General features: G+C 41.1%; 1 long non-coding RNA gene across 1 annotated transcript; it reads right to left on the reverse strand.

The window, feature by feature from the left end:
* Positions 1–51874: 51874 nt before the first annotated feature.
* LOC123132587 (uncharacterized) lies at positions 51875–60679 on the reverse strand. Its single transcript, XR_006464903.1, has 5 exons — positions 60423–60679; positions 60075–60201; positions 59297–59959; positions 54476–59119; positions 51875–54361 (listed from the first exon to the last, which is right to left on the reverse strand). It is a non-coding gene; the product is annotated as an uncharacterized lncRNA (long non-coding RNA).
* Between the last annotated feature and the right edge of the window lie 531 nt (positions 60680–61210).

Below are 61210 nucleotides of genomic sequence, written 5' to 3' on the forward strand. Positions count from 1 at the left end.
TGAATTTCGATAAATGACAGCAAGTTAACTCATGCTGACAACAACAAACTTATAACAACATAAATGAAATTGCAGTATATCCATATACAAAGCAGCAGGATCATCCACCCCATGACAGCAACAAACTTATAACAACACAAACTTATAACAAATTAAAGCCATATATCCATCTTCTGAGCTATGAGCCATGGACCATCCACCCCATGAACTAGGAGTGTCATGCATCCATATACAAAGCAGCAGGATCATTCCAGATTGATATGCCCCTGAGTCTGGCAGTCAAATTCCGACATCACTGGTCTATAGATGTATACGTCATGTTAAGATTTTTGTTTGCCTCAAACAAATTTGTAATGCGCTCTTCGGCCAAACAAAAAAAGAAGCTTATCTGGACCATAAAAACATGCACCCAGCAAAATTAAAAGGTTGGATATGTATGATGAACATGATGAAACAAAATTAAGAGGTAGAGTATGTATGATGAACATGATGAAACAAAATCAATGGTCCTAGGCTGTGCTACGCTACCACCACAAACTAAACAATGGCATAACAAAAAAAGGATAGTATCCATCCCTCCACTACTTCTGTAATTACACCTGAGTGACAAACTACCCTCACCCGGCAAGAAAGCTCATCCTAAATGGGCAGAAGAAGTATATTATATCTAGTTATGATCTGCACCAAAGTAGGAACCCAATCTAACAATCATCAGTGACAAAAAGGGCATGAATGTATAGATAGCACAGCCTGACACCAAGGGACCCACCACTAAGCTAGCTAAGATCACCAAAGCATCAAGAATTGTTTGACTGTAAAAAATAGTTGTTTCTACTGCCAAATTACCTAGTTTTCTCAAGCAGTCAATTACACCATGATGATACCAAATTCTTGTAGCAGTACAATGAGTTCATAGGATAAAAAAATCATCCACATTCACCAATCACCTTGTTACAGCAAGCAAACAATTTCATTTTCATGGGCAACTAAGGACCAGGTGAACTATGGACTAACTTCAGTCACAGATGTTGGTGGCTACATAATCTCCTCAATCAAGAGCTGCTAGCTATAGGGTGCACCTAGTGACCCTGTTTCTTATAAATCTAAAATCTAATTAACCAACTTATGATGACAAACTGAAGCAAGCTATAATCTACTAGAATTATCACAAGATAGCATAAGAACTCATCTAACAATGCTAGTTGCTAGTAACCAAAGAACCTAGCCAAGAACTTCTCTCCAAGATTTTTATCATAACCTCTACGGTTCAAACATCCCCCTGGCCTGTTATGATTTTCAACCTCTTCTTTGCATATACTGGCATAAAATGGCTATGTGGTGTGCATATCCCAATTTGCCTTTTTCTTTTTCATCCATTTCACATCACAAATTTCAATCAAGCATGTATAAAAGGTAAACTGCCACACACTTCACATCAACATAACCAGGAAGTAATAGTAGTACATGTTTCACACACAAGCTGCTATGTATCAACATAACCAGGAAATAATGCATGTTGAGGACACACACAACATACGAATCTACACATATGTTTTCATGCTGGGATTTATCCATAAGAATTAGAAACATAGAAGCAACATATGCAAGTAAGTTTGCTTCTTTACCTCTAGTTACAGGGAGGAGGGGAAGAGCAGAGACTCAAGGCGTGCTCCTGCTGCTCGAGGTGGATGGGGATGGCGGATGCGGGCAGAGGTGGAGCTCCTGCTGCTCGAGGCAGACCCGGGGGCGGTGAGGCTCCTGCGTTGGCCGTTGGTAGTGGTCAACGAGGGGCAGCGCCGGTGGAGAGCAGCTGGGCGGCGGCCAGAGAAGACGGAAGAGGAGGCAGGCGTGGGTGGGAGCTCCTGTGGCGGTGGTTGAGGAGGGGCCGTGCCGGTGGCCGGCGGCGGCAGCAAACCCTAAATCGCGAGGAGCCTGCTCGAGGAGGAAGCGCGCGAGGACGGTGGCTGCCGGTGGAGTGGCTCCACGACGACGGTGGTGCTCCCTGTCAAACGAGTGCTCGACGGCGCTGCTCTGGAGTGGGGCGACGATGGTGGTGGCCGGGAGTAGTGGAGTGGTTGTTGGGGCGGCAGAGGATGGTGGAGGGGCTACCGTGATGGGGATTGGGGATTTTAGTCGAGGGAGGGATAGCAATGGCGCACCACCTAGCGGTGCGACATAAGTAACTTTTTTTTGGATAGCAATGGCGCACCACCTAGCGGTGCGCCATAAGTAACTATTTTTTTTGGATAGCAATGGCGCACCACCCAGCGGTGCGCCATAAGTAACTATTTTTTTGTATATCAATGGCGCACCACCCAGCGGTGCGCCATTAGTAATTATTATTATTATTATTATTATTATTATTATTATTATTATTATTATTATTATTATTTGCATTGAATAAGTTTTTAGAAAATGAATATGAATATGAAACAGTAATATTTTTTTATAAAAATAGTAATAATTTATTAAAAAATATCATCAAAATTGTTATTTGAAAATATTTATGAATATGAAAAATATCATCAAATTTGTTATTTGAAAATATCATCAAATTTTTTTTTGGATTTTTAGTTGCATTCATTTGTGAATTGGTAAAACATTTATGAATATGAAAAAATATCATCAAATTTGAAAAAATATTCATGAATTCAAAACATGCGCATGAAATTTAAAAATATTCATGCATGAGTTCGAAAAATATTAACAAATTCAATACTTTTTGTGAGTTAGAAATTCAATAACATAATAAACATAAATAAATATTCATGAGGACTAGAACAGAAGAAATATCATTTCAAAATGTCGAAATACAATCGAGAAATGAAGACTACGATTTAAAGGCAATCGATCTTAGCTAGCTATCTGTTCACAATCTTCTTGCCCTTCTTTTTCGCAAATGGAGTTCTTCTGTGGAACGGACGTCCTTTAGGTAGGGTGGTCCTGCTTCTTCTTGTGGTGTGTGCTGCTACTTCATCATCGTCGTCATGTCCGATCTTCGGGTCACCGTACTTGTCGAAGTCTTGCTCATTGGCTACTCCATCCATTCTGATGATCTTCCTTTTTCCTCTCCTCACGACAACACGACTGGGCTTTGACGGGTCGGTAATGAAGAAGCATTGGTCCACTTGGGAAGCCAGTACCCATGGCTCATTTTTCGCGGTGACGTTTGCGCCCTGTAACATCCCAAATTTTCAATTTGGAATGTTATACATTAGGTCATCATGCATATCATATTTTATTTTGCTTTTGGTTTTGATCCTAGAAAATCCTAAGCAACTCAAGGACCCACGGAGAGAGTTGGGGATTTCGTTATTTACATATTTGAGTCTCTCAAATTTTGTAAACATGATCATTTGATTTTATTTATTTTATCATCAATTATTTCTATTACAAAAATATGAGAGAGGGAATAAAATGACTTTCCCAAAATATAGAAATATTGAGGATTTAATAAAAAAATCAAATAAGTTTTATTTCGGATTTTTTTGGTATTTTTAATTGAATTTAGGAAAAATGCACGTTTTTCAAAGTTATAGTTTGGGCCCAGATAAATGTTCACTTCATCGGGCTTGACTTTAGGAACCCGGGAAAATTTATTTCGTGATTTTTGGAGTCCATTTAGTATTTCTTTTTATTTTTCTTCCGAGCGGATTTATAAAAAAAACGCGGGACCGACTTTGGGCCGTACTCGGCCAGGACACCGCCTGGCGGGGGCCTTTATAATGCGCGCCCGAGGCCCGAGCCGAGCCAGCCCACCCCCGCCGCCCTAACCCTAGCCGCCGCCAGCCGCCGCCGCCGACCCGCCGCCGACTCGCCGGAGCAGCGCGCCGCCCGAGGTTCACCGCCGCCTCGTTTTCCGTGCCGTTTAAAAAAAATCTGTTCGTCGTTTTTCTTTTTCGTCGGATTTTTCGTGGTTATTTTCTGATCGCGATTTCTGATCCGATTTTCGTTTTAGTATAACTTTTCGTTCGTTTATCGGAATCAGGCGATTCAAGCGCCTGGAGTTTCGTCTCGAAACCCTCTTTCCGAATAATCAACTTAAAAAAGTTTTTGCTACTGTAAAATTTGGCTTAGATCCAGATTACTAGAACGAAGTTGTTTCTTTCGCCGTTTGTTTTCTTTTGCTTCGTTCGATTTGATTCTTTTTGCCAACCAGGGTTCTTAAGTTGAACTTTCTGGTTAGATCTTATATTTGCGTGTTACCTATGCATTAGGTGATTACTTATTGTATGCTTGTCTGTTTGTCTGCGATAGAATACCCGGAGTGTGCCGCCTGTTACGTTGAATCTCTAGGTTTCGCGGATCATCAGCAAGGCAAGTAACACTTTGATCATACCTTTTTCTACAACCCAGTTTTATTGCATTAGATCAATCCTCACACATTGCATGAATAGGATCTAATTAAATTGTGGGATGGGAAGTAGATGAGGTAGTACCTATTACCTGTTTATTATCAAACCTTTTGGAGTTACTTCTACATTTGCTTATTATGCCATGCTATGCTAGTAGACGTGGATTGGGTGAGTGAAATCCATGACAGATGTGAGATTGATAATTAATGGTTTATCTAAGGTGGCAACCTAACACACATCTGGGTGGATTGAGGCACCTAGGGTTTCAAGGACTTGCCTGTTTTTCTTTTAGACCGCCACCCAGATGTAACATCTGTCAATCCACCCAGATGTGTGTTAGGTTGCCACCTTAGATAAACCATTAATTATCAATCTCACATCTGTCATGGATTTCACTCACCCAATCCACGTCTACTAGCATAGCATGGCATAATAAGCAAACGTAGAAGTAACTCCCAAAGGTTTGATAATAAACAGGTAATAGGTACTACCTCATCTACTTCCCATCCCACAATTTAATTAGATCCTATTCATGCAATGTGTGAGGATTGATCTAACGCAATAAAACTAGGTTGTAGAAAAAGGTATGATCAAAGTGTTACTTGCCTTCCTGATGATCCGTGAAACCTAGAGATTCAACGTAACAGGCGGCGCACTCCGGGTATTCTATCGCAGACAAACAAACAAGCATACAATAAGTAATCATCTAATGCATAGGTAAAACGCAAATAGAAGATCTAACCAGAAAGTTCAACTTAAGAACCGTGGTTGGCAAAAAGAATCAAATCGAACGAAGCAAAAGAAAACAAACGGCGAAAGAAACAACTTCGTTCTAGTAATCTGGATCTAAGCCAAATTTTACAGTAGCAAAAACTTGTTTAAGTTGATTATTCAGAAAGAGGGTTTCGAGACGAAACTCCAGGCGCTTGAATCGCCTGATTCCGATAAACGAGCGAAAAGCTATACTAAAACGAAAATCGGATCAGAAATGGCGATCAGAAAATAACCGCGAAAAATCCGACGAAAAAGAAAAACGACGAACAGATTTTTTTTAAACGGCACGGAAAACGAGGCGGCGGCGAACCTCGGGCAGCACGCTGCTCCGGCGAGTCGGCGGCGGGTCGGCGGCGGCGGCTGGCGGCGGCTAGGGTTAGGGCGGCGGGGGTGGGCTGGCTCGGCTCGGGCCTCGGGCGCGCATTATAAAGGCCCCGGCCAGGCGGTGTCCTGGCCGAGTACGGCCCAAAGTCGGTTCCGCGTTTTTTTTATAAATCCGCTTGGAAGAAAAATAAAAAGAAATACTAAACGGACTCCAAAAATCACGAAATAAATTTTCCCGGGTTCCTAAAATCAAGCCCTATAAAGTGAACATTTATCTGGGCCCAAACTACAACTTTGAAAAACACGCATTTTTCCTAAATTCAATTAAAAATACCAAAAAAATCTGAAATAAAACTTATTTGATTTTTTATTAAATCCTCAATATTTCTATATTTTGGGAAAGTCATTTTATTCCCTCTCTCATATTTTTGTAATAGAAATAATTGATGATAAAATAAATAAAATCAAATGATCATGTTTACAAAATTTGAGAGACTCAAATATGTAAATAACGAAATCCCCAACTCTCTCCGTGGGTCCTTGAGTTGCTTAGGATTTTCTAGGATCAAAACCAAAAGCAAAATAAAATATGATATGCATGATTACCTAATGTATAACATTCCAAATTGGAAATTTGGGATGTTACAAACCTACCCCCCTTAAGATGAATCTCGCCCTCGAGATTCGGGTTGGCTAGAAAATTAGGTGAGGTTGGTCTTTGAGCAAATCTTCCTCTCGCTCCCAGGTGGCTTCATCCTCCGTGTGGTGGCTCCACTGAACTTTGCAAAACTTGATAACCTTGCTGCGAGTGACTCGGCTGGCAAACTCAAGAATCTTGACTGGCTTCTCCTCATAGGTCAAATTGTTGTCCGACTGAATTGCTTCTAATGGTACTGTGTCTCTCAAAGGTATGTCAGCCATCTCCGCGTGACACTTCTTCAACTGAGAAACGTGGAACACATCATGAACTCCTGTCAATCCTTCTGGCAATTCCAACTTGTAGGCCACTTCTCCCATACGCTCCAAAACTCGATATGGCCCTACAAATCATGGCGCTAACTTCCCCTTAACTCCAAAGCTCTTAATCCCTCGAAGTGGGGATACTCGAAGATAAGCTCTGTCTCCGACTTCGTAAACTGTCTCCTTGCGTTTAGAATCTGCGTAGCTCTTCTGCTTGGACTGGGCTACCTTGAGCCTATCGCGAATCAACTTCACCTTCTATTCAGACTCTTTAATCAGATCTGGTCCAAACAACTGGTGGTCTCCAACTTCGTCCCATGACAACGGTGTCCTGCACCTCCTTCCGTACAAAGCTTCGAAAGGGGCCATCTTCAAACTGGTCTGATAGTTATTATTGTAAGAGAACTCTGCATATGGCAAATTATCGTCCCAACTAGATCCATAATCTAGCGCACAAGCTCTCAGCATATCCTCCAAAATCTGATTGACTCTCTCGGTCTGTCCATCTGTTTGCGGATGATAAGCTGTACTAAATTCTAGCCTAGTACCCAAAGTCTCATGCAACTGCTTCCAAAACTTTGAGGTAAACTGGGTTCCTCTATCTGATACGATGCTCCTCGGAACTCCATGCAGACATACGATCTTGATCATGTATATCTTTGCCAACTTAGCATTGGTGTAAGTGGTCTTTACTAGGATGAAATGAGCTACCTTCGTCAATCGATCAACTACAACCCAAATTGAGTCATAGTCTGAATGAGTCCTTGGTAATCCCGTGATAAAATCCATGCCTAACTTATCCTACTTCCATTCGGGTATCGGCAATGGTTGCAACAATCCTGCTGGCTTCTGATGCTCTGCCTTTACTCTCTGACATACATCACAAACTGCTACATACTCCGCAATATCCTTCTTCATTCCGGTCCACCAGAAAATATCCTTCAAATCCAAATACATCTTGGTATTTCCTGGGTGAATCGAATACGGTGAATCATGTGCCTCTTGCAAAATCAACTTCCTGATCTCCGGGTTGTTGGGTACATAAACACGGTCTTCAAACCATAGGGTGTCGTGCTCATCCTCACGAAATCCTTTAGCTTTTCCTCTGCTCAGTTTCTCCTTTATAGCGGAAATCTCTTTGTCTATTTTCTGAGCTTCCCTGATTCTGTCCATCAAAGTTGACTGAATTTCCAACGCTGCTACATAGCCTCTCGGAACTATTTCCACACATAGTTCACGAAGATTTTCTGCTAACTCCTTGGGTATATCTCCTGTTATTAACGTATTGACATGTCTCTTGTGGCTTAATGCATCAGCTACTACATTAGCCTTCCCGGGATGATAATGCAATTTCGTATCATAATCCTTGATAAGCTCCAACCATCTCCTTTGTCTGAGATTCAACTCCTTCTGTGTGAAAATGTACTTCAAACTCTTCTCTGTAGCGACCAGACCTCAAACAGTCTGATCTCTGTGCTCCGGTGTCATCCCTGGATCAGTAATGCTGACACCACACAGTACTCGGAGGATTTATACCAGAGTAGCAATCACACACTTATTACATCGAGTGTCTCAAAAGAGAACTTATTACGATAAATATGGCTTAAGGCCATCTAATAACGATGACAGCGGAAGGCTTGGAAGGTAAGTGAGTCCATCAACTCCAACGGCATCACTTAGTATAGAACCACGACCTAAAAACTCCTTAATCGTCGTCTGAAAAAATCTGCAACATTAATGTTGCAGCCCAAAAACGGGTCAGCACATGGAATATGCTGGCAAGGTAACACATAGAGAGTAATGGAATGCAACAACTATACTATATGCATATTTGGCTGGTGGAAAGCTCTATGGTTACTGTTTTTGCGTAAAGCCAATTTTTCCCTACTTCAAAGGAATAAATTTAATTACTATCATGGTGGTTGTTAAACATTGAGAATGGTTGACAGCATTCTCAATCCCAATTAAAGTAACATCATTAAACCCAACAAAATTAACTTTAGAGTAACATGTTTATATTCACATGATAATCCAGGTACTAGATACTCAAGATGTCCATAACCGGGGACACGGCTAATCATGATTAGTTTATTACACTCTGCAGAGGTTTGCGCACTTTTCCCCACAAGACTCGATCGCCTCCGTTTGGTTTCTCGCACTACAGGGTGTTTGAGAAGACGGATGACCGAGACATAGTCTTTCAGAAGCGCTAGCACCTTACGATCGGGTAGACTGTACCACCTACATCCCCTACATCTGCTAGTCTACCACTGTAAGAGTTCGCACAACTTAGTCAACTATGCCAGAGCCCATAATGGCTTGTGGCTGCACACGGAAGTTTCTAGTATGAATAATCTCATGATCCCTTTGAGCCTGGGTGGCGGTCCAAAAGAAAAACAGGCAAGTCCTGGAAACCCCAGGTGCCTCAATCCACCCAGATGTGTGTTAGGTTGCCACCTTAGATAAACCATTAATTATCAATCTCACATCTGTCATGGATTTCACTCACCCAATCCACGTCTACTAGCATAGCATGGCATAATAAGCAAACGTAGAAGTAACTCCCAAAGGTTTGATAATAAACAGGTAATAGGTACTGCCTCATCTACTTCCCATCCCACAATTTAATTAGATCCTATTCATGCAATGTGTGAGGATTGATCTAACACAATAAAACTGGGTTGTAGAAAAAGGTATGATCAAAGTGTTACTTGCCTTGCTGATGATCCGCGAAACCTAGAGATTCAACGTAACAGGCGGCGCACTCCGGGTATTCTATCCCAGACAAACAAACAAGCATACAATAAGTAATCATCTAATGCACAGGTAAAACGCAAATAGAAGATCTAACCAGAAAGTTCAACTTAAGAACCCTGGTTGGCAAAAAGAATCAAATCGAACGAAGCAAAAGAAAACAAACGGCGAAAGAAACAACTTCGTTCTAGTAATCTGGATCTAAGCCAAATTTTACAGTAGCAAAAACTTGTTTAAGTTGATTATTCGGAAAGAGGGTTTCGAGACGAAACTTCAGGCGCTTGAATCGCCTGATTCCGATAAACGAGCGAAAATTTATACTAAAACGAAAATCGGATCAGAAATCGCGATCAGAAAATAACCGCGAAAAATCCGACGAAAAAGAAAAACGACGAACAGATTTTTTTTAAACGGCACGGAAAACATGGCGGCGGCGAACCTCGGGCGGCACGCTGCTCTGGCGAGTCGGCGGCGGCGGCTGGCGGCGGCTAGGGTTAGGGCAGCGGGGGTGGGCTGGCTCGGCTCGGGCCTCGGGCGCGCATTATAAAGGCCCCGGCCAGGCGGTGTCCTGGCCGAGTACGGCCCAAAGTCGGTTCCGCGTTTTTTTTATAAATCTGCTCGGAAGAAAAATAAAAAGAAATACTAAACGGACTCCAAAAATCACGAAATAAATTTTCCCAGGTTCCTAAAATCAAGCCCGATAAAGTGAACATTTATCTGGGCCCAAACTACAACTTTGAAAAACGCGCATTTTTCCTAAATTTAATTAAAAATACCAAAAAAATCCGAAATAAAACTTATTTGATTTTTTTATTAAATCCTCAATATTTTTATATTTTGGGAAAGTCATTTTATTCCCTCTCTCATATTTTTGTAATAGAAATAATTGATGATAAAATAAATAAAATCAAATGATCCTGTTTACAAAATTTGAGAGACTCAAATATGTAAATAACGAAATCCCCAACTCTCTCCGTGGGTCCTTGAGTTGCTTAGGATTTTCTAGGATCAAAACCAAAAGCAAAATAAAATATGATATGCATGATGACCTAATGTATAACATTCCAAATTGAAAATTTGGGATGTTACATGCCCGCGGTGTTGGATTTGGCTTCGGGTATAACCATGGTGGTGAAATACCGGTCTTCTTTTAGGACGCTCTTGGCCCATCTGACACGGAACATCGGGACCTTCTCTCTAGCGTAGCTCAGCTCCCAGATCTCCTCGATCCTTCCGTAGTATCTGTCCTTGTCATTACTGGTGTAGGATTCCATCGTTACCCCGGAGTTCTGATAACCATCGCTCTTCATGTCCTTGTCCTCGGTGTAGAATGTGTAGCCGTTGATATCGTACGCATCATAGGTCATTAGGTTGTGCTCGGAGCCCTGTGACAAGGCGAATATGAGTTGTTCTTCCGCGGAAGAATCTTCATGTAAAGGGTACGACAGAAGCTTCTGCTTGAACCAACACGTGAAACATGAGTTGTGCTCTTTGAGTATATCTCCGTCCGTCCTCTATTGGCCTCGGTCATTGTACATCTTCTCAATAAAGGTTTTGTGCTCTACCACCCAAGGATCGACCACGTCTATGTGTTGTAGCGCGACTAGGTTTGCTCTTTCAAAGTCGGCGAGTCGACCCTCGAAGTCGACATGCATTTCGCGGCGACCCTCACGGTGACCCCATCCAGCGAGCCTGCCGAGGTGCCTGTTGACGGGCAGACCAACGGGGTTCTCGATGCCTAGATAATTCATACAGTAGGAGATGCACTCTTCGGTCAGAAAGCCCCTGGCTATGCTTCCCTCTGGACGTGACATGTTGCGAACGTATCCTTTGATGACACCATTCATCCTTTCGAACGGCATCATGCTGTGTAGGAACGTCGGCCCGAGTTGGATGATATCCTCCACGATATGGACCAGCAGATGCACCATAACGTCGAAGAATGCGGGCGGGAAGTACATCTCAAGCTCGCATAGTATCACCACGATCTCTTCCTGTAGCCTTCTGAGTTGCCTCACGCCAATCGACTTCCGAGAGATGACGTCGAAAAAGTTGCATAGGCCAAATAGTGTTTCACGGACGTGCGCATCCATGATCCCACGGATTGCAACTGGAAGTATCTGCGTCATCAGCACGTGACAGTCGTGAGACTTCATCTCGCTGAACTTCTGCTTCGCTGGGTCTAGGTATCTGCTTATCTTCCCCGCGTAACCGTAAGGAAGTTTTACTCCTAGGAGGCAGGTGAAAAACTGCTCGATCTCCTCCTGACTTAGAGTGAAGCACGTGGGAGGGTAGTCATTTCCGGTCTTCTTGGCCTTTTTGCCTTTGCGACGACTTTCTGTGTCCTGCTTCTCCTCATCATCATCATCATCATCATCATCATCATCATCATCATCAGCATCATCATCATCATCATCATCATCATTAGCGTGAAGCTCCTGCCTGATGCCCATTGATTTCAAGTATGCCCTTGCTTTCGGCCCATCTTTGGTCCTCTCTGGCATGTTGAGCAGGGTACCAAGCAGACTCTCGCACATGTTCTTCGTGATATGCATGACATCAAGGCTGTGAGGCACACAGTGGATCTTCCAGTACGACAAGTCCCAGAAAACAGACCTCGTTTTCCATACCTTCAGCAGCGGCTCTGGCGCCTTTCGCTTCTTTCCCGGCTCTGGCGCCTTTTGCTTCTTTCCCGGTAGTGGGCAGTCTTTCCAATTTTTCAACAACTCGTCTATTTCCTCGCCGCTCCTCGTACACGGGCGTTTTCGGGGTTCGGTTTCACCATCGAACAGATCCTTGCGTTTCCTCCACGGGTCATCATCGCGAAGCCACCTTCGATGTCCCATGAACACGGTTTTCGAAGACCCAGGATCTCTATCTAGCTGGCGATACATTGTGTCATCCATGCACCTTACACATCCAGAAAATCCGTGGACTACCTGGCCCGCGAGATATCCGTAATCGAGATAGTCGTGCACCGTCGTGAGCAGTGCGGCTCTCATAGGGAAATATTCTTTCTCTGCAGCGTCCCACGTATTGGCTGGCGTTTTCCACAGCGTGTCTAGCTCCTCCTTCAGCAGCCCCAGATACAGATTGATGTCATTCCCTGGTTGTTTCGGCCCTTCAATTAGCATACTCATGTGAATGTACTTCCTCTTCATGCACAACCAGGGGGGAAGGTTGTACATCCACACAAACACAGGCCAGGTGCTATGTGTGCTTCTCTGGCTGCCAAACGGATTGACTCCATCGGTGCTCGTGCCCAGCACGATGTTCCTTGGATCCTTCCCAAATTCTTGGTATTCGAAGTTCAACGCTTGCCACTGGCTCGCACCCTTAGGGTGACTCAACATCTTGTCTTTTTTATTTATCTCCGGATCATTTCCGTCATCTTCCTGCTTCTTCTCCTCCCTATCCGCGTGCCAACGCAGGAGCTTTGCTACCTTAGGGTCTGCGAAATACCGATGCAGACGAGGAGTGATCGGAAAGTACCACACCGATTTTCGAGGAGCTTTCTTCCTCTTCTTGTATCGAGTGACGCCGCACACCGGACATATGGTAGACTCCGCGTGCTCGTCCCGATAAATGATACAATTGTTCATGCACACATGGTATTTCACGTGCGGTAAATCCAGAGGACACACGATTTTCTTCGACTCCTTGAAACTGGTCGGGCACTTGTTCCCCTTGGGAAGACGTTCGTGCCAGAATGACATGTTCTCGTCGAAGCATGCGTCAGTCATTTTGTGTTTACCTTCATCTCCAGAGCCATGAGCGTTACTTTCAGGCGGGTATCCTCGGGCCTGCATCCTTCATACAATGGAGTAACCGCGTCTATCTCCAGTTGATCCAGCTTGGCTTTCTCTCGGGCGGCAGCTCTTGCGTTATCCGTCTGCTTGAGAAGCAGCTCTTGAATATGAGGGTCCTGCACCCAGCCTCCATCGTCGTCTGCTCCGGCATCTTCATCTTCATGATCATGCCCTTCGTCTTGATCTTCCTCATCATCATGTACGACATCTTCTACATGATGACTGTGTACAGCATCATCGTCGTGATCATGTCCTGGAGATTCTTCGTCTTCTCGCCCGCCCTCGCCGCGGTGGTACTTGTGTTGTTGCCCTTCCTCGTTTCTTGCCCGGCCCCGGCCATGGACGACTTCATAGTCATCTTCATCACCTTGCCACCGATAGCCATCCATGAAACCACACAAGAGCAGGTGGTCCTGCACCTGCCCGGAATCCGGGTCCACAATAAGGCTCTTCAGCTTGCATCTTCGACACGGACATCTTATCTCCGTCTCGTTCTTTTGAAGCATCTCGGCCTTCGCAGAGCTCAAAAACCTATTCACGATGCCTTCAGTCATCGTGCGGACCATGGTCGCCTGCGGGGTAGAGCAAAACGATATTTTAGAACCAAGAAAAAATTTGGCATGACCTTCCCTAAAAATAGGACAAAAAAGAATGCATAGTGCCAAAATTCTCGCCGGAACAGAAATGAATCAAAACATTCCGGCAAAATATTGGCAACTATCGCATTTCAAATACCGGTACCTTCAAACACAAACATATATGCAGCACCACAAACACATGCAACACCACAAACATACATAGATCTAGCTAGGCCACAAGAAGTGCATGTGCATGTTGTTAGAGCGAGCTAGGGAGAAAAAAAGTAGATCTACATCATGAAGATAGCTTTCCCCTTACTTACCTATCAAAAAAAGGTAATTTCACCACTTAATTTTGATGAATCTATGGTGGAAATGAGGTGAGGAGGAGGAGGCAGCCGAAATCTTGGAGAAGGAGGTGGAGGGAATGAAGTGGGGAAAGTGAGTGGGTAGGTGTGGGGCTGTCCAAAATATCTTGTTGGGGTCCCAGGTTACTAATGGCTCACCACACGGAAATGCGCCATTAGTAACCCTGGTTACTAATGGCGCACCTGTAGGTGGTGCGCCATCAGAAGTTTTGCAAAAAAGTAAAAAATATAAATATATATACTAATGGCGCACCGTCTAATAGTGCGCCATTACTAGTTTAAACTAGTAATGGCACATTGTGAAACGGTGCGCCATTAGTAGTTTTGCAAAAAAAAGAAGAAGAAAAAAATTACAGTAATGGCACACTCTCTGCCAGGTGCGCCATTACTAGTTAGAACTAGTAATGGCGCATTGTCTACCTGATGCGCCATTAGTATGTATGGAAAAATGGAAAAAAAAATTAATACTAGTGGCGCACCCTATTTCTGATGCGCCATTAGTGTCTTCCACACTAATGGCGCATCACCAACAGGTGCGCCATTAGTATATAGTAGTGGCGCATTGCTTCCCTGGTGCGCCATTAGTATCAATCCTATCTATAGCCCTTTTCCTAGTAGTGTTAGTGTTGATTACTCCTTGTCATTGATGCTAGTTGGTTTATCCGGTGGAAGATTATATTTTCGGATCTTTAATGATAATTAATACTCCTATGATCTTGATCATAAATATGTTTTTTGAGTAGTTACGTTTTTTCCTGAGGACATGGGAGAAGTCTTATTCTAAGTAATCATGTGAATTTGGTATTCGTTCGATATTTTGATGAGATGTATGTTGTCTCTCCTCTAGTGGTATTATGTGAACATCGACTACATGACACTTTACCATTATTTGGGCCTAGGGGAAGGCATTGGGAAGTAATAAGTAGATGATGGGTTGCTAGAGTGACAGAAGCTTAAACCCTAGTTTATGCGTTGCTTTGTAAGGGGCTGATTTGGATCCATATGTTTCATGTTATGGTTAGGTTTACCTTAATACTTCTTTTGTAGTTGCGGATGCTTGCAAGAGGGGTTAATCATAACTGGAAGGCTTGTTCAAGGAAGGGCAGCACCCAAGCACTGGTCCACCCACATATCAAATTATCAAAGTAACGAACGTGAATCATATGAGCATGATGAAAACTAGCTTCACAACAATTCCCATGTGTCCTCGAGAGCGCTTTGCTTTATATAAGAGTTTGTCCAGGCTTGTCCGTTGCTACAAAAAGGATTGGGCCACCTTGATGCACCTTAGTTACTTTATTTACTTGTTACCCATTACGATTTATCTTATCACAAAACTATCTGTCACCGAAAATTCCAGTGCTTGCGGAGAATACCTTGCTGAAACCCACTTGTCATTTCCTTCTGCTCCTCGTTGGGTTCCACACTCTTACTTATCGAAATGATTACGATAGATCCCCTATACTTGTGGGACATCAAGACTCTTTTCTGGCGCCGTTGTCGGGGAGTGAACCGCCTTGTTAAGTGGAATTTGGTAAGGAAACATTTATATAGTGTGTTGAAATTTACTATCACTTGTTACTATGGAAAATAATCCTTTGAGGGCTTGTTCGGGGTATCTTCACCTCGACCGGAACCACAATTAGTTGCTCCTCAACCCACTGCACCTACTAAAAATATTTATTATGAAATTCCTTCTAGTATGATAGAGAAACTGCTAGCTAATCCGTATGCAGGAGATGGAACACTACATCCCGATATGCACCTAATCTATGTGGATAAAGTTTGTGGATTATTTAAGCTTGCAGGTATGCCCGAGGATGTTGTCAATAAGAAGGTTTTCCCTTTATCTTTGAAGGGAAAGGCATTGACATGGTATAGGCTATTGGATGATATTGGATCATGGAACTACAACCGATTGAAATTGAAATTTCATCAGAAGTTTTATCATATGCATCTGGTTCATCGTGATCAGAACTATATATATATATATATATATATATATATATATATATATATATATATATATATATACATATACATATATATATATAGGACTCCTCTTCTGTACTCTTGGGAGTATGTACTCCCATCCTCAATATACCTCATATACGCATTAATTATACCTCTTTATTATTCTCAATATACTTCATTAAATATTCTAACATACCCCAATATGAGTTTAGTTGAAAAAATATCATCTGCGACGTACTTTTTGTAATATACATTTTCACGTACAAACACATCAGTATATACGTAAATATTTAAAAATACATAGACTCACATGAATTTTTTCATGAAACTCATTTTGGGGTATCTAATAATTACTAATGAAGTATATTAAAAATAATAAAAAGGTATAAAAGATTCATCTATGTGGTATATCAGGAGCGGAAGTACGTACTCCCAGGAGTACACAACCATTTTCCTATATATATATATATATATATATATATATATATATATATATATATATATATATATATAATTATTGACCTCTTGAAGGAGAAAGTATCGCTCAAGCTTGGGGGAGGCTTAAGTCAATGTTATATTCATGCTCCAATCATGAGCTTTCAAGACAAATTATTATTCAAAAAATTTATGCTCGGCTTTCTCATAATGATCGATCCATGATCGATACTTCTTGAATTGGTTCCTATATGAAGAAGGATATTGAACTCAAATGGGATTTATTGGAAAGAATTAAACACAACTCTGAAGATTGGGAACTCGACGAAGGTAAAGAGTCGGGTATAAACCTTAAGTTTGATTGTGTTAAATCTTTTATGGATACCGATGATTTTCATGATTTTAGCACCAAATATGGACTTGACTCTGAGATAGTAGCTTCTTTTTGTGAATCTTTTGCTACTCATGTTGATCTCCCTAAGGAAAAGTGGTTTAAATATAACCCCCCATTGAAGTTAAAGTAGTAGAACCTATTAAGGTTGAAGAAGAAACCATTACTTATAATGTTGATCCTATTGTTCCTACTGCTTATATTGAGAAACCACCTTTCCCTGCTAGAATAAAGGATCATGCTAAAGCTTCAACTGTGGGTTATATTAGAGCACCCAAACCCCCTGGTGTAACATCCCAAATTTCCAATTTGGAATGATATACATTAGATCATCATTGCATACCATATTTTATTTTGCATTTTGGTTGATCCTAGAAATTCTACGCAACTCAATGACCCATGGAGAGAGTTGGGGATTTCGTTATTTTCATATTTGAGTTTTCTCAAATTTTGAGAATAGGATCATTTGATTTTATTTATTTTATCATCAATAATTTCTATTACAGAAATATGAGAGAGGGAATAAAATGGCTTTTCCAAAATAAAGAAATATGGAGGATTTAATAATAAAATCAAATAAGATTTTATTTCGGAGTTTTTCGTTATTTTATTTGAATTTAGGAAAAATGTGTGTTTTTCAAAATTGCATTTAGGTCCCAAATAAATGTTCACCTTGTGCGGCTTGATTTTAGAAGCCCGTGACAATTTATTTCGGAATTTTTGGAGTCCGTTTAGTATTTCTTTTTATTTTTCTTCTGCGCGTAATATTTTAAAAAGAAAACCAAACCGACCTACGGGCCGTGTCCGACTAGGACTCTGGCCCGCCAAGGCTTTATAAGCCGGGGCAGCCCACCCGGGGCAAACCCTAGCCCGCCGCCGCCTCAGCCCCCCACCCGCCCCCCCCCCCCCCCGCCGCCGCCGCCGCACGCCGTCACCAGAGCCGCCGCCGCCGCCGCCTCGCCCGCACGCCGCCCGAGGTTCGCCTCATCTCGTAATCCGCACCGTCAGTTTTTTTAAATAAAAAAATCGTTTGGTTTTTTCGTCGGTTTTTCCACCGTTTTTTTTTCTAGTTTCGTTTTTTTAAATAGATCGGTTTTTCCGGTTTATTTAGTTTAGCGAGCGTTCGTCGTTTTTCTTTTTCTCGGATTAAATCCGCGATTTTTCCGATCGCGATTCCTGATCCGAGTTTCGTTTTAGTATAACTTTTCACTCGTTTATCAGAATTCGGCGATTCAAGCGCCTGGAGTTTCGTCTCGAAACCCTCTATCCGTTTAACCAACTTAAACAAGATTTTGCTACTGTAAAATTTGCCCTAGATCCAGATTAGTAGAACGAAGTTGTTTTCTTTCGCCGTTTGACTTTTGTTGCTTCGTTCGATTTGATTCTTTTTGCCAACCGGAGTTCTTAAGTTGAACCTTCTGGTTAGATCTCTTATTTGAGTTTTACCTGTGCATTAGATGAGTACTTATTGTATGCTTGTTTGTTTGTCTGCGATAGAATACCCGGAGTGCGCCGCTTGTTACTTCGAATCGCTAGGTTTCCCGGATCATCAGCAAGGCAAGTAACACTTTGATCATACCTTTTCTACTACCCAGTTTTATTGCATTAGATCAATATTTACACATTGCCTGATTAGGATCTAATTAAATTGTGGGATGGGAAGTAGTTGAGGTAGTACCCATTACCTTTTTATTATCAAACCTTTGGGAGTTACTTCTACGTTTGCTTATTATGCCATGCTATGCTAGTAGACGTGGATTGGGTGAGTGATATCCATGACAGATGTGAGTTTGTTAATTAATGGTTTATCTAAGGTGGCAACTTAAACACACATCTGGGTGGATTGAGGCACCTGGGTATTCCAGGACTTGCCTGTTTTCTTTTGGACCGCCACCCAGGCTCAAAGGGATCATGAGATTATTCATTCTAGAAACTTCCATGTGCAGCCACAAGCTATTATGGGCTCTAGCATAGTTGACTAAGTTGTGCGAACTCTTACAGTGGTAGACTAGCAGATGTAGGGGATGTAGGTGGTACGGTCTACCCGATCGTAAGGTGCTAGCGCTTCTAAAAGACTATTTCTCGGTCATCCGTCTTCTCAAACACCCTATAGTGCGAGAAACCCAGCGGAGGCGATCGAGTCTTGTGGGGAAAAGTGCGCAAACCTCTGCAGAGTGTAATAAACTAATCATGATTAGCCGTGTCCCCGGTTATGAACATCTTGAGTATCTAGTACCTGGATTATCATGTGAATCTCAACATGTTACTCTAAATTAATTTTGTTGGGTTTTGTTTAATGATGATGCTTAATTGGGATTGAGAATTATGTCAACCATTCTCAATGATTAACCACTACCATGATAGTTAAATAAATTTATTCCTTTGAAGTAGGGAAAAATTGGCTTTACGCAAAACTGTAACCATAGAGCTTTCCACCAGCCAAATATGCATATTTCATTCCATTACTCTCTATGTGTTACCTTGCCAGCATATTCCATGTGCTGGCCCGTTTTTGGGCTGCAACGTTAATGTTGCAGACTTTTCAGACGACGATTAAGGAGTTTTAGGTCGTGGTTCTATACTCAGTGATGCCGTTGGAGTTGATGGACTCACTTATCTTCCAAGCCTTTCGCTGTTATCGTTATTAGATGGCCTTAAGCCATATTTATTGTAATAAGTTCTATTATGAGACACTCGATGTAATAAGTGTGTGATTGATACTCTGCTATAAATCCTCCGAGTACTGTGTGCTGTCAGCATTACTGATTCAGGGATGACACCGGAGCACAGAGATCAGACTGTTTGAGGTCTGGTCGCTACACCTGGGCAAATTAAAGTTGAACCTAGTATTGCTATGGTTAAATATCTCTTGGTTGATAATATTGATGGGCATGTTATTTATTTCTATGATGAAGCTGCTAGAATTGCTAAACCCGATATGAAAGATAAACATAGACCTATTGTTGGCATGCCTATTGTTTCTGTTAAAATTGGAGATCATTGTTATCATGGCTTATGTGATGTGGGTGCTAGTGTGAGTGCAATTCCTTATACCTTACATAAAGAAATTATGAATGATATTGCACCTCCTGAGATAGAAGATATTAATGTTACTATTAAGCTTGCTAATAGAGATACTATTTCACCAATTGGGATTGTTAGAGATGTTGAAGTCTTGTGTGGGAAGATAAAATATCCTACTAATTTTCTTGTTCTTGATTCCCCACAAGATAATTTCTGCCCATTATATTTGGTAGACCTTTCTTCAATACTGTTAATGCTAAGATAGACTGCAAGAAAGATATTGTTACTGTTGGTTGAGGGGATATGTCTCATGATTTTAATTTCTCTAAATTTCATAGACAACCCCATGATAAATAATTGCCTAGTAAGGATAAAATTATTGGTCTTGCTTCTATTGTTGTGCCTCCTAATGATCCTTTAGAACAATATTTGCTAGACCATGAAAATGATATGTTTATGAATGAAATAAGGGAAATAGATGAAGTATTCTTTAATCAAGGGCCTATTTTGAAACACAATTTGCCTGTTGAAATCCTTGGGGATCCTCCTCCACCTAAGGGTGATCCCGTGTTTGAGCTTAAACAATTACCTGATACTCTGAAATATGCTTATCTTGATGAAAATAATATATATCCTATTATTATTAGTGCTAACCTTTTAGAGCATGAAGAAAAGAAATCATTGGAAACTCTGAAGAAGCACCATGCCGCTATTGGATATACTCTCGATGATCTGAAGGGCATTAGTCCCACTCTAGGTCAGCATAAAATTAAACTAGAGAAAGATGCTAAACCAGTTGTTGATCATCAACGATGGTTAAATCCGAAGATGAAAGAAGTGGTAAGAAATGAAATATTAAAGATTTTGGAGGAAGGTATAATTTATCCTATTGCTGATAGTCAATGGGTAAGTCCTGTTCATTATGTCCCTAAGAAGGAAGGTATTACTGTTGTTCCTAATGATAAGAATGAATTGATTCCTCAAAGAATTGCTACGGGTTATAGAATGGTAATTGATTTTTGCAAATTAAATAAAGCTACAAGAAAAGATCATTACCCTCTACCTTTTATTGACCAAACTCTAGAAAGACTATCCAAACATACTCATTTTTGCTTTCTAGATGGTTATTCTGGTTTCCCTCAAATACCTGTGTTGAAAGAGGATCAAGAGAAAACTACTTTTATTGCCCTTTCGGTACCTTTGCTTATAGATGTATGCCTTTTGGTCTATGCAATGCACCTGCTACCTTTCAAAGATGTATGACTGCTATATTCTCTGACTTTTTTGAAAAGATTGTTGAGGTTTTCATGGATGATTTCTCCGTTTACGGGACTTCTTTTGATGATTGCTTAAGCAACCTTGACCGAGTTTTGCTAAGATGTGAAGAAACTAATCTTGTCTTGAATTGGGAGGAGTGCCACTTTATGGTTAATGAAGGTATTGTCTTGGGGCATAAAGTTTCTGAAAGAGGTATTGAACTTGATAAAGCTAAAGTAGATGCTATTGAAAAGATGTCATGTCCTAAACATATCAAAGGTATAAGAAGTTTCCTTGGTCATGCTGGTTTCTATAGGAGGTATATTAAAGACTTCTCTAAAATTTCTAGGCCTCTCACTAACCTCTTACAAAAAGATGTTCCTTTTGTTTTTGATGATGATTGTGTAGAAGCATTTGAAATACTTAAGAAAGCCTTGATTTCTGCACCTATTGTTCAGCCACCTAGTTGGAATTTACCCTTTGAAATTATGTGTGATGCTAGTGATTATGTCGTTGGTGCTATTCTAGGATAAAGATTTGATAAGAAATTAAATGTTATCCAGTATGCTAGTGAAACTCTAGACAGTGCCCAGAGAAATTATGCTACTACTGAAAAAAAATTAGCAATTGTATTTGCATGTGATAAGTTCAGACCTTATATTGTTGATTACAAACTAACTGTTCACACTGATCATGCTGCTATTAAATGAAAAGAAAGATGCTAAACCTAGACTTATTAGATGGGTTCTCTTGCTACAAGAATTTGATTTGCATATTATTGATAGAAAGGGAGCTGAGAACCCTGTTGCAGACAACTTGTCTAGGTTAGAAAATGTTCTTGATGACCCACTACCTATTGATGATAGCTTTCCTAATGAACAATTAAATGTCATAAATTCTTCTCGTAATACTCCATGATATGCTGATTGTGCTAATTATATTATTGCTAAATTTATACCACCTAGTTTCACATACCAGCAAAAGAAAAAGGTTTTCTATGATTTAAGACATTACTTCTCGGATGGCCCACACCTTTACAAATAAGACGTAGATGGTGTTACTAGACGTTGTGTACCTGAGCATGAACAGGAACATATCCTACACAAGTGTCACTCCGAGTCTTGCGGAGGACACCACGCTGGAGATAGAACAGAACATAAGGTTTTGCAATCTGGTTCTATTGGCCCACTCTCTTTAAAGATGCTCGTAAGATTGTCTTGTCTTGTGATGAATGCCAGAGATCTAGTAATATTAGTAGACGTTAGGAAATTCCTATGAACTATTCACTTGTTATTGAACCATTTGATGTTTGGGGATTTGATTATATGGGACATTTTCCTTCCTCTAATGGGTATACATATATTTTAGTTATTGTTGATTATGTTACTAAATGGGTAGAAGAGTGTTGATCATAACACTTCTATTAAGATGCTTAAAGAAGTTATTTTTCCAAGGTTTGGGGTCCCTAGATATTTAGTGACTGATGGTGGTTCACATTTTATTCATGGTGCTTTCCGTAAAATGTTTGCTAAATATGATGTTAACCATAGAATTGCATCTCCTTATCTCCTCAGTCTAGTGGTCAAGTAGAATTACGTAATAGAGAGATTAAATTAATTTTGCAAAAGACTATTAATATATCTAGAAAGAATTGGGCTAAGAAACATGATGATGCATTATGGGCTTATAGAACTGCTTATAAGAATCCCATGGGTATGTCTCAGTATAAAAAGGTTTATGGAAAAGCATGTCATTTGCCTCTTGAACTAGAACATAAGGCATATTGGGCTATTAAAGAGCTCAATTATGATTTCAAACTTGCTGGTGAGAAGAGGTTATTTGACATTAGCTCACTTGATGAATGGAGAACCCAAGCCTATGATAATGCCAAGTGTTTAAAGAGAAAGTTAAAAGATGGCATGACAAGAGGATACAAAACCGTGAGTTTAATGTAGGTGATCATGTTCTGCTATACAACTCTCGTTTAAGATTTTTTGCAGGAAAGCTTCTCTCTAAATGGGAAGGTCCTTACATCATCTAGGAAGTATATCATTCCGGTGCCATAAAAATCAACAATTCTGAAGGCACAAATCCGAAGGTGGTAAACGGTCAAAGAATCAAACATTATATCTCAAGTACTCCCACAAATGTTGAGACCAATATAATTAATATCATAACACCGGAGGAGTACATAAGGGACACTTTCCAAAATGTTCCAGACTTCGAAAAAGAATAGGTATGTGGTACGGTAAGTAAACTGACTCCAAAACATTTCCAATGAAAATTTTTCTTCGTTTTGGAATATTTTAAAAAATAGAAAAATTTAAAGTAGTCCGAAAGAGACACGAGGCCACCACAAGGGTGGAGGGCGCGCCCTACCCACTGCGCCCCCCCCCCCGTCCTTGTGGCCACCTCGTGTGCCTTCCAGACTCCGTTTTCTTGCACGATACTTCTTATGGTCGGTTTAAATTCATTATATAATCTCCCGAAAGTTTTGACCACCGTACCATGCAAATATCTCCTGTTTTTGTTTCGAGCTATTTTCTGCCAGAGTTTTCAAGGCCAGGCTTCATGTCGTCCCCCTCCTCTAACAATGCGGGCGAGGATGCGTGGCTGATGAAGATAGAGATGAAGCGAGAAGAATTTGGGAAAATCAACAAGGATGATAAAATCAAGAAGGCCGCAGAAGATCAAGCTCCGGCAGCCGAAGAAGAATACATCCTTCAACCTCACTATGATTATCTTACGCCTACTGAAATTGAAGCTTTCAAGATCATTGAAATAGTTCGTGCGCAAAACAAGTATCTCACTCATGAAAATATTCTGCTGCAAGAATACATCACCACACTCAAGGGCATTATTCGCAAATTGGAGAATCTCCTACGCTTGATGTGTCACACTACTTCATCAACAACCCCATCATCACCACCTTCGAAGAAAGAGACATGAATATATGGGTATGGGCACTCCCCTTGGTGACTGCCAAGCTTGGGGGAGGTGCCCCGGTATCGTATCACCATCACATCTTTATCTTTATCGCTTTTCTTAGTTCGATCCTTCTCATTATATCTTGATCTAGTAGAATAAAGTTTTAGTATGATCTAGCTTTGAGTTTTGCTTCGATCCCTATCTATGTAATGGAGTCCTTGAGATATATAACAAAGAGTAGTTTTGAGATAAGGGCTTTGCTTTCTTGCTATGATCTTGAGGGAACTAAAAGAAAGAATAAAAAGAAATAAAAATTTCATATATTGATCTTATGGAGAGTAATGACTTCACATATAAAGAGTATGATGAATAAAAGTTGTTGAGAGTTGACAAACATAGTTTTGGTCATTGTTGCAATTAATAGGAAGTAAGAAAGAAAGAGAGGCTTCACATATAAATATACTATCTTGGACATCTCTTGTAATTGTGAGCACTCGTTAAAATATGACATGCTAAAAAGTTGATGTTGGACAAGGAAGACAACATAATAGGTTATGTTTTCTTATATCCGAATAGAAGTTATATTGTCATGGATCATCCAACATGTTGAGCTTGCCTTTCCCTCTCATGCTAGCCAAATTCTTTGCACCAAGTAGAGATACTACTTGTGCTTCCAAACATCCCTTAAACCAGTTTTGCCATGAGAGTCCACCATACCTACCTATGGATTGAGTAAGATCCTTCAAGTAAGTTGTCATCGGTGCAAGAAATAAAAGTTGCTCTCTAAATATGTATGATCTATTAGTGTGAAGAAAATAATCTTTATACGAACTTGTGATATGGAAGAAATAAAAGCAACGGACTACATAATAAAGGTCTTTATCACAAGCGGCAATATAAAGTGACATTCTATTGCATTAAGATTTTGTGCATCCAACCATAAAAGCGCATGACAACCTCTGCTTCCCTCTGCGAAGGGCCTATCTTTTACTTTTATCTCCTACCCTTATACAAGAGTCATGGTGATCATCACCTTTCCTTTTTACACTTTTTCCTTTGGCAAGCTCTATGTGTTGGGGAGATCCGGATATATCCCGATGAGCAAAGGTGATACGATACCGGGGCACCTCCCCCAAGCTTGGCTGTTGCCAAGGGGAGTGTCCATACCCATGTATTTATGTCTCTTTCTTTGGAGGTGGTGATGAAGGAGTTGTTGATGAAGTACCGTCACACATCGAGCGTAGGAGATGCTGGAATTTGCGAATAATGCCCTTGAGTGCGGTGATGTGCTCTTGCAACAAAATATTTTCACAAGTGACATACTTGTTTGCACATGAACTATTTCAATAACCTTGAAAGCTTCAATTTCAGTAGGAGTAAGATGATCGTAGTGAGGTTGAAGGATGTCTGCTCCTTCTGCTGCCGGAACTTGATCTTTCGCGGCCTTCTTGATCTTATCTCCCGTGTTGATTTCCCCGAGTTACTCTCTCCTCATATATATCTTCATTTTCCACGCATCATCGCCCGCGTTCTTGGAGGAGGGGGACGACATGATGCCTGGCCTTGAAAACTTTGGCAGAAAATAGCTCGAAACAAAAACAGGAGATATTGTCGTGGTACGGTGGTTAAAACCTTCGGGATATTATATAATGATTTTTTACCGACCGAAAGAAGTATCATGCAAGAAAATGGAGTTCGGAAGGCACACGAGGTGGCCACAAGGATGGGGGGTGCGTCCAGGGGGTAGGGCGCGCCCTCCACCCTTGTGGTGGCCTCATGTCCCTCTCGAACTACTTTTAATTTTCCTATTTTTTAAATATTCCAAAAAGGAGAAAAATTATCATGGGAAACATTTTGGAGTCGGTTTACTTACCGTACCACATACCTATTCCTTTTTGGAGTCTGAAACATTCTGGAAAGTGTCCCTTATGTACTCCTCTGGCGTTATGGTATTAATTATATTAGTCTCAACATTTATGGGAGTACCTGAGATACAATGTTTGATTCTTTGACCATTTACCACCTTCGGATTTGTGCCTTCGACATTGTTGATTTTTATGGCACCGAAACGATAGACCTCCTCGATGATGTAAGGACCTTCCCATTTAGAGAGAAGCTTTCCTACAAAAAATCTTAAACGAGAGTTGTATAGCAAAACATGATCACCTATATTAAACTCATGCTTTTGTATCCTTTTGTCATGCCATCTTTTAACTTTTTCTTTAAACAACTTGGCATTCTCATAGGCTTGGGTTCTCCATTGATCAAGTGAGCTAATGTCAAATAACCTCTTCTCACCGGCAAGTTTGAAATCATAATTGAGCTCTTTAATAGCCCAATATGCCTTATGTTCTAGTTCAAGAGGTAAGTGATATGATTTTCCATAAACCATTTTGTACGAAGACATACCCATAGGATTCTTACAAGCGGTTCTATAAGCCCATAATGCATCATCAAGTTTCTTAGACCAATTCTTTCTAGATCTATTAATTGTCTTTTGCAAAATTAATTTAAGCTCTCTATTACTTAATTCTATTTGACCACCAGACTGAGGATGATATGGAGATGTAATTCTATGGTTAACATCATACTTAGCAAGCATTTTACGGAAAGCACCATGAATAAAATGTGGACCACCATCAGTCATTAAATATCTAGGGACTCCAAACCTCAGAAAAATAACTTCTTTAAGCATCTTAATAGAAGTGTTATGATCAGCACTACTAGTTGGAATAGCTTCTACCCATTTAGTAACATAATCAAAGGGAACTAAAATATGTGTATACCCATTACAAGAAGGAAAAGGTCCCATATAATCGAAGCCCCAAACATCAAATGGTTTAATAACAAGTGAATAGTTCATAGGCATTTCCTGACGTCTACTAATATTACCAATCCTTTGGCAGTCATCACAAGATAAGACAAACTTACGGGCATCTTTAAAGAGAGTGGGCCAATAGAACCCAGATTGCAATACCTTATGTGTAGTTCTATCTCCAGCGCGGTGTCCTCCGTAAGAATCGAGTGCCACTTGCGTAGGATCGGTTCCTGTTCATGCTCAGGTACACAACGTCTAATAACACCATCTACTCCTTCTTTATAATGGTGTGGGTCATCCCAGAAGTAATGTCTTAAATCATAGAAAAACTTTTTCTTTTGCTGGTATGTGAAACTAGGGGGTATAAATTTAGCAACAATATAATTAGCATAATCAGCATACCAAGGAGCACTACGAGAAGCATTTATGACATTTAGTTGCTCATCGGGAAAGCTATCATCAATAGGTAGTGGGTCATCAAGAACATTCTCTAATCTAGACAAGTTGTCTGCAAGGGGGTTCTCAGCTCCCTTTTTGTCAATAATATGCAAATCAAATTCTTGTAGCAAGAGAACCCATCTAATAAGTCTAGGTTTGGCATCTTTATTTTCCATAAGATATTTAATAGCAGCATGATCAGTGTGAACAGTTAGTTTGGAATCAACAATATAAGGTCTGAAGTTATCACATGCGAATACAACTGCTAAAAATTCATTTTCAGTGGTAGCCTAATTCCTCTGGGCACTGTCTAGAGTCTTTACTAGCATATTGAAGAACATATAATTTCTTATCAGCTCTTTGTCCTAGAACAACACCCACAACATAATCACTAGCATCACACATAATTTCAAAGGGTAAATTACAATTAGGTGGCTGAACAATAGGTGCAGAAATCAAGGCTTTCTTAAGTATTTCAAATGCTTCTACACAATCATCATCGAAAACAAAAGGAACATCTTTTTGCAAGAGATTAATGAGAGGCCTAGAAATTTTTTAGAAGTCTTTAATAAACCTCCTATAGAAACTAGCATGACCAAGGAAACTTCTTATACCTTTAATATCTTTAGGACACTTCATCTTTTCAATAGCATCTACTTTAGCTTTATCAACTTCAATACCTCCTTCGGAAACTTTATGCCCCAAGACAATACCTTCATTAACCATAAAGTGGCACTTCTCCCAATTCAATACAAGATTAGTTTCTTCACATCTCTGCAAAACTCGGTCAAGGTTGCTTAAGCAATCATCAAAAGAAGTTTCGTAAACAGAGAAATCATCCATGAAAACCTCATCAATCTTTTCACAAAAGTCGGAGAATATAGCAGTCATACATCATTGAAAGGTAGCAGGTGCATTACATAAACCAAAAGGCATACGTCTATAAGTGAAGGTACCAAAAGGGCAAGTAAAAGTATTTTTCTCTTCATCCTCTTTTGACATATGTATTTGTGAGAAACTAGAATAACCATCTAGAAAGCAAAAATGAGTATGTTTGGATATTCTTTCTAGCATTTGATCAATAAAAGGTAGAGGGTAATGATCTTTTCTAGTAGCTTTATTTAAAGCAATTACCATTTTATAACCTGTAACAATTCTTTGTGGAATCAATTCATTTTTATCATTAGGAACAACAGTAATACGTCCCTTCTTAGGGACACAATGAACAGGACTTACCCACTGACTATCAACAATGTGATAAATTGTACCTGCCTCTAGAAGCTTTAGTATTTCATTTCTTATCACTTCTTTCATCTTAGGATTTAACCGTCGTTGATGATCTACCACTGGTTTAGCATCTTTCTCCAACTTAATTTTGTGCTGACATAGAGTGGGACTAATGCCCTTAAGATCATCAAGAGTATATCCAATAGCAGCACGGTGCTTCTTCAGAGTTTTAAATAATTTCTTTTCTTCATGCTCTGAAAGGTTAGCACTAATAATAATAGGATATATATTCTTTTCATCAAGATAAGCATATTTTAGAGTATCAGGTAATTGTTTAAGCTCAAACACAGGATCACCCTTGGGTGGAGGAGGATCCCCAAGGATTTCAACAGGAAAATTGTGTTTCAAAATAGGTCCTTGATTAAAGAATACTTCATCTATTTCCCTTCTTTCATTCATAAATATATCATTTTCATGGTCTAGAAAATATTATTCTAAAGGATCATTAGGAGGCACGGCAATAGAAGCAAGACCAATAATTTCATCCTCACTAGGCAATTCTTTATCATGGGGTTGTCTACAAAATTTAGAGAAATTAAAATCATGAGACATATCCCCTAAACCAACAGTAACATTATCTTTCTCGTAGTCTATCTTAGCATTAACAGTATTCAAGAAAGGTCTAGCAAATATAATGGAACAAAAATTATCTTGTGGGGAAGCAAGAACAAGAAAATCAGTAGGATATTTTATCTTCCCACACAAGACTTCAACATCTCTAACAATCCCAATTGGTGATATAGTATCTCTATTAGCAAGCTTAATGGTAACATCAATATCTTCTATCTCAGCAGGTGCAATATCATTCATAATTTATTTATATAAGGTATAAGGAATTGCACTCACACTAGAATACACATCACATAAGCCATGATAACAATGATCTCCAATTTTAACAGAGACAACAGGCATGCCAACAACAGGTCTATGTTTATCTTTCGTATCGGGTTTGGCAATTCTAGCAACTTCATCACAGAAATAAATAACATGTCCATCAATATTATCAACCAAGAGATCTTTAACCATAGAAATACTAGGTTCAACTTTAATTTCTCAGAGGGTGTAGGTGTCGGTGTCAAAACCGACGGATCTCGGGTAGGGGGTCGCGAACTATGCGTCTAAGGTCGATGGTAACAGGAGACAAGGGACATGGTGTTTACCCAGGTTCGGGCCCTCTCTATGGAGGTAATACCCTACGTCCAGCTTGATTGATATTGATGAATATGAGTATTACAAGAGTTGATGTACCTCGAGATCGTAATGGATAAACCCTAGAGGTCTAGCTTGTATGGCTATGATATTGAGTCTCCTATCCAGACTAAGTCATCTGGTTTATATATTCACCGGGAGGATCTAGGGTTACACCAGGTCGGTTACAAAGAAGGGAATCTACATATCCGTCCACCAAGCTTGCCATCCATGCCAAGGAGAGTCCCATCCGAACACTAGTGCAGTCTTCGGTCTTCATATCTTCACAGCCCATCAGTCCGGCCCATGGCTAACAGGCCAGACGCCTGAGGACCCCTTAGTCCAGGACTCCCTCAGTAGCCCCCGAACTAGGCTTCAATGATGAGGTGTTCAGAGCGCAAACTGTCTTCGGCATTGGAAGGCGGGTTCATCCTCCAACGTCTTCCCAGTAATGTGTTCGGCTTTCAATTGAATGCCACACCCTCGGCTTCTGTGCATTTATGACTTGATCCTCCACGTGTCTGGCGAATGTGGTTGGTCAGGCTATTTTTTGCAAATAACACCCTAGCCCTGCAAGAAAGAATGTCTATTTAAAGGGATTGGATCTCAGATCCTTTCGGTATCACACGGAGAAAATCCTCAGATACTACCAGGCGAAACCATTCCAACATGGCCAGCATTCCCAGCTCCTCTTCCCGTTCCAACCTAGAGAAAAGCGAGTGGAAGAGGTGCTCCGTACCCCACAGCCAATGGGTGAAGCTGCAAACGCAGGGATTTCTCCCTCCTGCAGATCTGGTCCCTGTTCGAGCAGGACTGGCCTCTTTCAACGGCAAAACCCAGGCGGAGGATTTCCCCAATCCGTCTGCAGGAGAACGAGTGTGCTTCATCCCCTATCTACTGAGGGGCGTGGGATTGCCAATTCACCCATTCCTCCGAGGTCTTCTGGAGTACTACGGCCTCCAGCTGCATAATTTTACCCCAGCCTCCATCCTGCACATCGCGGGTTATGTCGCTTTATGCAAACTTTTCCTGGGTTGTGAGGCCCATTTCGATTTGTGGAGAAGACTGTTCTGCCTCGTCCCTCGCAATCAAGGTGGGTCAATTTTTGAAGTGGGAAGAGCCAAAGTGTGGCGCATCGCTGGGACCGGATACCTGTCTGGCACACCGAAGAAAGCTCCTGAAGAGTGGCCCTCTGGATGGTTCTACATCGACGACGTCGCTCTACCCGACCCTGTCCGCATGGGCCTCCCCGAGTTTTCAAATGCTCCGCGGAAGGCACGCCATAGCTGGCATCCTTGGAGCCTCAAGGAAGAGGATAGTGCAGAGATCAGCCTGCTGCTGGGCAAGATTAAGACGCTTGCCCAGTCTGGATGGTCAATAGCCGAGGTGATGGCGATTTCGATAATGCGAGGGGGGGTCCAGCCACTTCAATACAGAGGGCTGCCCATGTGGCATTATAACGGAGAAGATGACGCCTCATGCTATGGCCGAAAGGGCCCGAAGACTCCTGCCGCCCTAGCCAAAATACTGGCCGGGCTGTATAAATGGGAGAAGGAGGAGTTCACCAATCTCCAAATTCGAGACGGGTTTTCCATGCATAATCCTCCCAGTTGGGTAAGGCTCGACTCCACTATTTTATTCTTGTCCCTGAATCATTCTTGACAGGCAGCATCTTATCTTGCTCATAACAGGAATGGTGAAAGGTTGTCGAGGGGATCTATGACCCTGCCCCTCAGCCGGAGAATCGCAACTGGGATCTCGACCCTGGATATGAGGAAGATCCGGACATATTTGTGGAGCTTGAGGAGGGAATATTCTATCAGATGAGCTACGAAGGTACACATGTACCCATATCGCCGATTACCCCGGCCTCCTTCCTGCTTCGCGTGTAAGTAATTCGGAGTCTCCTTATCCAAAAGAGTTTTCTCATTCCTCCTTACCCACCACAATGTCCTGTGCTTTAGAAGGGGAAGCGTTCGGCGTGCCATGCTGCCCCGGGAGCATCTCCGAAGAGAGCATCCCCCATACCAGGCAAGCCTTCTAAGAGGAAGGCAAACGAAGATACGGCCGAGCCTTCATCAAAGAGGTATGAATTTGAAAGTATGCACTTTTGCAGTCACGTCCAACTGTGACCTTTCCGTTTAGCCTATATTAGGAAAAAGATGTGCCGGACTATACCCGGGGGTCCGGCCGGTCATACTTCCTGCAGCAAGGATTCAAATCCTGCCATGAAGACGGGGGCTGATGCGGGGGTGATGCCGGACTGTCCTCCAGCCGAGCACTCGGATGATGTATCCGTCACCAACTCGGAAGTGGAGAGCGCTATGAATCATGGGCACGGCAGGGCCGTCTTACGGGACCCTGGCTTTTCAGAAGAGTCATTTAACGCCTTCAGCTCGGCCAATGCATATATCTGAGATGCTCGAGATGGGCTTAATAGAGCCACAAAACATCATTTAAAAGATGTGCAGGTAAGTTTGTTTTGTCTGACTATGATAACCATATGCCAGTAGCCGCCGAGACTTAAATTAGTTGAAACAATTGATTTAAGGATCAATGTACAACCAGGTGCTCACGGAGAAGAATGACATGTTAACTCAGGAACTAGAAAAGTGTCAGCACCAGCTGTCTGCTGCCAATGCCGAACTGGAGAAATCCAAGAAGGCATCCCCCGGTAATGTTTCCCTCCATCGAGAAATCATAATTGTACACTAACAATGCTAATATGGTTGCTTATCGTTGTATTGGATCATTAGACCAACTGCGGGAGCAGCTGGACGCCACTCGAGGCGAAGAACACGGAGCCAAGAAACTGCTAGCAGCGGGCGAGCGTGTGTTAACAAAAGTCGTTCAAGAGAAAAAGAAGCTCCAGGATTCGAACACCAAACTGGGCGAAGAACTGAAAGACGTGCGAGCTCAGCTAGCTGACTCCGTGAAGGAGAACAAAAAACTGTGAGGCGGCATATTCAGTTTGTGGCCGCATTTATCTTATAACAGTTTGGAAGTAACCGTAGCTGATATAGCTGTGATTGCAGGTGTACTGACGGGCCGCCCTGAAGAGGAGGTGTCCGGATCATTAAGTGATCTTCTGCAAGAGCTATTGCAGTTGCACGAGCAAGCTTAGCAGGCAATGTGGAGTGTAGCCAGGGCCTTACGGCCATCTGACTCCCCTCCAGGGAGTATGGAGAAGCTTGTAGAGCTGTTCAAGGGAGCGCGGCGGTGTATCCGACTGTGGAAGATATCGGCCTGCCGAGAGGGTGCGCGAGAAGCTTGGGCCATGATAAAAATGCGGTATACCAAGCTGGATCCGAATCACATGGCCCGGGTCGGACCGCTAGGGTCAAACGGGGAATAAATTCCCGTTAGTTTAGTCTATGGCCAAGTTGAGGTGGCTGCTAGATACTCACAACAGGATTGTAAGTTAGACCGCCTGTTGGACGGTATAGAGGAGGAAGTTTTTGAGTCCTAAGTGACTATGTACTTTCCTTCTAGCTGGATAATAAAAACAATTGGCATGGCCGACCTTTTCGCTTCGACCTCTGGACCCGAAGGTGCAGAGTGTTTCCGAATACCCTAACAGTAGAATATACCGGGGCATGCATGGGAACCAGGCGTAGGGGTCATAGTTGCTTGAATAGACAATGTGTATCCGGCTAGTTATGTTATACTACATTATGTAAGAAACATCTTCCAGAGAGAATAGTTCTGTTAAGGGTTCCTTTCCCTGGATGTGCATGCGTTTGATGTGCATGTCCAAACTGTGATAGAAAAAATCTCAGAGTAAGTGACCTCTGGGGTTTCATAATGGAATGAATGTGGGGACATCTTTAATTCACCTACCGAATATTCCCTTAAGAACGCTAGCTTTCGTCTTCACCCAGTCTGAGGTACACATCCGGATGACCCGGCAGTAACAATCGCAGAGGTGCTCCCTTTATGCCCTAGCCGAACTAACGGGAACGTATGGCATAAGCACAGGAGCCAGGCAACCCAGCTTGGCCAAAACTTAAGTCATATCGATGCATATAATGGCGAAGAAAAGGTATGTATGGAAAAACACATATGTGGTGAGCTTGATGCTCAAAGGATAATAGCAAGCTTCTGTACGAGCAGCCCACAGGTATACTGAACGTACATATGCATAGATGTACACATTAGGTAAGGACAGTCTAGTCGTATTGAAACTGTAAGGCTAAAGAGCAAAACGAAAGAAAAAGATAAAAAACGAAAAGAGAAAAAGTAACGTTAATAACAGGACGGAGGAGACGAACACCGAGTTTGGCGCTAGGCATAAAATCGTCGTAGTCTGGCCGCATTCCAGGGTTCAGCTCCAGGTGATTGTCTGGCGCATCACGCAGGCGGTACGCTCCTCCGGTGAGAACTTCGTCAATGATGAAGGGACCCTCCCACTTGGGCTTGAGTTTGTCCTTTTTCTTCTCTGGCAGGCGTAGAACGAGTTCACCAATGTTATAAGTCTTGGCCCGCACTTCTCTGCTTTGGTACCTGTGAGCCTGCTATTGATAAAATGCGGGACGGGCTTTCGCGACGTCGCGCTCCTCCTCCAAGGCATCTAGGTTGTCCTGCCGATCAAGCTTGGCTTCTCTCTCTTCGTACATGCGCACTCGAGGTGAGTCATGAATAATATCGCAGGGTAACACTGCTTCTGCACCGTACACCATGAAGAAAGGTGTATATCCAGTAGTGCGGTTGGGCGTGGTCCGCAGCCCCCAGAGTACGGAGTTGATACGTCTCCAATGTATCTATAATTTTTGATTGATCCATGCTATATTATCTACTGTTTTGGACATTATTGGGCTTTATTATCCACTTTTATATTATTTTTGGGACTAACCTACTAACCGGAGGCCCAGCCCAGAATTGCTGTTTTTTTGCCTGTTTTAGGGTTTCGAAGAAAAGGAATATCAAACGGAGTCCAAACGGAATGAAACCTTCGAGAACATGATTTTCTCAACGAACAAGACCCGGGAGACTTGGACCCTACGTGAAGAAAGGAAACAGGAGGCCACGAGGTAGGGGGGCGCGCCTACCCCCCCCCCCCCAGCGCACCCTCCACCCTTGTGGGCCCCCTGTTGCTCCACCGACGTACTCCTTCCTCCTATATATACCTACGTACCCCCAAACGATCAGATACGGAGCCAAAACCCTAATTCCACCGCCGCAACTTTCTGTATCCACGGGATCCCATCTTGGGGCCTGTTCTGAAGCTCCGCCAGAGGGGGCATCGATCACGGAGGGCTTCTACATCAACACCATAGCCCCTCCGATGAAGTGTGAGTAGTTTACCTCAGACCTACGGGTCCATAGTTAGTAGCTAGATGGCTTCTTCTCTCTTTTTGGATCTCAATACAATGTTCTCCCCCTCTCTTGTGGAGATCATTTTGATGTAATCTTCTTTTTGCGGTGTGTTTGTTGAGACCGATGAATTGTGGGTTTATGATCAAGTCTATATATGAATAATATTTGAATCTTCTCTGAATTCTTTTATGTATGATTGGTTGTCTTTGCAAGTCTCTTCGAATTATCAGTTTGGTTTGGCCTACTAGATTGATCTTTCTTGCAATGGGAGAAGTGCTTAGCTTTGGGTTCAATATTGCGGTGTCCTTTCCCAGTGACAGTAGGGGAAGAAAGGCACGTATTGTATTGTTGCCATCGAGGATAACAAGATGGGGTTTTCTTCATATTGCATGAGTCTATCCCTCTACATCATGTCATCTTGCTTAAGGCATTACTCTGTTTTTAACTTAATACGCTAGATGCATGCTGGATAGCGGTTGATGAGTGGAGTAATAGTAGTAGATGCAGGCAGGAGTCGGTCTACTTGTCTCGGACGTGATGCCTATATACATGATCATACCTAGATATTCTCATAACTATGCTCAATTCTGTCAATTGCTCAACAGTAGTTTGTTCACCCACCGTAGAATACTTATGCTCTTGACAGAAGCCACTAGTGAAACCTATGGCCCCCGGGTCCATCTTCATCATATTAATCTCCTACTACCTAGTTATTTCCTTTGCTATTTACTTTGCCTTTATTTTACTTTGCATCTTTATCTCAAAAATACCAAAAATAGTATATTATCATATCTATCAGATCTCACTCTCGTAAGTGGCCCTATAGGGATTGACAACCCCTATTTGCGTTGGTTGCGGGGATTTATTTGTTTTGTGCAGGTACGAGGGACTCGCGCGTAGCCTCCTACTGGATTGATACCTTGGTTCTCAAAAACTGAGGTAAATACTTACGCTACTTTGCTGCGTCATCCCTTCCTCTTCGGGGAAAACCAACACAGTGCTCAAGAGGTAGCAAGAAGGATTTCTGGCGCCGTTGTCGGGGAGGTCTGCGCAAAAGTCAACATACCAAGTACCCATCACATACCCTTATCTCCCGCATTACATTATTCTCCATTTGCCTCTCATTTTCCTCTCCCCCACTTCACCCTTGCCGTTTTATTTGCCCTCTCTCTCTACCCTCCATCTCTTTCTCTATTTTGCCTCTTTTTGCCCGCTTGCTTTTTATTTGCTTGTGTGTTAGTTTGCTTGCTCGTCACGATGGCTCAAGATAATACTAAATTGTGTGACTTCACCAATACCAAGAACAATGATTTTATTAGCACTCCGATTGCTCCTCTTACCGATGCTGAATCTTGTGAAATTAATGTTGCTTTGCTGAATCTTGTCATGAAAGATCCTTTTTCCGGCCTTCCTAGTGAAGATGCCGCTACCCATCTAAATAGCTTCGTTGATTTGTGTGACATGAAAAATAAGAAAGATGTGGATAATCATATTGTTAAATTGAAGCTATTTCCTTTTTCACTTAGAGATCGTGCTAAAGCTTGGTTTTCGTCTCTGCCTAAAAATAGTATTGATTCATGGAATAAGTGCAAAGATGCTTTTATCTCTAAGTATTTTCCTCCCGCGAAGATCATCTCTCTTAGAAATGATATTATGAATTTTAAGCAACTTGATCATGAACATGTTGCACAAGCTTGGGAGAGAACAAATGATACGTAATTGCCCTACTCATGGTTTAAATTTGTGGATGATTGTTCAGAATTTTTATGCCGGATTGAATTTTGCTTCTAGAAATCTTTTATATTCGGCCGCGGGAGGCACTTTTATAGAAATCACATTAGGAGAAGCTACTAAACTCCTAGATAATATTATGGTTAATTATTCTCAATGGCATACTGAAAGATCTACTAATAAAAAGGTGCATGCGATAGAAGAAATTAATGTTTTGAGTGGAAAGATGGATGAACTTATGAAATTATTTGCTAATAAGAGTGTTTCTTCTGATCCTAATGATATACCCTTGTCTACTTTGATTGAGAATAATAATGAATCTATGGATGTTAATTTTGTTGGTAGGAACAATTTTGGTAACAACGCGTATAGAGGAAATTTCAATCCTAGGCCGTATCCTAGTAATCCCTCTAATAATTATGGTAATTCCTACAACAATTCTTATGGAAATTATAATAAGATGCCCTCTGATTTTGAATCTAATATTAAAGAATTTATTACTTTGCAAAAGAATTTTAATGCTATGATTGAAGAAAAATTGCTTAAGATTGATGATTTGGCTAGGAACATTGATAGAATTTCTCTTGATGTTGATTCTTTGAAACTTAGATCTATTCCACCTAAGCATGATATCAATGAGTCTCTCAAAGCCATGAGAATTTCCATTGATGAGTACAAAGAAAGAACCGCTAGGATGCGTGCTAAGAAAGATGCCTTTATAAGAGCGTGTTCTTCTAGTTCCTATGAAAATAAAGATGAAGATCTAAAAGCTATTGATGTGTCCCCTATTAAATCTTTGTTTTGCAATATGAATCTTGATAATGATGGGACTGAATATGATCCACCTTTACCTAGAAGGCGTTCCAAGAATTCGGAATTTGTTGATCTTGATGCTAAATTTGATAAAAGTGGGATTGAAGAAATTAAAACCCTAGATGTTGCTAAACCCACTATTATGGATTTCAAGGAATTTAACTATGAAAATTGCTCTTCTATTGATTGTATTTCCTTGTTGCAATCCGTGCTAAATTCTCCTCATGCTTATAGTCAAAATAAAGCGTTTACTAAACATATCATTGATGCCTTGATGCAATCTTATGAAGAAAAACTTGAATTGGAAGTTTCTATCCCTAGAAAACTTTATGATGAGTGGGAACCAACTATTAAAATTAAAATTAAAGATCATGAATGCTATGCTTTATGTGATTTGGGTGCTAGTGTTTCCACGATTCCAAAGACTTTGTGTGATTTGTTAGGTTTCCGTGATTTTGATGATTGCTCTCTAAACTTGCACCTTGCGGATTCCACTATTAAGAAACCTATGGGAAGAATTAATGATGTTCTTATTGTTGCAAATAGGAATTATGTGCCCGTAGATTTTATTGTTCTTGACATAGATTGCAATCCTTCATGTCCTATTATTCTTGGTAGACCTTTCCGTAGAACGATTGGTGCAATTATTGATATGAAGGAAGGAAATATTAGATTCCAATTTCCATTAAGGAAAGGCATGGAACACTTTCCTAGAAAGAAAATTAAATTACCTTATGAATCTATTATGAGAGCCACTTATGGATTGCCTACCAAAGATGGCAATACCTAGATCTATTTTTGCTTGTTATGCCTAGCTAGGGCGTTAAACGATAGCGCTTGTTGAGAGGCAACCCAATTTTATTTTTATTCCTTGATTTTTGCTCCTGTTTAGTAATAAATAATTTATCTAGCCTCTATTTTGGTTGTGTTTTTTGTGTTTAATTAGTGTTTGTGCCAAGTAGAACCGTTGGGAAGACTTGGGGAAAGTCTTGTTGAACTTGCTGTAAAAAAACAGAAACTTTAGTGCTCACGAGAACTGCTGTAATTTTTATTCGGAAAGTTCTATTGAATTAATTATTTTTTCAGATGATTAATAGATAAATTCCTCACGTCCAGCAATTTATTTTAGAATTTTTGGAGTTCCATATCTTGCGCTAGCTACAGATTACTACAGACTGTTCTGTTTTTGACAGATTCTGTTTTTCGTGTGTTGTTTGCTTATTTTGATGAATCTATGGCTAGTAAAATAGTTTATAAACCATAGAGAAGTTGGAATACAGTAGGTATAACACCAATATAAATAAATAATGAGTTCATTACAGTACCTTGAAGTGGTCTTTTGTTTTCTTTCGCTAACGGAGCTCACGAGATTTTCTACTTTAAGTTTTGTGTTGTGAAGTTTTCAAGTTTTGGGTAAAGATTTGATGGATTATGGAACAAGGAGTGGCAAGAGCCTAAGCTTGGGGATGCCCATGGCACCCCCAAGATAATCTAAGGACACCTAAAAGCCAAAGCTTGGGGATGCCCCGGAAGGCATCCCCTCTTTCGTCTACTTCTATCGGTAACTTTACTTGGAGCTATATTTTTATTCGCCACATGATATGTGTTTTGCTTGGAGCGTCTTGTATGATTTGAGTCTTTGCTTGTTAGTTTACCACAATCATCCTTGCTGTACACACCTTTTGAGAGAGCCATACATGATTTGGAATTTGTTAGAATACTCTATGTGCTTCGCTTATATCTTTTGAGTTATATAGTTTTGCTCTAGTACTTCACTTATATCTTTTAGAGCACGGTGGTGGATTTGTTTTATAGAAACTATTGATCTCTCATGCTTCACTTAGATCATTTTGAGAGTCTTAATAGCATGGTAATTTGCTTAAAATCCTAATATGCTAGGTGTTCAAGATTAGTAAAATTTTCTTAAGAGTGTTTTGAATACTAAGAGAAGTTTGATGCTTGATGATTGTTTTGAGATATGGAGGTAATAATATCAAAGTCATGCTAGTTGAGTAGTTGTGAAATTGAGAAGTACTTGTGTTGAAGTTTTCAAGTCCCGTAGCATGCATGTATGGTAAACGTTATGCAACAAATTTGAAACATGAGGTGTTATTTGATTGTCTTCCTTATGAGTGGCGGTCGGGGACGAGCGATGGTCTTTTCCTACCAATCTATCCCCCTAGGAGCATGCGCGTAGTACCGAGGTTTTTGATGACTTGTAGATTTTTGCAGTAAGTATGTGAGTTCTTTATGACTAATGTTGAGTCCATGGATTATACGCACTCTCACCCTTCCATTCTTGCTAGTCTCTTCGGTACCGTGCATTGCCCTTTCTCACATTGAGAGTTGGCGCAAACTTCGCTGGTGCATCCAAACCCCGTGATATGATACGCTCTTTCACACATAAACCTCCTTATATCTTCCTCAAAACAGCCACCATACCTACCTATTATGGCATTTCCATAGCCATTCCGAGATATATTGCCATGCAACTTTCCATCATTCTGTTCATCATGACACATTCATCATTGTCATATTGCTTAGCATGATCATGTAGTTGACATAGTATTTGTGGCAAAGCCACCATTCATAATTCTTTCATACATGTCACTCTTGATCCATTGCATATCCCGGTACACCGCCAGAGGCATTCATATAGAGTCATCTTTTGTTCTAGTATCGAGTTGTAATCATTGAGTTGTAAATAAATAGAAGTGTGATGATCATCATTTTCTAGAGCATTGTCCCAAGTGAGGAATAAATAAATAAAAAGAAAGGCCATAAAAAAAGAGAGAAGGCCCAAAAAAAGAAAAAAATGAGAGAAAAAGAGAGAAGGGACAATGTTACTATCCTTTGCCACACTTGTGCTTCAAAGTAGCACCTTAATCTTTATGTTAGAGAGTCTCTTGTTTTGTCACTTTCATATACAAGTGGGAATTTTTCATTATATAACTTGGCTTGTATATTCCAATAATGGGCCTCCTCAAGTGCCCTAGGTCTTCGTGAGCAAGCAAGTTGGATGCACACCCACTAGTTTCTTTTGTTGAGCTTTCATACATTTATAGCTCTACTGCATCTGTTGCATGGCAATCCCTACTCCTTGCATTAACATCAATCGGTGGGCATCTCCATAGCCTGTTGATTAGCCTCGTTGATGTGAGACTTTCTCCCTTTTGTCTTCTCCACATAACCCCCCTCATTATATTCTATTCCACCCATAGTGCTATGTCCATGGCTCGCACTCATATATTGTGTGAAAGTTTACAGGTTTGAGATTACTAAAGTATGAAGCAATTGCTTGGCTTGTCATCGGGGTTGTGCATGATGAGAGCATTCTTGTGTGACGAAAATGAAACATGACTAAACCATATGATTTTGTAGGGATGAACTTTCTTTGGCCATGTTATTTTGAGAAGACATAATTGCTAAGTTAGTATGCTTGAATTATTATTATTTTTATGTCAATATGAACTTTTGTCTTGAATCTTTCGGATCTGAATATTCATACCACAATTGATAAGAATTACATCAAAATTATGCCAAGTAGCACTCCACATCAAAAATATTGTTTTTATCATTTACCTACTCAAGGACGAGTAGGAATTAAGCTTGGGGATGCTTGATACGTCTCCTACGTATCTATAATTTTTGATTGCTCCATGCTATATTATGTACTGTTTTGGACATTATTGGGCTTTATTATCCACTTTTATATTATTTTTGGGACTAACCTATTAACCGGAGGCCCAGCCCAGAATTGTTGTTTTTTACCTGTTTTAGGGTTTTGAAGAAAAGGAATATCAAACGGAGTCCAAACGGAATGAAACCTTCGGGAACGTGATTTTCTCAACGAACAAGACCCGGGAGACTTGGAACCTACGTCAAGAAAGGAAACAGGAGGCCACGAGGTAGGGGGCGCGCCTACCCCCCCCCCCCAGGCACGCCCTCCACCCTCGTGGGCCCTCTGTTGCTCCACCGACGTACTCCTTCCTCCTATATATACCTACGTACCCCCAAACGATCAGATACGGAGCCAAACCCTAATTCCACCGCCGCAACTCTCTGTATCCACGAGATCCCATCTTGGGGCCTGTTCCAGAGCTCCGTCGGAGGGGGCGTCGATCACGGAGGGCTTCTACATCAACACCATAGCCCCTCCGATGAAGTGTGAGTAGTTTACCTCAGACCTACGGGTCCATAGTTAGTAGCTAGATGGCTTCTTCTCTCTTTTTGGATCTCAATACAATGTTCTCCCCCTCTCTTGTGGAGATCTATTCGATGTAATCTTCTTTTTGCGGTGTGTTTGATGAGACCGATGAATTGTGGGTTTATGATCAAGTCTATCTATGAATAATATTTGAATCTTCTCTGAATTCTTTTATGTATGATTGGTTATCTTTGCAAGTCTCTTCGAATTATCAGTTTGGTTTGGCCTACTAGATTGATCTTTCTTGCAATGAGAGAAGTGCTTAGCTTTGGGTTCAATCTTGCGGTGTCCTTTCCCAGTGACAGTAGGGGCAACAAGGCACGTATTGTATTGTTTCCATCAAGGATAACAAGATGGGTTTTCTTCATATTGCATGAGTCTATCCCTCTACATCATGTCATCTTGCTTAAGGTGTTACTCTATTTTTAACTTAATACTCTAGATGCATGCTGGATAGCGGTCCATGAGTGGAGTAATAGTAGTAGATGCAAGCAGGAGTCAGTCTACTTGTCTCAGGCGTGATGCCTATATACGTGATCATACCTAGATATTCTCATAACTATGCTCAATTCTGTCAATTGCTCAATAGTAATTTGTTCACCCACCATAGAATACTTATGCTCTTGAGAGAAGCCACTAGTGAAACCTATGGCCCCGGGTTCATCTTCATCATATTAATCTCCTACTACCTAGTTATTTCCTTTGCTATTTACTTTGCCTTTATTTTACTTTGCATCTTTATCACAAAAATACCAAAAATATGTTCTTATCATATCTATCAGATATCACTCTCGTAAGTGGCCCTATAGGGATTGACAACCCCTATTTGCGTTGGTTGCGAGGATTTATTTGTTTTGTGCAGGTACGAGGGACTCGCGTGTAGCCTCCTACTGGATTGATACCTTGGTTCTCAAAAACTGAGGGAAATACTTACGCTACTTTGCTCCATCATCCCTTCCTCTTCGGGGAAAACCAACGCAGTGCTCAAGAGGTAGCAGGAGTCAAGTTCTTCCACCCAGTGCTTGTCTGATTCTTTCAAAGACCGCACTAGTCTAGGTTTGATGCCGCTCATAATAAGACCATTAGCCCGTTCGACTTGACCGTTTGTCTGCGGGTGATAGACCAAGGCGTAATCGAGTTTAATACCTAGATTAGCACACCAAGTTTTCACTTCATCGGCTGTGAAATTAGATCCATTATTGGTTATTATGCTATGTGGGACACCATAATGGTGTACCACGCCGGATATGAAATCTATTACCGGCCCCGCTTCGGCCGTTTTGACTGGTTTGGCCTCTATCCACTTAGTGAATTTATCCACCGTGACCAGCAGGTACTTTATCTTATGGCTTCCTCCTTTAAGGGGTCCGACCATATCGAGTCCCCAGACCGCAAAAGGCCAAGTGATGGGGATTGTTTGCAAGGCAGTGGCGGGGGATATGGCTTTGGTTGGCGAAGAGTTGGCATCCGACGCAATGTTGGACAAGGTCCTGTGCATTTGCTCGGGCCGTCGGCCAATAAAATCATGTACGGAAGGCTTTGCTAACAAGGGCCCGAGTTGTGGCGTGGTGACCGCCAAGCCCGGCGTGAATCTCGGCCAAGAGCTTCCGCCCCTCTTCCTTGGAGATACATCTTTGAAGAACTCCACGCGGTAGCACTTTTCTTATAGAGCTCTCCGTCATGAACCTTTTAGGCCTTCGAACGCCGGACAATGCAGCGGGCCTCATTCTGGTCCTCAGGAAGCTCCTTCCTGTTAAGGTAGGCCAGGAAGGGTTCGATCCATGGGGCAATGACTGCCATGATGAGATGCGCCGACAGTGTTATTTCGGTGGCTGAGCCTCCGATGATGTCGGTGTTTTCGGAATCTGGGGTTATGTTCGGATCCGGACTAGTGTTGCCGTTTTACCCCTGCCACACCACAGATGGCTTAAAAATCCTTTCCAGAAAGATATTAGGTGGGACGGGGTCATGCTTAGCGCCGATACGAGCAAGAACGTCCGCCGCTTGATTACTTTCTTGAGCCATATGATGGAACTCGAGCCCCTCGAACCGGGCCGACATTTTTATGACTGCGTTATGATAATCTACCATCTTCAGATCTTTGGCGTCGAAGTCTCCATTTATTTGAGATATTGCGAGGTTTGAGTCCCCGCGCACTTCCCTGCGCACTTCTAGGTGTTGTATGCCCATGGAGACAGCCATCCGGAGACCATGCAATAAGGCCTCATATTCGGTTGCGTTATTGGAGTCTGTGTATAGTATTTGGAGTACATACTGAACGACATCTCCAGTAGGGGACATTAAAACGACGCCCGCTCCTAGCCCTGCTAGCATTTTGGAGCCATCGAAATGCATAACCCAATTGGAATATGTGCCCTACTCTTTAGGGAGTTCGGCCTCTGTCCATTCGGTGATGAAGTCAGCCAGTACTTGGGATTTAATAGCTCGACATGGTTTGTATGTAATATCAAATGGAAGGAGCTCAATGGCCCATTTGGCAATCCGGCCCGTGGCATCGCAGTTGTTTATAATGTCATTTAGTGGTACTTAGGAAGCCACAGTGATCAAACACTCCTGGAAGTAGTGATGGAGCTTTCGGATGCCATGAAGACCGCGTATGCTATCTTTTGATAATGGGGGTACTAGGATTTACATGGTGTAAGGACAGTGGATACGTAGTATGCTGGCTTCTGAAGCGGGAATTTGTGTCCGTCATGTTCTCGTTCGACGACGAGCACGGCGCTCACAACCTGATGTGTTGCCAATATGTATAACAACATCGGTTCGCCGACGTTTGGCATGGCCAGGATTGGGTTGCTCGCAAGAAGGGTTTTTATTTCCTCCAGTCCGGCTGTTGCCGCGTCCATCCACTCGAAGTGATCGGTTCGCCGTAGAAGACGATAGAGTGGCAGTGCCTTTTCTCCCAATCTAGAGATAAAGCAGCTTAGGGCCGCCACGCAACCCGTGAGCTTTTGGACTTGTTTAAGGTCTGTCGGCGTAGCCAATTGTGACAGAGCTTGGATTTTGGCTGGATTTGCTTCAATTTCTCTGTTGGAAACGATGAAGCCCAGCAGTTTTCCGCCGGGACGCCGAAAACGCACTTTTCTGGATTGAGCTTGATGTCATACGCGTGGAGGTTATCGAATGTGAGACGTAAATCGTTTATTAATGTTTCGACGCGCCTGGTTTTGATGACAATGTCGTCCACGTAAGCTTCAACTGTCTTGCTGATCTGCTTCTCTAGGCATGTTTGAATCATGCATTGGTATGTGGCGCCGGCGTTCTTGAGCCCGAAGGGCATGGTGTTGACGCGGAATGGCCCATATGGGGTAATGGATGTTGTTGCAGCTTGATCGGACTCCTTCATTTTGATTTGATGGTATCCAGAATATGCATCCAGGAAACATAGTGAGTCGTGTCCTGCGGTAGCATCAATGATTTGATCAATGCGAGGGAGGGGGAAGGGATCATTAGGGCAAGCCTTATTGAGGTCTTTAAAATCGACGCACAACCGCCAGGATTTGTCCTTCTTTGGTACCATAATCAGCTTTGCCAGCCAGTTCGGATGTTTTATTTCTGTGATGAATCCGGCCTCAATTAACTTGGCTAGCTCCTCCCCCATAGCTTGATGTTTGGGTTCGGAAAAGCGCCGTAGTGTTTGCTTGACCGGTTTATATCCTTTTAATATATTGAGGTTGTGTTCGGCCAGCTCGCGTGGGATTCCTGGCATATCAGAAGGGTGCCAGGCGAATATATCCCAATTTTCGCGTAGGAACTCTCGTAGCGCGGCGTCAACCATTGGATCTAATTGTGCTCCGATGGATGTTGTCTTCTTGGGGTCCGTTGGATGGACTTGGGATTTGACTATTTCTTCTGCTGGTTTGAAGGAGGTGGATTTGGGTCGTTTGTCTAGGACGACATCATCCTTGTCCACCGTAGAGCGCAGCGCGGCTAATTCTTCGGCCGCGAGGGCTTCAGATAATGCCTCGAGGGCCAAGGATGCGGTTTTATTCTCGACGCGGAGTGCTATGTACGGGTCACTAGCTAGAGTGATTATACCGTTGGGCCCAGACATCTTAAGCTTCATGTATCCGTAATGGGGTACCACTTGGAAGCGCATGAACGCATCTCTCCCTAAGAGGGCGTGATACCCGCTGTTGAAAGGGGCCAGTTGGAAGGTTATTTCTTCAGACCGATAATTCTCCAGCGTGCCGAATACCACATCGGGTGTTATTTTTCCCGCACACCGCGCCTCTCGACTAGGGATAATTCCTCGGAAGGTCGTGCTGCTTTGCTCAATGCGGCCCCTGTCTATTTCCATTTTGTGGAGCGTATCTTCGTAGATGAGGTTTAGTCCGCTGCCGCCGTCCATAAGGACCTTGGTAAGTCGAAAGCCGTCCATAATTGAACTGAGGACCAAGGCTGCTGGTGCTCGGACTGTCCTGTATTTTGGTTCGTCGCCGGCATTAAACGTTATAGCCGTGTCATTCCAAGGGTTTATTGCTTCTATTTGACATACTTCGGTGAGTCCGCATAGTGCTCTCTTACGCCTATTGTTGGAGGCGAATGTCTCGAAGACCGTTGGTACTTTGGGGGCGTTGTCCTCTAGGGGGTCTTGTTCTGGGTTATTCTTGGCGAGGATATCCTCGCCGCTCTTGGCCACTTGCCGAAGTATCCAACATGCTCTAAGGCTATGTGTTGGTATGTTGTGTGTATTTTGCATGGCCCATCGAGCCATCCTTCCAGAACGGTTCCGCGCCCCATACTGGACTTGTATTTCTTTACTGTTGAACCAGGTGTATTGCAAGGGTGCGCCCTTTTCGCCTGAATGAAGTGTTGAGTGGGGACTGATGATTCCCAACGAGCTGCTTGAGTTTTCCAGGAGCTTTCCATTGCACTGTACTTCTGTACGATGGTTGCCAAGTCAGCAAAGTGTAGGATGTGATGGCGATTGATGGCATTGAGGATTCCTTCATCCCTGCAATTGTTGTGGAACACTGAGATCACTTCCCCGTCGCGGCAATCTTTAATCTTGTTTTTGACAAGAAGGAATCTGGCCTAGAAGTGGTGGACTGTTTCCTAAGAATGTTGTTTTATGCTCATGAGAGCGCTTGTATTTGGGTGGGTGGGTGGATTTAAATCTGAACCCTGCCCCAGCTTTGGATCCGGAGTCTGAAGGTCTTCCGAATTTAACAGATCGGGCTCCGGGATGTCCTCTAATTTCTTAGGCCCATCGTCCGATTCTATGTTTGGAGGGCAGGGTGCTTCACCTCGCGGGTAGGTGTCTGGCTCTTCGAGACTAGAGATCCGTACATAGTCCATCCTCAATACGGAGGAAGAGTTATCGACTCGCTCCTCAACTACCGCTATCTGGTGGTTGATCGGCAGAGATTTGATTTCTCTCTGATCGGGCTTAAACCCAATGCGATCGTAGTTTGTAGCGACCCCCAGGGCGGCGATGTGATCTAGGAGCTTGTTTAAAGACGAAAGATCTGCTGGATCCATCTGCTTGGAGTGTTCGGAGTTGATACGAAGGGGGTTTTCGATGACCCGAGAGGTCATCGTCAGCTTAATGACCGAACGGGCGGTCATGGTAAAGCCGCTCAGCCGGAGGGTTTGGCCTGGAGCCAGGGTTCCTCCGGTGGTGATATTATCCTTGAGAACAAGGAGAGACATCAATCTTGTTGTCGACGGCACAGTGGAACTCTCAATGAAAGCACCAATGTCGGTGTCAAAACCGGCGGATCGAGGGTAGGGGGTCCCGAACTGTGCGTCTAAGGTCGCTGGTAACAGGAGACAAGGGACACGGTGTTTACCCAGGTTCGGGCCCTCTCTATGGAGGTAATACCCTACGTCTTGCTTGCTTGATTGATACTGATGAATATGAGTATTACAAGAGTTGATCTACCTCGAGATCGTAATGACTAAACCCTAGAGGTCTAGCTTGTATGGCTACGATATTGAGTCTCCTATCCAGACTAAGTCCTCCGGTTTATATAGACACCGGGAGGATCTAGGGTTACACCAGGTCGGTTAGAAAGAAGGGAATCTACATATCCGGCTGCTAAGCTTGCCTTCCACGCCAAGGAGAGTCCCATCCGGACACGGGTGCAGTCTTCGGTCTTCGTATCTTCACAGCCCATCAGTCCGGCCCATGGCTAACAGGCCGGACGCTCGAGGACCCCTTAGTCCAGGACTCCCTCGGTAGGTGTTCTAGTATAAATATTACGAACCATAGTTGAAGACTTAGCATGATCCTTTATTCTAACAGGAAAAGGTGGTTTCTCAATATAAGCAGTAGGAACAATAGGATCAATATTATAAGTAATAGTTTCTTCTTCAACTTTAATAGGTTCTGCTACTTTAACTTCAATGGGAGGATGATATTTAAACCACTTATCCTTAGGGAGATCAACATGAGTAGCAAAAGATTCACAGAAAGAAGCTACTATCTCAGAGTCAAGTCCATATTTAGTGCTAAAATCACGAAAAGCATCGGTATCCATAAAAGATTTAACACAATCAAAATTAAGGTTTATACCTGACTCTTTACCTATGTCGAGTTCCCAATCTTTAGAGTTTCATTTTATTCTTTCCAATAAATCCCATTTGAATTCAATATCCTTCTTCATACAGGAGCCAGTACAAAAAGCATCGAGCATGGATCGATCATTATAAGAAAGTCGAGCATAAATTTTTTTGAATAATAATTTCTCTTGAGAGCTCATGATTGGGGCATGAATGTAACATTGACTTAAGCCTCCCCCAAGCTTGAGCGATACTTTCTCCTTCACGAGGCCAAAAATTATATATATATATATATATATATGTATATATATATATATATATATATATATAAATTCCAATCGCGATGAACCGGATGCATAGGATAAAACTTCTGATGAAATTCCAATTTCAATCGATTGTAGTTCCATGATCAATATTATCCAATAGCCTATACCATGTCAATGTCTTTCCCTTCAAAGATAAAGGGAAGACCTTCTTCTTGACAACATCCTCAGGCATACCTGAAAGCTTAAATAATCCACAAACTTCATCCACATAGATTAGGTGCATATCAGGATGTAATGTTCCATCTCCTGCATAAGGATTATCTAACAGTTTCTCTATCATACTCGAAGGAATTTCATAATAAATATTTTCAGTAGGTGCAGTGAGTTGACTAGCAACTAATTGTGGTTCCGGTTGAGGTGAAGACACCCCGAACAAGCCCCTCAAAGGATTGTTTTCCGTAGTAACAAGTGATAGTAAATTTTAGCACACTATATAAATGTTTCCTTATCAAAGGCGCTTCACTCCCAGACAACGGCGCCAGAAAAGAGTCTTGATGACCCACAAGTATAGGGGATCTATCGTAGTCCTTTCGATAAGTAAGAGTGTCGAACCCAACGAGGAGCAGAAGAAAATGCCAAGTGGTTTTCAGCAAGGTCTTCTCTGCAAGCACTAAAGTTATCAGTAACAGATAGTTTTGTGATAAGATAAATCGTAATGGGTAACAAGTAAATAAATTAACTAAGATGCAGAAAGGAGGCCCCACTAGTGCAGAACCGGGCAATAGCACCGGTTTGTAAGGCCCTTTAGTGCTGGTTCGGTAACCGGCACTAAAGTGTGGGCACTAAAGCCCCCCCCCCCCTTTAGTACCGGTTCAACACGAACCGGTGCTAAAGGGCAACCACGTGGCACGAGCCAGCTCTGTGGGCGCGTAGGACATTAGTACCGGTTGGTAACACCAACCGGTACTAAATGTTTGGGTGTGTTTTGGTTTTATTTTTATTTTTACTTTAATTTTGTGTTTTCAATTTAATTTAGTGATTGTTTTACATTATAATGAGTTGTTAAATCATTAGGTGAATGTACCGCAGATTAGTTTGACTGGATGCATGTGGATCCTAGCTAAGTCATCAAGTATATGTCATATCCATATTATATATACTTGATCACCTAATTAAGTGATCGAGGTAATATGGATATGGCATATACTTGATCACTTAGCTAGAATCCATCCAGTTGAAACTAATCTGCGGTTTCTTTCATAAATGATATAATAACTTATCATCATCATCCTCCTATTAATATAAAAACTCTTGCATCATATATATCATCACCAACAACAGTTTTCATAGCTAGCTAAAAATCATCATATAATAGTCGTCTCATTACCACTACTTAATCATCATATAGTCATTACCGCTATCTAATCACCACCAACACTAGCTTAAAGAAGAAACATTCACTTGTACCAGAAGCAAAGATATCATCGAGTTCAACATGGTAATGATATTATAAGCGTTCATAACACCACAAAAGCAAATCACTCTTTGAGATTAAGTTCAGGACGAAGAACACGGACATGAGAGGACAAGTACTAAGAGTATGAACTAGCTAATTAATCACTCCTCCTGCTCTCTCTCAGGTAATATAGCATAGAACATGTATAGCTTTCCTGATTCATCATATTGGAGCATGCAGATGAACCTGTCTCCTAATCGTGAGTTGCGCTTCTGATTGCTGCCCCCTAGTACTTCTCTACGATCGTTCACAATTTTGCTCCAGTCTTTTACTATTAAGAATTCCTCGCTATTAGAAATCATGAATGCACTAGAGTGCATTGTAGGATATCTTGACCGTAAGATAACAATATCCATGGTACCTTTAGTCTCGATTCAATCAGGCACAACATTCATCGGGAGTCCCTGTTTAAGAACATCGTATAGTAACATACTTAGCAATGAAGTTTATAGCTTAAAAAATAATGTATGCAAAAGATGCATTTAGGAGAAATACTAGAAATCTTACCATCTTTCCTAAATATATGTGACCGTAGTTCAGTACGAACACTATTGGTCGCACGTTTTGAGTACTAACATTTCTAAATGCAGGAAAAAATTTGTCTTGACAGCATCAAGATCCTCAAGGCATGAAACATAATGACTTGTCTCCTCGCAGTTTAGTTCAGCCCCGGGACAGTGGACGGTCCTGTCTACCAAGCGCCGGACATGTTTGCTTGATTGGAAATAAGTTGTCAATATAAATTGAGATCTATTAATTATTCAACTGGTTCAAATAATCTCATATCGAAGACATAAATATGGTTGAGAAACTCACATAATGGTAGAACTGGAGGCGTCTGCACATCGACCCAGATGTCTCTATTACCTTCAATATCATCTTCCGGACGAATATCAAAGGTGATAACCATATCAGGCTCAAATGCATAAGCCTTGCATAGTGCTTGCCAAGTTTTGCATTCAAAATAGGTGTATGTGTCTGCATTGTATAATTTGATGTTGAAGGTATAACCATGTTCGGTCTTCAAGTAAACTCTTTTTACCTCCATAGTTTCGTTAGGACTGAAACCTATCTTATCCAAGACAAAAATTCTTGCATGGCAGGGGATACGCTAGTAGAATAGTAAAAAATTAAAATTAAAAGTTGAAGCAAATGAAGCATAAGTCATGCTTAATTACGAAAAAAGACTTGTCGTTGAGACTTACTGTATCCACTTCGAAGTTCTCATCCAGCTTGATGCTGAAGCGTCTATCATCAACTAGAAAATTTCTGCCGCACAGGCCGCGCTGGTCTTCGCAGTATTCGCACATAATGAAATCGTGTTCGTCATCAGACGACATTCCTATGTTCATAGGTGAAACATTAAACACTTATTAGTTCTATTAATTCAACTAATTCTGTTAAATCAACTAGTTCAACTAATTAATTGAACTAATTCAACTAAGCACTTACGAAAAATATACCTAAATAAAGTAGCTCAACTAATTCAACTAACTAGTTCAACTAATTAATTCAACTAATTCAACTAAACTAGTTCTATTAATTTTCTTACTAAAAATAAGGTAGCTAGTTCTATATAATAAAATGTTGATTAGATAATCAAATCTCATATAACTAAATTAAATATATATCTAACATATAATTTATATTTAATTCATCTAACATTTGACATTAATATCTAACATATGTTCATATATAGGTGAAACATTAAACACTTCCTAGTTCTATTAATTCAATTAAATAAACTAGTTATATTAATTCAACTAAGCATTTACTAAAAATAAACTAGTTCTAATAATCATCAGATTACACATTTAGGTAACATTTATTTATTGTAAAATCTTTTACAAATTGAATAAGAATTTTATGAATAAGCAGAAGAGATATTACTTTTTCGAACATGTAATAACTGGCACAATATTATCCCAAAAAATGGTACTATAATTAGTAGGACCAAAAGTTACATATAATTTTTATTAAGTTCCATCGTTCTCTAAAGATTTATCGGCACCATCATCCCAGTAAAATTGTTATGAATGTAACTACTGGTCTGGATCACTGTAGTTATGTGCGTTTTCACAAATATCAGTGGAAAACCACATACATTTTGTTTAGCACATGTAGTCCTATAAATCTTAGGTTTTGAAGTAGAAATGATATGCTTACTTGGTAAAATTACATCGTTCCTTAAAAAATTGTTGTTCCAGCTAAATTCTTACATTTGAATATTATGAAAAAGATATATTATTGATTTTTAGTATTATGAAATATATTCATAACATCTTACTACCATTAATATGGAGTGAATCTAAAAAATGACTAAGTGTTGCGCAAGGATCAGTCTGACTATCCAATGGCAAAATAGAAATAGGATGCTATGCTCGGAGAGAATAATTCTCTACTGTAAACCTACAAATAAGAAGCATGCATGCACCACATTTTGAATTTTTCAATTATATACTCCCTCCGTCCTGAATTACTTTTCTCAGATTTGTTTAGATACGGATGTATCTAAAAACGTGTCTAGATGCATCCGTATCTAGACAAATCTTAGTTAAGTAATTTACGACGGAGGTTATAGTTCCTATGCATGTTGGAAGTAAGCTTTGCCCTTGTGACATGGATAATCATATACAATGGAAAGAGAAGAAACAATTTCATGCGTGGCTGAATCATGGAGAAAGGACTACATGTGAAATATAAAATGTTTGTGATGGAATGGCCCCCATCAGATTTGATCTGGTGACCTTAGTATGACAGGAAAAGAAGGGCATACTCTGCAATAGAAGTGAAGATAGTACAACACCAGTACTGAACATATACACTCAAACAATTCTAAAAACAATGGTCGAAATAGCTCGAGCATGCTCTGCTCACATCGCAACACAATAGCGTCTTGAATTTGCAATCTAGAGGGTATGCAAAATTAAATTAAACTATTGATTCTAATCGAACCTGCCAATCGAAGCTAGCATATATCCAACTATTCCATTGCTGAGTCTTGTATCCCTAACTGTTATGGAAAGATGATACTTGGCATGTCGAACAATTAGAAGAAATGATATAGAAGATATTTAATTTGTAACATGGTGCTAGGAGATCTTGGCTCAGAGGAACATCGCTGACCTAGACCTTTAGTTATATCGTCTGTTCAAGCATTACACTAAGATCCTTTGCATTCCTTTATTCCGAACCTTTGTTTTCACCCTTTGAGGCCCATAGCCCCCTCAAATATACAAATATCTCTATTTTTAATATGGCATAGTAGGAGCCTGTTGTTCCATAACAAAGAACATACTCCATAACATGTAATGTGTAGTTGCTTTCCGATATTTCCTTTAGCCTACAACATATACATAAACATGATGTTTATAAATTATTATTCAGACTGAAAACACATGCTATATTTAAAAGCAAAGGTGCAGTTTATGCCTAAGAGCCATTGTTTCCTTTATAATTAGTTAGCCAATAATATAAATGTAGCACATATTAAAGAAATTATTTTTCACACTGAAAGGACAATACGGAGTAGAATTGTGTATTAAGAGTTGACCAAATTAAAGTGTATGTTTCTATAGTGGATGAGATTTTTATATAAAAATAGGTTCATTCACTTGGCTACCGACCGACAGAAATTCAAACTCATAAGTGCCACCTGTACATCTAAAAATATTAGATACAGCGTATAAAATCTATCCCTAATAATAAAGCACGGATTGACTCTGTGGGTTCACGGTCACAATACGTTTTTTTGCTGTGAATTTATGCTTTCAGTTTGAAGTTATTTTCTTCCGCTCCTTTTCGAGGTGGTACTAAAATTCCCGTCCGCTTTTTCCTTTTTTCTATCCCCGTATTGGGCTGCCGCAGCAGTACATGTGTTCCGGCCTCGGCTCACTCTGTTGTAGAAGGATTCATAATTTATTTTTATCTATAGTGGGCTACCCAACGACAGTGTGTGCGATTGACTCACCTATACAAAAGCCACGTGTTCTCCTTTCAGTTAATAATCCCATATTGCTCTTTTACATCTAATTTCATCAGTTTATATATGCATGCCCCGGTGACGGAACAAGCGGCCATGGAAATTGATAAGCGGAGATGAAGAGGATGATGCCAAAGAATTATCTCCACAAGAAAAGGGAAAGTAGGAAGGGCGAAGGAAGGAAGAACACCTCGGAGGAGGACCGAGGCGCAGCGACAGGCTGATGCGGGAGAGAACACGGTCGGCCGCGAGCTTGATGGGGGCGTCGTAGTGGAGGTCTCGATGGGGCCGTCGCCGGCGGAGGACCCCGAGGTGCAGAGGGAACACGCTCGATGGAATCCTGATGAGACACACTATCTTTCAAAAATAAAACAATTTATAGAAATAATCCCACTTGGATCCATCACCACTCTTTCAGCTAATATAAAAAAATTAAGAACACTGAGAATCATACCATCATGAACGGAGGTGGTGAACATGAAAATCGTCGGTGATGGCGAACATGAAAAGTGGCAAAATGTGAGTAGACGATTTTTATTCCCAGTGCAAAACACGAGCACATTAAGTTAATGCATGCAAATGTGTAAGTGGAACTTTTTTTTTAAAGACAAAGCATAGACGCCGACGCTCACAAATATGTACATACACTCGCCGTATAAAAGTACACACGCATATCATACCTCTATAAGCACCAAGAGAATAAACCGGTACGTTTTGAAACTAATGAAGTCACGACAAGCACCTCACTATCTACGAGAATGTCGGTTCCAACTGAACTAGTTGGTTTGCATGAAGGAAGGGTCTCGCTTCAATTGCTTCAGGGTAGCAGTACAATTTTTTCTTTTTTGCGTAGAAGCGTAGTACATGGAGTTAAACGTGTCTAGAACTGAACTTTAGTTGCAGGGAGAACAAAATTATCTGAAAATACTGTCTAGATGGTTATAGAATGCCAAACAGTAAGAAAAATTTACGAATAAAAAGTACGAATTATCTCCATGGGTTCACCGTCACAATACGCTTCTTCTCGTGAATTTACGCTTTCAGTTTAAATTTAAAGCATATACTCAAGGTGGTACTAAAAAAACCGCTACCAAATTAAATAACCACAATAAATAAGTAAAAAAAACATTTTGTACCGCTAATTCGGGATGAGCCGCGCCAGTACGCCGTCGCTTCCCTAAGCTACCCCTCGAGCTCCCTCCTGCGCCTGACCGCACCGGCCGGACCTCCTCCACCTCGCCTCGCCGCCGGCGACCGGACCCTCGCCGGACCAGCAGATGAGCAGCGCATCTCTCTCTCTCTCTCCCTTCCTTCTTCTCTCTTCCTCACATCTCTCTCTCTCTTCAGGACGCCAGGTGCTCCATAGCCGCCGCCACGAGTTGTCCGTGCTCGGATCCGGCGAGATCTGGCTGCGGGAAACCCATCCCCACCACTCCCACGCTAGATCTGCACCGCCCCTTGCCGTCCCCATCGGAGTTTGCCTCCAGCGCCGCCGCAAGCCACCTCCTGCCTATGCCCTTGTTCGACGAGAACGTCGACCAAGCCCGCCGCTCGTGTGGTGGGCCGAGTGACCCTCCAAGGCCTAGCACAGCGCTCGCGCCCAAGCCCAGCCTCCCTGGCCCAGCCGCGTAGCCACCTCATGCATGGCTCTTAATTAAAGCTGATTGGATTCTCTAATAAAACGTGATTGTGGGCACGGCCTGGGATGGTGCTGCATTGGTAGCTGGTTTGAAAAAGTGTATGTGTACGCCCAATATTTGCTAGGAAAAATGCATCTGTACATCCATAAAAGTAGGAACAAATGTATGTGCGTGACTAGACAACGTCGCCACCAAAAAATTAAAGAAGATAATAAACCTGAAAAATATGAAAATCCAAGTACATGCCAAATTTTATTAAAAGTAAAAAAGACAAAAATCCAGCGAAAAATATTTTGGTTTTTTTGCATGTAGTTGTCTTCCTTTTAATCTTTCACATACAAACACGAATTTTGATGAAAATTCACACAAATATACTACATTTTTTTAATTTTTTGGATAGAAACATGTTTCTAAAAACGACTACAATGTGCCCATGCTCCAAAGTGACTATTCGGATTAATCAAAAATCCTACATGAAGTATGGTTAAAAATGGGAAGTGAAGTAAAATGTGGAATCACCACGTGGCATACATGATAGTATTATTATTTTATTATTTATTATTTTTCGAGGGCTTACTTGATAGTATTATGAATGTATGTTGATGAAACAATGCATTAAGAGAAAAATAACATCCATAGTTGCATTATTTTTTAAGTCAATCTATTGGAATAATCATAAAAAATAATGCCAAAGAAATCTTTTTCTCTATTGCAACACATGAAAATATTTTGGTATACCTACAGTTCCAATTATCATCTGTACCTGGTGCTAGCAGGAGGATGGTGTGTGGGTTGACGATGGCGGCGATAGCAACACTCGAGCAGGTGTTAGGCCATCGTCTCGTGAGGATGTGTAGAAGGTTGGTTTGGTGCCTGGGTGACCTTACATCTTCATAGACGGCCGTGCCGGCAGTCGCCACCAGTCATTGAAGGTCGTGGTGAGCTTACATCTTCATCATTCCATTTAGCTATATTTTCACCTGGTTTATAGCAAGGGTGTTTGCTCCCTAAAGCATGAGTATGTGATTTTTCTCCCATTGCAACGCATAAACATTTTTTTTCTAATAAAGCACAGTGCGTTTCTCCGTTTTTTTGATCCGTTCACTCATATTATATTGTTTTTTTATCCAAGGTGATACTAATAAAGTATTTTTTTTCCTAAAAAACTTTCGTTATGTTTATCCCTCGCGTGAGATCAGCCCATGGGGGTTTATCAAAGCAAGCCCATGGGAGTCATGTGGGTCATCTCGCTTTGGGCCATATGCAAAAACAGTAAGGAAGGAAAGAGGGATTGAAACAATAATGAAGGAAAGAGAGGGATTTCGGGTCCATGCGCAAGATGAGGCAGGAAAGGAAGGTAGTCATGTATTGAGGATAGACTCGAGAAGGAAGATTCCATATGTGAAAGATGTGACAGAATGGTTTCCCCTATGGGAAGGAGAGTCCATCTGGACACATTCAAATTAGAGAAGAAGAAGAAAAGCAGAAAGGACTATCAAGAATTATATAAAAACATGTTTTTTATGGACGCGTACAACTTGAGCACATACAAAATTAGATGCCTTTGCACTTGAAAAAGAAACTTAGATCATGATCAATCAACATTTTGAGTTGTTCAGAAAACTAATGCGATGCACTAAGGCGCGATTTACAGAGCATCACCCACGGCGACCATGACAGTAGCATGCAATGGGATCATCATACATGAGCGGCCGGTCTGATCTATCAGGAATATATAAAAACATGCGTATAAGGATTTTTTTTATGGGAACGTGCATACAAGTTGAGCTTAACGTGAGCACATACAATGTTAGATGCCTTTGCACTAAAAAAAGAAACTTAGATCATGGTCGATCAAGATTTTATGTTGTTCAAAAAAATAATGGGATGTACTAACGCATGACTTAACAACATCACCCACGGAGGACATGACAATAGCAATCAATCGAATCATCATCACATGCATGACCGGTCTCACACATTAAATGGCGTGGCGCCTATCGCGCTTGAAGGGATGAGCAGACACATCCGTGCATTATAATTCCCGATAATAATATTAGACATATTTTATTAATTACATGGATAAAAAATACAACTTCATTTACATGTGAATTGCAAAATAATAAACAAGAAATAAAGTATTAAATATATGTCTGTTATTTAAAATTAAATTATAGGGATTTAACGTAAAATTTAACCAGTAAAACAAAACATAAGTTTAAAGATAAATTAAATTTTTAATGTGATTCCAATCTAATTAGAATATAAGTTTGTTGAAAAACAATAAGATATTCGACAAGAAAAATTGAATACCATTTTAAATGAACATACACCAAGAATTGCTTCACCCCATATACACATTTGGTAATTATGGCCCAAAAATATCATAGTTTGCCTACATGCCCCGAGGCTTATTCAGTTATTGAACTGATGAATTTCTTCTTTGTGTCTAAATCATCTTGAACCGCTTTTTTGTAGCTAAATTGCGAGGTGTTGTGTTTAGGTGCATCTGCCATGGGTGAACTACTTCTTTATATATGAATTATTGACGTCACAAACCAAGATACGATATTGTGATACTAATATTTGACGTATCAGAACTGTTTAACTCAAGCATATTACGATAACACATGCAATTTTTTTGTCTAAATCACAATAAAAACTTTTCATTATTTGTTGGTCATATGCTATATTTTTCTAAGACCAAAACAAATCTTCACTATTATTTTTCGGCTCGACCCACTAGCGCCCGTCACCAAAGTACAAGGAGTTGGACTCGGAGTCCCTACTGTGTGTGACACAAACTCCGCACTTTTCTCTGTTATATTAGCCAAAGATGGAGGGTCTTTGGACAACACTCCTAACATTTATTTTGTTTCTCGTGTGGCAGTGTGGAAGATTTCAAGGAGTTTGTTGATGGCATCATGTCTGGCGATGGGGCGCGGCGAGAGGAGGAGGAGGTCTTGAGCCATTGGGTCAGTGAAGTGAGGTTTGTTTTGTTCCCCGTTGCAACGCACGGGTATTTGTGCTAGTACGAATAAAATACTGAGTGCGTCTTACAAAATGATAAGTTTTTTTCATAGCATCCTACAATTGTACACAACGCAAACAACAATGAGAGATCAAATGATTCAGTTATATAAAGATAAAAAGAAAAAGAAGAATAGACACAAAGTATTCCAGATGCTCGAGCAACTATTGCACGCATAGACCATGCTTGAATTTTTTCATGCTTTATGAATAATAAATTGTACCCAGAATACCACGTAACCTAGAGGATGTCTACAAAATGACAGAAAACATCAATAATCCTTTCGTAATGTAAATCCATTTACTCTTACTCACCCTGCTTACCATTTTACCATGTTATCCTACAGTTGTGATGTATGAAATTCAAGTATTATGTCTGCCATCTACTATCAGTGCACTCCCTCCGTGGTTAACTGCATTAAGGACATCTGGTGACATTGTTTTGAAAATTCAGTTTCATCCAATAAAAAATCAACAATTTCTGAATTCAATATGGAAAAAAAGACCATGATACTTCCCTGTTGTTCATGAATGTAGTTTTGTTTCTATGCAACATCAAATACGTATTGTATACCTAGAACAAAAGATTTAAATGGGTGGCTTACCCAACGTGGCGTAGCTAATGAAAACTTTGGCAATGATCTTTGGCCTGAAGCTGGGTACATCATATATAGCCACCTTCTTGGAAATAGACCATGGCTTGCTCGTGGTGCGCTTCTCATACGCCAAAGGAGCAAATCAGGATAATGTTGATATGCTGGCTTATCTCAGTACTCGCAAAAAAAAACTGGTTGTTTGTTGGGTTCTCGTCATACAGCTTTTCTCCATCCACGTCAAGTTCCAGATAGGTCCAACATGATCATGGCCTTATGTTGGAAAAGCTATCATACTCAAGGTTGTTAGAATCGCGATTCTGTTATACGATTCTACGACTTTACGATCCAAACTTACCCATCTGATTCTACGATTTTAGTTCATAAAATCTACGTTTCTACGATCCTGGTAGTGAAGATTCTACAATTTATGATTCTACCATCAGAGCTCCGATCCGATTCAAAATCGCGATTCTGACAACCTTGATCATACTGGTTAATAACCAAAGAGGTAAATTATATGAATTGTGTTAGCAACTTAGTATCAAACCTTCAGCATGAGAAGAAGAAATAATCTGAGCTTGGTACAATGATTGAAGAGCAGATATAATTCTTTAGGATTAGGCACATACGTGTGGAAATAACAAATTCCAGACGCTCTATGGTTAATAGCACCTGCACAAATTGCCAATTACGGAAATTAGGAAAAGAGGTGGCTATGAAAGAGAACAGATTGTGGTATATTTGGACAGAATAACGAAAATCTAATTAGGATGTTCCGCAAATGAACCTGGAGCTGGACGTTGCTCTTGTGTACATCAATCTCCAAGCTCGATCGTTACTGTACCCTGCCGCATCTTCCTTCGCTGCTGAAACTTCCAAATTCATCGGCCAGGAAGTGATGTTGATGGATAAATCTTAGATATGCATGCAAAAATATTTTGGTCAGAGCGATGAGTTGATAGCGTATGAGATACACAATATACATGAAGCGGAAAAGCAAAGAAACAGAGATTGGGCATGAATATCGAGAAACGAAGATGTTACAGGAAGAACATGCGCCAGATGGCCGATCAATTGGGCAGGACTGTAGGAACTTTGGTGAGAAGGAAGATTGGAGGATGTTCCGCGAATGAACCTGTAGCTTGACGTTGCTCTTGTGCACAGCAATCTCCAAGATCAATCATTACTGTACCCTGTTGCATCTTCCTTCGCTGCTGAAACTTCCAAATTCATCTGCCAGGAAGTGATGTTGATGGATCAATCTTAGATATGCATGCTAAAATATTTTGGTCAGAGCGATGAGTTGATGGATCAATCGATTGGGCAGGACTGTAGGAGCTTTCGTGAGAAGGAAGATTGGGGAGACCTGTTGGGGAGTCTGCGTGTTTTAAGTTTGTTTGCAATCTTTAGATGAGTTCGGAGAGGAGTAGGCTCTCCCGTGGGACAATAATGGGCATTGATTTTTTTTTTCTTTTACAAAGGGATAGGGCAGGTTTAATGGTGTGAGATCCGATTGTTGCGTGCTAGTCTTCCTAGGCATATTACGTTTTATTTTTAACAACCTGGCTGCTTTATTTTTTTATTGGCATATTACATACATAGCTAATCTCCACTAAAAAATACATTTTTCAATAAACGTTTGATTCTGTGAAATACATATACGTAGTTAATCAGCCTAGTTTTTTTTTGCGGGGAATCAGCCTAGCTAGCTTTTGTTTAGCGAAGGTAATCAACCTTTGATTATGTGATTCTGTTATAGGCTGCCGCATGCATGACCCATGTGAGATTTAGGCGTGGTTTTTATCTCTTGTGGGCCCTATGAGTTTTTTTTGTCAATTATCACGTGAGTTAATCTACACTGTAATAATTCGGTCTCACCAGATTAACGGTTAGTAATTTCTAATTAACATGGGAATTACGTAG

The sequence above is a fragment of the Triticum aestivum genome, chromosome 6A (assembly GCF_018294505.1).
Source record: "Triticum aestivum cultivar Chinese Spring chromosome 6A, IWGSC CS RefSeq v2.1, whole genome shotgun sequence".
Taxonomy (NCBI): domain Eukaryota; kingdom Viridiplantae; phylum Streptophyta; class Magnoliopsida; order Poales; family Poaceae; genus Triticum; species Triticum aestivum.